Source organism: Gouania willdenowi, chromosome 10 (assembly GCF_900634775.1).
Source record: "Gouania willdenowi chromosome 10, fGouWil2.1, whole genome shotgun sequence".
Classification (NCBI taxonomy): domain Eukaryota; kingdom Metazoa; phylum Chordata; class Actinopteri; order Blenniiformes; family Gobiesocidae; genus Gouania; species Gouania willdenowi.
Window position 1 is genome coordinate 19167924 of NC_041053.1, and position 72089 is coordinate 19240012.

Sequence of the window (72089 nt, forward strand, 5' to 3'; positions counted from 1 at the left end):
ACCTGTCGAAGTGTCCTTGGGCAAGACACTGAACCCTAAGTTGCTCCCAGTGGTTGACTAGCCTTGCATGGCAGCTCAGTTCCATTGCTGTGTGAATGGGTGAATGAATTGATATTGTAAAGCGCTTTGGGACGACTTCAGTGTAAGGATAAAGCGCTATATAAATCATCCCCCACCCCATAAATGAATCTAATCCAGTAGTTCTCAAACCATTTTGGCTTTCTTATTTCTAAAGTATATCCCCTTTGTTTGACTACAACATTTAGCTTGAAAAACTACTATAATGGAATGAATGAGCGTTAACAGATCTTTTAAACAGTGTTTAGTGACCCCTCAATAGATTTTTTTCCTATAGTTTTTATCATTTCCGGTCATCTCCTGCCTTGTATTTTCAGTTCATGTTTTAATCAAGATCATTTCCATCAACATTATTATGAATATCATTTTTAACTAAAAATAAATGCATTATTTGTAATGCTTTCATTTCCATTGGAATATTCCCTCTAGTGCCATTTCGTACCCCTAGGGGTACATGTACCCCAATTTGAGAAACACTGATCTAATTTATGGATTTCTTTTCATTACAATATATTTTATATAATAAAAAGATGGACCTGAAATGTAACTGAAGTTTATGACAAAACTTGAATGTAATAAAAAAAAGATAATAATTTTAACTTTCAGGGAAGTGGCTTCAATGTAGAAATGAAAATCAAATCAAATAAAGAACCCAAATAAGTCAAGATTTTGTAATTAAATAAAAATAAGGAATAATGAAAAAATAAACACTGGCTGGCTAAGTGTGCTTTAGAAAATTCTAGTGCTTCATTTTTCACATTTTAAAGAATGTCATCATCACTAAAAAATAATTTTTTCCTTGGTCACATACAAGTTCCAAAGAGAACGGGTCCACAACGTCTGGTCCTATCCTACATGTTAAAAACATTTGATCTAAAGTGACTCAACATGATTTATCCCAAATAAGTAAAACTTTCTTCACCAAGTTTAGTTGGTACATAAATAATGTAAATAGAACTGAACTTGAATATTGACAGAATAATGGTCTCTTCCCTGTAACAAAGCATAAACCCTCCTTGTCTGTTTTTTTTAGTTCTTCTATAGACAAACTAATGATGACATTGTATGGTGTCTCACATAAAGAATGAACTCAATTTAAATCCTAGATGACTGCGTTAACCCTGTTATCTTGCACCATAACGTGAAAGGCTTCTAATGCTTCCCTGCTGTAGCACACCTGAATGTGGTGAGTAGCTCATTACCAGTCCTTCAGTAGAAGTGTGATGGAACAAACTTAGTCATTGTCCTTGGCAAGATAATATGATGATCAAAATAACTTGGACTTATTTATTGTTTCATTTTGCAAGCAGGAACTGAAATCTTGGATGTACGTAAGCTACATCTGTAGCCACAGTTGCCCTTGGGTAGTCCATATGGGGAAAATGGCTCCACTAACTTTTAATATGTTCACCATTATCTTTACCAGGTGTGTTAGAACAAAGCCAGATATCATGGAGAGGGATTTGGAACTCTGGTGCTACAGTTACTGGACAACCTGTTTTATCTCCTTTCTGTAATACAAGTGAGTCTTTTATTTCTTCTAATGCTTCCAGTTTCTAATCCTCTCTATCTAATGTGCTAGCATTAAACTTGGGGCAATGGTATCAAAAACAGCAATAATTATGTTCAAAACTAGAAATAACTTACTTTCCTCCAACTTACAAAATATGTTCAAAGAAAGAGAAGGGTGTTATCTCAGCCCATCTACAACACAACCATCAAAAGTAGGTGTATATCTGTCTGTGGGGTGAAGCTATGGAAAGTGTATTTATTCTTATTTTTTATTTTTCTCTTTCCCTGAAACATTATTCTGTATGTTTGTATGTATGTATGTATGTATGTATGTATGTATATATGTATATATGTATGTATGTATGTTTGTATGTATGTATGTATGTATGTATGTATGTATGTATGTATGTATGTATGTTTGTATGTTTGTATGTATATATGTATATATGTATATATGTATATATGTATGTATGTATGTATGTATGTATGTATGTATGTATGTACGTATGTACGTATGTACGTATGTATGTACGTACGTATGTATGTATTGTCACGGCAAATTTGCGGTTGACCTCATTTGGAGACATGATTTATTGCTCTGGTTGAATGATGGAGTCCAGTCGAAGCATTGATGATTGATGATGAAAACTTTCTTTTGAGGAAAAACAACAGCTTTTAAAAGATGAAAGACCACCACCTGAGCTACCAGAGCTTCAGCAAAGGTAAGGTCAGAAAATTGTTCGTATGTTCTACAGTGAATGGTACAAAAAGAAGGATTGGAGGCTGTTTTGAGTTGTTGTTGTTGTTGTCATTTTCTCCGTGTTTCTGTGTTTCCAACACAAACAACGGATATGCTGCCGTGTCATGAGATATATCTTGTTGGGAGAGTATGAAGGCTGATATTTAATAATTGTTTATGTTTCTTTAATGGTGTTTTACGATCTTGTTAGATTAACGCTGGCCAGCCGAAACATATGAAATTGTCATTGGTGGTCTAAATTTGCAACGCCCTGCCTACCCAACCCTAGTGCTCACGGCACGTGACTAACCAATAATTAGTGTTGTGCTGTGTCTGTATATGTGAACACTGCCACAACGACAAGTTAGACATACAATACGTCCATGCAAAAATACATACAATCCACACACCACAAATAAATACACACAATAAATGATAATATTTCACTCTAAATAAATAATGACAGCAGTTACAGTATACACACCTAACCCCACAGCCCATTTCACCCAGTGACATTTTTTGATTGTTTACGACTGTCAGATACAAATCCTAAACTATTACCTGGTCCACAGTTACCCTTCCTCTGATCTTAGTCTGTCTGCTTCTTGTCTTCATTCCTTTAAAGTTTAGACACACATTGACGTGGCTGACTCTGTAAAAAGTTCTGCTGCCACTGACTTGTCCTCTCGGTTTTGCTGATGTTTTCCAACCAGGTCGGGTCTGATAGCACAGATTTAAGGACTAACAGCCCTTAATCCACAGTGATCCTGAAACCCAACGTAGGATCACTGCATTGTTAGTTATTGCTGTGTAATAATGAGACTCTCTGTCTCCGTCACACACACATTGATAGGTGAGTAGTGGCCGGCTGCAGAAACCTCCCTGGTTGTGTCCATGTGGATACCAGCTGTGTGAACGTGTGATTGCCACACTGCTCTTGTGCTCTTTCACACACAAACATGCACGAGCGCACACTCACACATGAGGAATTAGGGTTCCTCGACTGAGATCGCCACAGGATCTGTCACAGGACCCCTAAACTATTTGAAAGGAGAGAAAGTGTTTGAAACCTTCTGATTGTAAGCCAGTAAATCATGCCTTTCACTTGTCGGCTGTCCAGGTTGCAAAGGTGTGTGCTGACTTCTATCTTTTCTTTTTTTTATCCTTTCATTCAACAACTCAACACCTCTAAACTTGGACACCTCTAAACAAAGAACAAGAGCAAATACACAATGCAGAGTTGTTCCTGTTACCAGTGCTGATGTGGTATTGATTACCTTGTCAGAAATGAGGTTGCTGGGTTTATGCCGCCATTGAAAACCCCAAGAGACAAATAGAGAAAGAGAAGAGGGGGACAGTGGAAGAGAGGAGGCTGTTAACTGCCTTTCCATACAAGGAGAGGAAGGGGGAGAAAAGAGGAGGGGGAGGAGAAAGAAAGACAGAAAGAGAGAGGAGGGTAATATGAGGAAATACAATGAGAGAGAGAGAGAAGGGAGGAGAGAAATTTGGAGTGAGATAAAGGCAGGGGATAGAAGGATAAAGACGGATAAGGCTCCAGCCGACGGACAGTTAGGAGAAAGAAAAAAGAAGCAAGTGTGTGGATCCTGTATCTGTCACTGACTGATCCTCTGTAGGTAGGAAACACACACACACACACACACGCACACACACACACACACACACACACACACACACACACACACACACACACACACACACACACACACACACACACACACACACACACACACACACACACACACACACACACACACTGCTTGGACTCCATTCATTCTCTGGTCCCACAGTTCAGTTTGGCACTCCCATACAGATGAATTTGTGTTTTTTATTTAAGAGGATGTGATGGTTTGAAGATAAAGCAGAAGAACAGATCAAATCTCTGTTTCAGAGCAAAAAAAAAGCATTTATGTACACATTAAATCAGAGCCGTGTCTTTCACAGATGCATAAAAACCTTTAAAAGCCACAGATTTGCAGATTTGATACACAGATGTAATATTACCAATCATGTTTCATTTATGAATTGTGAGAGTAGACTGTCATTAATAGTGTAAAATTACAGTTGGTTTAATAATCCCGGCTCATATTCCTTGTTAAACGCCTGCTGAACAGAATCATTTCAAAGACAAAGTTATGCAGTAACTGTGGCTATGATACTAGTTATAATGATACTTTTATTGTGTATTATGCACTTACTGGTGAGAATACCATAAAAAAGGTTATGGGAATGGTTCCGCACACAAAATCTTTTCAAACCAATTCCAGGAGTGACGTATAGAAGTGCCCAGTGTTCCCTGTAAAGAGCAGCAGCTGGTATATAAACTAGAAAAATTACAGTAGCAATATAAAGCTGCCTCAAGTACAAGTCTACAAAAAAGTGACATATAATTTCCACCTGTGAGTTCATGCCATACAGGAATAATGTGGCCATAAGTCATTTTTTTTCCTTTCTTAAACAAAGTCATGGTTTACTGTATTTTTGCATCTCTGTGCACTAACTCTTCATTCACCCTCATCAATGCTGAGTATCCAAAAACATGCCTTCATTGTTCAGCCTTGTCAGTCCTCGTGTGAGTTGAAGTAAGTCAACCAAACTCAGCACTTTACTCTGTGTTTGAACTCCTTCCTAAGCCTCTCCTGGTTTCTGGTTTCTCATCCAACTGCATGAGATGATGTCTGAAATTCTGACCTACTATCTCAGTGCATTCCTGATCCACTGATGCTCCAGCGTTCCCGTGTTTTCATACTTTAATGAATTGATACAATAGCCAAAGAGTTATTGTTCATTATTACAAACACGTGTATTCATTGATGGCCAAAAAAATAAATTAAAAAAACTGTGGAAAAAAAAACCACATCTGAGAAGCAGATCGTCTTCCTGACATCTCCTTGTTAAAAAGGAACTCACCTCGGGCAGTGTGCAGAAATCCCCACCTGTGTGTGCACACCTGATGACCTGTGTATGTATGATAAATGTGTGTATTTCCTCTGTAATCACACGGTGAAGAAGCCCACAGGCTGGCAGCTGCCATGTTTGGCTCTTCGCCACATCCCCTTGTTTTATTGTGTCTTGTGCCTGACAGAAAAAGTGTTGCATGTGTCGATCCACACTGACTGATGACAGCAGGTCTGCGCTGCAGGAAGGAGAGTCAGCTTTGTGCAGGGATAGCCGGCATAGGCGGAGTTTGAGATTTTTGCCGGGGGGGGGGGTAGGCAAAAGAAAAAATAGAATTAAATACATAGACCGTCTCGAGATTTGCGCCAACCACACTGTGTGTAACTTATACAGTACAATAATGCAAAAATGATTAGTAACATCAGTCATATTGTTTAGAAACAATAATTTGCGTCCACACGTTGTTGCCGGTTTCTACTTCATTTTTTCTGCAGTATCATACATGAACTGCTGGCCGCAGTGTCATATTTACATTGTGAAGAAGAATTGCGCAACAGAAGAAGAACCAACCTAAAGTCTCAAAAGTTTGGGACCGTTTCACTGTGAAACTTATACTACAACATCTGAGGTCGAAGCAACATCTGTGACATGAAACTAACAGTAATCATTTAAATTTTTTAACGAGTATCAGAACGAGAGTTATAGAGAGATGTAGGCTCCGCTTGAGCCTTGAAAGAAAGACGATGGTCACATGACCCCCCCCCCAAAGCAAACTCTGTGTATGATAGCCTTGTGCACATTTCACCGTATACATCAGCTGGGGGTGGATCAGTGTGTTGACTGTAAGAACTTGTGAAATGTCTCCTCTGTGTGACAAGTTCAGAAGGAAGGTCAGAGGTTGTGCTGAACAGTCTGGATGAATCGCGCCGAGAAAAGGATTATTGGTTATTATGGGAGCAGAGATCACACGCCAATCCCTGACCAACAAATCACTTCAGGGAAAAGTATAATGTTTGAGTAAATTACCAGCTTTGCTTTGCCAAAAATGTGTGTTTGTGAAAAGGGTTGAAAATAGGTCAGACTGTGTGACAAGCTCAAACAGGATTGACCTCCTTTTTTCCCTTAATAAGCACAGAGGAGCAAAGTAGAAAGCACAGTAGCACGTAAATGCACAATCTGATGGGGAAGGTCTTTCCATGAAAAGATCAGCGATGTTTTGTTTGGGTGAAATAGAAGAGTTAGAATTTCGTTTTTGGACCTAGTTGCTTCTTTGCAGCCAGTGAGGTGATCAGATATCTGAGCAGTGGGATCAAAGCTGCTCTTCCACACTCAGGGTATTTTTATGATGGGTTGTTAAACTCTGCAGTGGTTATACATTTACTAGAAATGGAGAATTGATAAAACACCGAAGGATATGTAATGCTGCAGTAAGAAAAGTGTCAGAGATGGAGTTTTGCAGCCACATTGGCAGAGTAACACTATCTGACCTCTGGAAATAGACTTCAGGGACAATGTGCAGGACATGACTGCTATGTGTTTGTGCCCTGGTTGACTTGTTCAGATCTAACTGCAGCTGCTTTGAGTTTCACTTACAGTATTATAATTTGTGGTATGACCACTCTTGCATTCTGTATTCCACTCATAAAAAAAAAAATAAATAAAAAAAAAATCAGACATTAAGTTATAATCTCTCCTCTCAAATTTCAATCAAATAATAGAATAAGGATTATTTGGAATATCAATAATATATTATTGCTTCAGAAGTGTGCAGTGGCCATGAATGCAGTGTTACTTTTCACAGCATTCTTTTTTTTATTTAGTTTTAGTCATAGTCCTAGTTTTATTCCAATTGTAGCCATCAGGGCTATTTCAGTTATAGTCTAGTTGACTAAAATATAAAACACGAGAGTTATTGCATTTTTAAAGCTTCAGTTATCATATAGCAAACTGAGAAGGGATGTATTGAGGCTTGTCCCGCCTTCCACGCCTGTATAAACAAAAAAGAAGCTTTGGATTTCTTCCTCTGTGTATAGTTCAGTATTTATGACTTGATGAAAATAAATGTATATTACGATTTAGTTTTTGTTCGGATGCATTTAGAAAAAAATAAATAAAGATAATTATTCATAGTGTAGTTATTGTCACTTAAAAATATATAGTCGACAAAAACAATGACAAAAACTTTTTGTCAACAAAATGAACACTGACCGAAAGCAGACAACGCAACGCAACGCAACGCAATGCAACGCAACGCAACACAAGACAACACAACACAACACAACACAACACAACACAACACAACACAACACAACACAACACAACACAACACAACACAACACAACACAACACAAAAGCTACAACGGAAGTAAAAAAAAAAAAAAAAAAAGTGAGAATCGAACAAATACTGGGAGCAAATCCTTCAACAAATATGTCATTTATAAATACAAACTCACAATGAACAAAGTATTAGTTTGATTCTAATTTCTGGTAAATCACTTCTTCATGGATTTTTTAACCTTTCCATGGCCACGTAGAAGAGAGCAATGACCATACCTTAAACTACATTAAATGTGCTTATTTCTGCCATTCTGCTGGTCTGGATTATTTTTGAACGCTTCTTTGGAAACTTCAATCTGGAGTGGATTTGTGTAAATTGGTTTTCACCCTGGAAAACAGAGTGATCTGCAGCACAGAGCTGTTTGTTTTATCTCATTAAGCCATGCTCTAAACCAGAAACAGTTGGGCTAATTAGTAGGATGGAGAAAATGTGGAGGAGCTGGAAGGATGTGCAATAACAGGTAATGAGCAGAGGAAACAGGCATAACATAGTTCTGACTCACATATACAAAGAAAGACTGCAGGAGGGTTTTTTCCCATTGCTCTCTCTGAATGTATAAGCAAACATATGAAGTAGAGCACTCAATTAAGTGTGAATCTGACGTGATCTATCTCACTTAATTTTTAAAATTTCAGTCCAGCTGTTTAAAAATATATATAAGTTCATTGGGAAGATTTATCTTATGAGATATGTCAGTGGTAAGTTTGAGAAGTACTGGGAACCATGGAAATCTTACACAAATCTGAAACAGTAAAAGTGCTTGTTCTATTCTGTGCAAATGTCTTACTCTATTATTTGTAGAATTATTCTATTTTTTCCTGCGTTTGCCGAGGATATTGATGAATATGATGTGCAGATGAATGTGTTTCTGGGACTCAGCTTCTGAATTACACTTTCAAAAAGATCAAACTCAGGAATTAATGCACGTAGAACCTGTACTGACCCTGTCTGACATTTTTATTGTTATATCCTTGTTTGTTGTTCGTGTAAGAATATCTCATAAAAACAAAGTAAAAAAAAAAAAGTGTGATAATAGAAAGCTGGTGTTGCGCTGTAGTTATAAGCTCTGATTTGGAATCTCAATTTGCAGAAGAAGGATTTAACCCACATGTATCAAACTCTAGATCAAGGAACCAAATCCGGCCCTTTGGAGTGTCTAACTTGGCCCGCAGGAGAATGTAAAACTGAATCATATGTGTAATTTACCAAATAATTCAGATGTAGACTCCTCTTTCCCTTCATAGTCACAAATTAAATTAAACTCAATAATATTTGGATGGGCTGACAATTGTCCTGTGCCTATATCACACAACTGTATATATTTTTATTCACAATCTAATCACAATTGTTTAAAAAAAGAAAAACTCTTCAGTCTTTTAAATTTATGCAATTTCTTGCAAACAATCCCACAAAATTACAGAATTAAAGAATTATATATTATAGAATTTTGAAGAGAAGATTGAGCCTTACATTTAGCTTAAATCAGTTATACGTGGAATGCAAACTAAGGTATAAACTCAAATCTGCAGCTCATTAGGGATGAAACGGCTCCGTATATATGAACTAAAATGAGTTTGATACTCTTCATTTGAGGTGTCACTGGGATTAATATGTTTGTAACTGTACGGTATTAAATGCAGTATTTTGTAAATTCAGGAGGATTTGTGTGTTTTTCTTAAATCAATCATTTGCTCATGTGCTTATTAATGTAATAAGACATTGCATTTCCCCATGTTTTGTTGTTCAATCATGCTGCATACATTTTAATGATGAAAAAGTAAAACATTTTTTCATCTTTCCCCTAGATGATGTCATCGGAGCACCTGACCTGTGGTTGGCTGGAGCGGCTACTCTTTTTACTTGTGAAGCTTTGCCTCACGTTTGCTGTGCCTTTCCGACCGGCACCTAATGGGACGGACTGCACCGCTAAAGGTCCTGCCTCCTATATCCTGGTTTTCACAGGTCACTGGAGCCCACAGGCTTTCCCTAAGCAGTACCCGCTGTTCCGTCCTCCTGCACAGTGGTCCAAACTCATAGGTGAGAAAAAGATTAGGATTCAAAGTGCAAAAACTGAAATGGCAAAGAACTTTGTCATGTCACTAGAGTCATTATGACCTCAACCTCAGTTTGGGCCAAGGACAGACTTGTATGTTTTCTTTTATAACCTAATTTAAGGCAAACAGACGTATACACAGAGAAGTGCATTGAGATTCTAGATACTAGCAGATGGTATTTCTCTTTGTTTCTTTACCTTCTCTGTTCAGACCATGCACATCTTTATATATTCTCCATTTCCTCAACTTGACTCAAGGCTGCTTTTTTTTCCCACACTTCCACTGGTTTACCGCAGTGGTGGCAGTATAAACTGTAGGTTTTGGGGCTAGTGAAAATAGGTGATGATAGTTGGGGCGTGTCCGGTCAGACCACTTACCTCAGAGCCAAGAAGAAGGGAAATTGGAGTGAAAGGATGGGATTTAGATTCTTCCATTCTTCTTTTTCACAAAGCCACGAAGCACAGGATGGCTGGCAGATGTTTGCACATGTGTGTACATGTACTGCATGCATGCATCTTGGACTGCTTTGTGGCGGCAGTGGCTTTGTCTGGATTTCAGCTCGGCCGATGGTGTCCTGCCAAGGGGATGATGCCCTACCTTATATATATATATATATATATATATATATATATATATAGTATAAGGCACCAGAGATTCTCAAGTTTATTGTTCCTTCGTAATAAAGAAAAATAGGGACAATTTTTTACTTTTTGTTATTTTCTGAAAGTTGGCCTCTTGCTTTGCTGAAGAACTAATCTATTAGTTATATTTTATTGGAGAAAATAAAACTTTTAGCAACCCTACACACATTGTTTGGTAAAAAAGATGTGTTGATCATAAAGATAAAGCAGATGCTTGTTTAATCTTGTAGAAAAATGTGAAAAGTACAAGACTGAGTTTTCTTCTATCTGACCTCTTTGAAAATCTATCCATAAAATCCAATTGACTCCATGAAGATGAAACCAAATAAGCAAAAATGTTGACTTACACTTTCTTCCAATTTTAGGACTCATCGCTGCGGCATTGGGTATTAAGGTTGGTGAGAGCAGGGAACTGGCTTCACTACAAAAGAAAAAAAAACACACACAGCGCTCAGAAGGATGAAAGATGGCTGCAAAGGATGAAATACAAATGTAGATTGGAAATTTGTAATAAAAGAAAAAGAGAAGATTATTACACCTCTGCAGAATTGGAGGTGATTAAGGCCTCTTTGTTGCTTTTCTTCAAAGGACTTGGAGTGAAGGACCAAGGGTACTGGTGGAGAAGAAGGCATGTGTGGGCTTTGAAGGCTTGGTGGGGTTTAAACATGACGTGATATTCAGTTTCGAGGTCTTGACGCTTGTGGGAAATTTGGTCGGATGGAAATGTAATTAAATGCACAACTAATAGCAGCTTGTGGAGAAAGAAGATAGTGTGTGAAGTTTGTTGGGCGTTTAGTGTGTGTGGCTCAGTGTGTGTAAGGAGAATTTTAAATGGATATTTCTGTGCGTGCGTGTGTGCGTGCGTGCGTGCGTGTGCGTGTGAGTGAGTGAGTGAGGTAAGGCAGAACCATCAGAGCATTTGTCAGCATGTTTCTGGCTAACCTCACTCTGCCCTGAAACCGCCGGCCCAGTTCAGTCCTGCGCAGGTATAAACTGTTAAACCTAGATCAGTGTTCTGATTCAGAACACATTTCATAGATAATCAGAGGTTAACACAGGAATCCAAAACAAATGGCTGAGTTGGCCCAGGGTTTAGGAAACAGCATTGATAAGGCTCTAGAAAATCGCTAAAATTATTGTTGTTGTTTTTTGTGGCTACGAAGTCTGAGATCTGAATGTTCCTGCTGGAAGTTGTGGTTTCATCAGTAACAAAAGAAGATGATGAGATAATGCCAAAGAAACTCATGTTGGCAATACTTTCAGAATCATCTGTTGGACTGAAGTGTATCATAGAGGCACACTTCATAGAATCACATAAGGTTCCATTGTGGGAATGATCTCACCGTCTGGCTCAGCCTCTGTGGTGCTTAGTTGTCATTGATATGCATTCCAGTGAATACGCATCTTACTCATGTCATCTCTTTCTTTTCCTGTAGCGGTAAGCCATAATAACCATTTTCGGTTATGGGAGGAGGGCACTACAGCCAGCCTCGGGGTGCAGAACTTTGCTGAACTCGGGGTGACTGTGGAGGTGATGAAGACTGCAAAGGAGGCCAGGAAGAAGCGCGTCGTTGGTGCCATGTACCGAACGGCCGGCATCCCAAACGGCATCGGACACAGCTCCACAGAAATGCTCCTGCAGCCCCGAAACTCACTGGTAGGTTCAAATAAAACCCCAATCCACCATCAACACAAAAGTCATTCAGAAAATAATATGGTAAAAATTAGAACATCCTCAGCAGCTCTCACATCAAAGACTTTCTTCCACCATACTGTGTCTTGTTTGTATCTCAGGAAAACTTTAAATCAGTGGCAGCCATACTCATCAATGTGATCCTCTGTTTGTTCAATATCTCTAAACTTCCTGATTGCTCGCAGAAAAACAGACAAAATCAATGCAGACCCCACACCAATGGCTGATTGCTTTGATTAAACTCTTAAATCACACTAAGCACGTTTGATCTGTGGCAACAAACGCACACAACCATCCTGCATGGTCTGTACACTAGCTGGGTTTCCATTACAGATTTACGCAAAATAAAAGTGGTTTCTAACTGTCGACAAAGTAGACAAGAGCCTCGTAACTCCCGTGAAATCTCTTTCAGCGAGACTTCGCTCAGAGCCTCCTTATAACACTCTGTGTCCCTTTGTCTAATGTGGCAGTAATGATTTTAAAGTATAATTCTAAGAAATGTCCTGGTCTCCTTTTCTGTTTACACGTACCGTGCCATGTTTTCTCAGAGAGAAGTGGTCATGTGACCAGGTACGTCACATTCTGTGATGTTTATTAGCAGAAAAAGTGTTTCCATGGCGCTTTTGTGACACATTTCAAGATCGAAACGTCTGAAATACCTCCTCATGAAAGCATAAAACCTTTTTAGCGATATTTGAGTGTTTTTTTTCGAATCACAGGTGTTTACATTACCAGATTTATTGCACTATTTAGATTTCCGAGGGTAATGAAAATGCATCTTCTGTCTGCTGCCTGATGTCCAGCTCAGGACAGAGAGGCCCAGGATGAGGTGAAGTAACAAGAGCAGAGCAACAGCAGGTTTCTTTTCTTAGTCAAATTAGATGGACAATGTCTGAAAATGACATATGACACACAGTGCTGTATAGGATCATGCATGTATACGCAAAGTTATGATTGTCCTGTGATTATTTTAGGTCTCAGTAAAGTCATTTCTTGGGCTTAATTGGACAGTCTAGCAAACTGGTTGAGGTTTGTGGGCTGTGTGATTGTCACCCCTGAAATAGTCAAAGCCACAGTTTTGCAGCCGCTGCTGCATTTATTCCCAGTTTAAACTATGCAACAACTGTCACATTGCAACCAACTTTGCATTAAACTTATAACCACTTTCATATTCAACTTAAATAGTTCCACTTCACACACAATTTTTGAATCTCTCTTCGTCTGTGGTCCGAAATTTGGAAAACCAATAGTTTAGACAAATAAAGTGGATTTTTTTTCCTAATTATGTAACAGTCCCTGGTTTATTTTATCTTTCCAACACAGCCCAGAAAGGAATCAGCACCTGTGGCAATACAAAGGTGATTGTTCCTATTAAATCAAGTCACTGGAAGCTATCCATTTATTTTTCCAACATCAAATAGCTGAAAGCCCTCATTTATCCCCATTTAAACTAGTAGCATGGCTCATTTGCATTGGAGCAGAGGTCACAGTTGGACTCAAGGTTAAGTTTGGTGCCAGAAAATAAATAAGGTTGAAAGATTTTGGCACAACATGTGCAAGAGAAAGTACGGTCAGGGAGTTTCAAGCAGAAGTATTAATGAATAAAAGCAGTTGGGTGAAATCAGAGGAAAGGCTTTCTTGCTGGAGCGTTTAGATGTGTGTGTGTGTGTGTGTGTGTGTGTGTGTGTCTGCCGACCTGACGTCTGGTGACCTACATTTGTTTATTAGTTGTTCCATCGCTTGAACCCGAGGGCCCTTAAGAATCATAAACATGCCTGTCAAAGGGCATCTTTCAAATGCTCAACTCATGGATGGCAGCTTTACAGCTTGTCATCTGGCTGTATGATGTGGCGTGGCTGCTTTTAAACTAGCGTCTGTTTTTAGATCAGCGGACAGAACAACAAAAACAAAAGCATTTGTTTAGAAACGTGACGTGATGTAAACATTTTGACAGGTTAATTTCCTGTTCTGCCGTCCCGTCACTATCCTTCCTGAGTCTCTCCCTCACTTGCACACACACGTTTATTTATAAACGCCATTCAGTTTCACACCCTCCTCATTCATATCCTGAAAGTTCCGGGTCTGTGTAATTTTCATCCCCCAGGTTCACAAGCTTTGTGCTCAGGTTTGGACTGGGACAAAACTTCCACCCTGGCATTTTCTGTTCAGACCAGCCCACTGCATTATCAGCAGACCCCATGTAGAAGCCATTATTAAGTCAGTGATGCTTAACGTATGGCTTTTGAGTTTTTGTGTTTGTTTAAACACATTTTTTGTTATACACATTTTCACAATTATTATTCCCCCCAGAAAACCTTAAAAGGGGAAACTTTTCCCCATTTTTGCCCCTTTTCAAAAAAAAAAAAAAACCTTTTGCCAATAAATAGCCTTTTTTTTTTTAATCACTTTTATCCAAATTTTTGTCCTTTCTTAAATAGTTTTGGGCCACTTTTCATCCAAATAAGCTAACGTTTGCCCAATAGATACCATTTGTTTCCCCTTTTCCCTATATTTTGCTTCTTTTTGTTCCACATTTTTGCCCTTTTTCACTATTGTTTGCCACAGTTTGTTCATTAAAGCTACCCATTGCCACTACATACTACCTGGTTCTTCTTTATTTGCCCATTTTTTGGCCACTCTTGACTGTTTTAGTCACTTTACACTCCTTTTTTGTCACGTTTTCACCACTTTCTGACCATTTTTGGCCACCTGTTCCCATATTTTCCTCCACTCGCTCATCTAACCCCCCCCCCAAAAAAAAAAAAAAAAAAAAACGTAGAGAACCGTACCAGCCCACCGGGGCGATGCCGGGTATGCCCGATGGCCAGTGCACCCCTGCTTGTGCTGCTGTTAACTGTGTACTGTGTAATTTAAGATGGACAATGCCAACAAAGCACTACTCAGAGAAATAGGGCAACAATTAAACATTAATGCAACCAGAGCCACAGGATGCGGTTAGAGGCTTTCAGGGGATGACTGAGAAGGATTTGCTGTGTCGTCAAAAGCGGGAGAAGGATCATGGAAGCTTTGAGTAACTGTCTGCACTCAAGAGATATGTCTTTGTTTGTACACGGCAAGTCACCGTGAACTGATCGAACCAGTGGAGAGGAAGAGTCAGGAGAAGACATCCACGCTGTGGCCGATGGATTCAACAGGACTGATTCATGGAAAATGACTTTTTTAGGGACTACTGAAAAGGATGAGAGGAAGTAAGGGTGCAAGCGCAAAAACAAGGAAGGCAGGAGAGGGGATGAGTACTGGATTCAGCAAGATCAAAGGTATCTGTTGCCTTGCCTTTAATCTCCCCATTCATTGCCGTCATGCTTCACACATGCAAGAGAAATTGACGCTACGTGTCACGCTGTCACTATCTGCTCCCCCTGCTGCTCCATTCTGCCAGAGAAGCTCGTTTAATCTCTACTCTGCACTCTTCCATTCATCACTCCATCTTAATCCAGGCCACCCTTTGCTATCCATCCACCCACAGTAGTCCACGCCCACTCTGAAACCCAACAGCTTGGCCGAGGTACTCAAATATCAGCAGCATTCGCAAGTAGGGAGGCCTTTGCTGTTTTCTGGTCAACTGCCACCTCGTTGAGCACTGACCCCGAGGCTACTTCCTGCGTGAGGTCACTATCTCTCAGGAAACATCCATCAATAAGGAGACAGCACAGCCCCGCACAGGAAACAGAGCAGGGTGCACACATACACACACAGATCCACATCAAAGGTTTAGTAAGGTGAAGTTTCAAACAAACCCATTACAACTCACTTACATCATGTCTGCTGAATGCGTATCACTGCGCATTGCAACACACAATTAGCGTTTGTTTGTTTTGACTATTTTATAAGGGAGTCCAGTAACCTGATTCCCTCTATGACCAACATGCAGATCTAAACCCTGGTTATTTTCCAGATAAATAAAACAAACCTCGTTGCTTACCACACAATCAGTTATAGATTAAACTGTCTATATTCCAATGACAAATGTGCTTCAATATTAAACACAATAATTCTACAGCAGATTCTAAGCACACACGCTGTTAAGAAAAAAGTTGAAAGTGCTACATTTGAAAGATTTATGTGGAAATTTTACTCATGAAATCAACCAGGATCTAACTATTTGGTTATTTGTGAATATGCGGTCACCGTGACTTATTCAAACTTCACATCTTTGGTTTTGGTCAACCAAGCTTTCCCTCTATTGTGGTTTCTTTTAAAAAAAAAAAAACTATTTTGTTGCTTTTGGTCAGTTGTTCCAAGTCCTTTCAGGACATTTAATGTCCTAAAATCTTGGTTAGAGCTACAAAGAGCTGGCTTTCAATAATGATTTAATACTAGCTGGCTAGCTATGTAGCTATCTGTGATAATAATTTCAAATGCATGTGTAGTTAGCGCTTAGACAGCTATGTTTTTGTGCAAATTGATTTATTTCTCATACAGAGAATAAACTACTGCACTAAACCTTTTCTAGCCTGCTCTTTTCTTTGTCAGCTTTACAGATAGCTTTGCTATATTCAACTTGTTTTAAATATAGATGTTCAGAATTATTGTGGCTTGTTGTGTGCTAAAAATACATGGCAAATGACATTCTTTGTCTTGTGACACTAAATTATTGAACCATGAACTAGATCCAGAATTTAATCTGTGATATGTTTCTAATATATATATATTTCACAGATTGTTATGAATATCACCTTAATTAAATATTTGGCAAGTTCAAAAGCTTAATTTGACACAGGCCATAATCCACATTGAGTACATACCCACATACCGTACAAAATGTCACAGCTATGTGGAAACACTTAACAGCCTAGTGTCCACATTACCTTTGAACACTTGAATTTTGTTTATGGTGCATTAGACTGTCCTGTTTCTTTCAATATTGATGCTCACCTAACAAAACTGTATTTGTGTCACAACTTTTCTCACATATTGTATAATATTGTCCCTCGTGGCTTTGAACACTCAGTGAAACAGTAAACCTTGTTGTTCTACAGGTATCCCTAATGGTAAAGATGATTCCCAGCCCTGACTGGTTTGTTGGAGTGAACAGCCTAAATCTTTGCGAGGGAAACCAGTGGAAACAAGACGTGACTGTTGACCTCCACCCATATGATGCGGGCACGGACAGTGGGTTCACCTTCTCTTCTCCCAACTTCCCAACCAACCCTAAAGAAAATGTCACAAAGGTAATTGATGCATCAGACTATGGCACGTTATGGTATAATATGATGTATTACAGTAGGATAAACATGACTCCTCTAAAGGAGGAACATTAATCTGATGTTGTACGTCACAGCACCAAAACAGAATTAAGCCACCACTCTGGGCAATGGGAACTTAATGGTTAAGGAAGCAGGCTTTTAATTGGAGGGCCATCAGTTTGAATCCATTGTGTAACCCAAGATTTGCTAAAGATTTATGAATCTGCATATAGTCATTATTTGCGCAACACAACAAAAAAGGTCTCCCATCTTGTGTCAAACTCAATGCCCGGGGGCCAAATCCAGCCCTTTGGAGCAAATAATTCGGCTCGCGGGAAAAAGTAAAAATACCAGAGAAAGCATGAATCATTTTGTGAATGAAACTCAAAATCATTTGCTGTCCTTTTTGCTTTCCCCCTGCTTATATTGCATGATGGCAGACATTTTTTATGTTAAATTGTTGAAAAAATAATCAAAATTCTTACAAAATCCTTCAATTTTTCTTAAATGATTACATAAAATTTTCCTTAATTAGATAGAAATTGGTAACAAAATCAAAAAAAGTTATGAGTAAAGATCCTGTTGGGACTGATAACTATAACTTATTGCTTGGATATTGTAAGTTTATTCCACATTTTCTATTTTATGTATACGTAGAAGTGCAAACTATAGGGAACAATAATGTTGAATAATGACTTGTTTTCCCACATCAAATCTGTGGCCCTCTTGAGATCAAACTGCTCCATATTTGGACCCTAAGCTAAAATGAGTTTGACACCCCTGGATAGATGTATGAGCACCATTGTTAGCTGTGGTCCTTTAAATGATTACTTTCCAACCCTGATGACTGACCTGATGTGATTTGACCATAGAAAGGCTTGGTTACATAATACACCATCTATCGTTTAGCATGTGTTTTAAAGCAGGCTATTGTGTATTTGAAGTCCTTTTGAGAATCTGTTGACATGTTTCTTAAATCACGTCTTACTGTTGTCTTTTGACTGGCTCAGATCACGTCTCAGATACCCAACCACCCGGCTAATTCCTTCTACTACCCACGCTTAAAGGAGCTCCCGCCGCTGGCCAGCGTAAAGTTCACCCGACAGAGCCGATCAGGGGACCGTCAAACACTAATGTCTAATCATATTCTACCCAACTCCATCATCCCCCGGCACTTCTCAGGTAAGATTACAGAAAACTCAGCCATTGATTTATGAAGTAGGAACTATTTTACGTCATATTGCAGGAATTTAAACTCAATTTGTAGACTGAAAAACATTTCCAAATAAAGGATCATTAGATCTGAAGTCCAAGTCTCTGTGGTTGATTCAATATATTTTTCATTTTTTCAGAGACAAATCAGACTCAATGAGACATGTTGGGGAAATTGCTTCATTCTAAAAACATATGACAAATGTGTTATTTATTTTAGGGGTTTAGTAAACCACAGCGCCAGTCATTGTTTCCTTAGTGTGTCTACATTCTCTAACTTTCTCAAATGGTGGTACGTGAACCACTAGGGGTACGAGATGATGGCGCTACAGGGGGTATTTGAGCGAGAGTGGAAAAATAACAAATGAAAGCAATGAAAATGTGGGTTTTATAATGTTTACTTTTTAGTTAAAAATGAAAAACATGAAAATGATGATGGAAATGATCTTAATTAGAACATGAACTGAAAATACAAGAGTCAGTCTTGGTCCCACACCTGGAGGGAGATGACCGAAAATGATAAAACTATAGAAATGACTTTATTCAGGAAGCACTAAATACTGTTTCATTCCACTTATTTACAAAATTTGATTATTTAAAATGTGTGTTATCACTCATTCATTCCTTCATTAAGCTCTGTTGTTCTTTTTTCATAGAATTTTAAGCAAAATGTTGTAGTCAGACAAAGGAGGCACTTGGGGGTACTTGATCCAAAAAGGTTTGAGAACCACTGCTCTAACACATCTTCTCTGCACTCCACAGCCACTCCACTGGACTGTGAAGTGTCCCTCTGGTCATCTTGGGGCCTGTGTCTGGGCCCTTGCTCCAGGGGCGGAGTTCGCCACCGTACACGTTACATCCTCTTACGACCTGCCAATGCTGGCACTCCGTGCCCTGAGTTGGAGGAACAGGCTGAATGCCTTCCACATAGCTGTAGGAAACGCCAGTAACACCAGCAAGAGCGTCAGCACGAACACTGCCAGAGAATGCAACACTGGGACTCACATGTTAATACTATGGGACTGACAAAGGGTGCTACTTCTTCAGCATCTTTTTGATAGCTCAAAGAATTATTTCATCCTCATTACAGCCAAATTATTTGCAATGTGCTGCGTTACGCACGAAAGCTGTCAAGTTTCTGAGTGGGTGTCCTCAGATCGCAGCTAAAGGAAGAGCACAGTGTGTTGGAACGGGTTTGAGGTTAAACGTGATTTTTAACTGTGGTGAAGACATGACAGAAGATGGAAGAAGAACATTGCATATCCATCTGCCAGAGAGGGCACAAGACTTTTTGTTCCCCCCTCACACACGCTCACACACACCTATAGAGGGTTTTCACCGACGTCACGTACTGGGCAGTAACCCGGATGCGCGGCCATGTTGGCAGTACGTGATGGTAAACACTACATGTTAGAGGCACACAGAGGTAAACACTGCGATGGATAAACCACAGAAAAGCTCCTCAAAATACATTATAGATGCATAGGTATACAGGGAATGACTTGGTCCTCAGGAAAGGGCACAATATTTGGAAAAGTTACGCTTTATTGGTGGTGCAGATCCATACGAGGCGGCTCCCTCGTCTTGGATCATTGACGACCCATCTATTATTTATCCTGATATCGTCAACTACCCTGGTTTTCTCACCAAGCCCATACACAGTGGAAGACTTTAAATCTTATAAACGTTTGGAGGCCTATAACCAGATGGTGTGTGGATGGGTGAGGGAGATGCAATATCAAGTCATCAACGACAGATGTGCTGTGAAGGCCAAATTAAGTAAAGCAATAACAGTAAAAGTTCAGACCTTTTATCTGGAATACAATTAGAAATTCAGCACATTTTAGCTCTACATTTTAAGAACTGTGTTGCTACTGTAGCAGGCTATTAAATGTGATTATATTAAGTCAATAATGCCACATGCAGTACCTTGATATGAACTATATTATTATCATCACACTAAAAAATTGGTTAAGAGCCGCTGCTATCAACTATTTACTTACCTGACGAGAAATGGGCCGAACAAATGTGGATGTTTCTCAGATTTTTGATTCGTAGGTCCTAGTTTACCTTTGCTAACCACAAGCGCCTCCTTTCCTCTAATCATTTTTACCCTAATTTGTAATCACTTTTGGCAGTCTCTAAAACTCCAAATGTTTTTCACGGTCTGACCGATTGGTACAGCCAGAAACATGGCAATAATTCACCATTTCCTCTCAAAATTAGGGATTTGCTTGTGTGCGTTCGGTTTGTTAACCTGCTGCATATCACCAACATGGCGACTTCCGGGTTGATGACGCGCCGTGAAAACCCTCTATACAGTACATACTGTATGTCTGAGATACCGGCGCACAAAGGTCCTGCACACTCTGTATACCTTTACAGACATGTAAGCATTTGTTTACATTGATATACTATGTTTTCTTGGCTCATGAAGTTCCTTCAAATTAACTTTACTGCCATTTTATAAATATCACAGTTCATTAGAAACATCTAAAAGTTAGCTTAAATCTAGTGCAATCAAGATGGCCAAGTTGTACCAAGACGGAGTATTTTTTACCGATTGAAAGATGAATATTATTATTTTTATCCCTTGATATTTCTGGGTTGAAATGTTGTACATACTGTATGATGGATCATGTGTAAGTGGTGAATAAATATGGAGGTGTGTTTTTCAGGTGGAAAGCAACTGTGACTGTGCGTCATGATCTACTTGCCTGGCAAAGTTTGTAAATTACATGACATTTACTTGTTTATGGAGTCCAATATTAGGAGAGCTGACACCTCTTCATTTATATCTGAAGAACTCACAGCCTGAAAGCAGAAATGCACAGCCATAAATATCACTGTGTGAAAAGGTTGTGGTGCATGTTTTTGGTTTAAACAGAGGTCATGTAATCTATACCCTGTGTTTCAGTCAGACTCAGAAGCTTTAATTGGTTAGTTTTATGATCAAACTGGTATTTAATGTTTCAAAGAATGAACCATTGTTAGATTTATTACTGCATAAAGCTCGTGGCACCTTCTAGTGGTTGAAATGACCCATAATGCAACTGTCACTGCTGCAGCAGCATTGACTTATGATTAGGGATGTGGTGCTCAGGGGTGACCTCAGAAAAACAACGGAGGGATGTGGGGATGACTTGTGGTTTTACTTGTATAGAATAGAAAAGAATAGAATATACCTTTTTTGATTCCCTGAGGGGAAATTTAATTCTTCTTTCTTCTTCAACATAATAAAAAAGAGCACACAGTAAGACACAAACTTAAATACCAACATGTACTATATTAGTGCAAAAATATAAAAACCGTAGGACAGACACACAAATTTGAAAAACTGAATCATAATATTTTATTTGTTTTTTTTTTTAAGTGTAAAAGGCAATTGAAGGAATTTGGTTGGGGCGGGGGGGTCAGTGTGGGGACAGTTATTGAGTTAAACAGTCTGATGACAGAGGGAAGGAACGTGGTGGGATGATTCATTGACTGAAGGAACTTCTCATCCACAGCTCATCATAGACAGGGTGAGAGAAATTTCAAGACATTTGTTCCTCGTCCTCCTCTCAACCACTGCCTCCAGAGATTCCAGGTCCAGTCCAACTGCAGAGCAGGACTACCTCAATTTATTGATTTTGTTCACAATTTGATTGATTGTTTGACATTTTATTTTTTTATGTAAAACACCATGTTTAAAGTTTCACTAATTCAAATTGAAAAATAACAAATAGCTTCCTAATGAAATGATGGAAAACTAAAAGTAGAAACATCTATAACAAAATAAAATGTCATCTTACAACAGTTGCTATTATCCTATAGAATGACATCACCATTGTCACTGATTGTCTTTCAAAAACTCTAGATTTCAGTGCACAAGATTTTTTGTAGATTATATTAATTACTGAATTATCTGAACACACACAATATCTAATTTAAAAAACATAACTGATACCATATATTTTGTTGTTTTACATGCTTTTATTGGATGCATTGTGTATTGCATCGAAACGTGAACTCACTGTTTTATCTGACCCCTAATACTGAACATCAAACAATGCTCATGTTAAATGTTATTAGTTAATTAACATAACATAATATTTTCCACGTTTATAACATTCAAAAAAGATTGTTGCGATTGATAATTTCCTCATTTTCCTAATTAAATCATACTCTTCATACAAGTTGGTCAGTCATTTCTTTCAACTGCACATGAAAGTGATTGGTCAGGCACTGCAAACTCCACCCCTTTTATGTGAACGCGCACGTACCGAGGCTGGAAATATTTGGCTAAAATTAGGAAAGTATCTATTTGTACGGTTGCCGTACGGACAACTCCTGGTGCTATTGGTGCGGTTACCAAAGGACACGTACATAGAGTTTTAGGAGTTAGGGGTCAGGATTAGGATTAAGATTAAGATTAGGGTTAGGTTATAACCAAATATTGCAACAACTTTTAGGGTTAGGGTTAAGGTTAGGTTTAGGGTTAGGGTTAGGTAAGGGAATGTGTTTTCTCGATGAGACCCCCCCCCCGGGGGGATTCGGGGACCCCCCCAGTTGAACAGGGAGTCAAAGGCAGGCACGGGCCGACGCTTGTTATTCGTGTTCCTCTCTTCCTTGTGCCACTCATCCAAAAGGGTTTTGTGAGTTTGTATCAGTATAGTGCAGTGTCGGTGCAGTGTTGTAAATATGGGACAAGGAACAGCGTGGGGGGGATGGTTCCACCCTGCCCACCCTGTCGTCAATTAATGTGTCGTGTGGTATGGTATGAGGGTTCATAGAACTGTCAGCTGAGGGACAGAAGGAGCCTGTTTGGGCCTCACCACAACTGGGTCTGTATGGACCTCGTCCCAGCTTCCAGCCTCCCCCCCATTACCTGTTATAAGGAATGGGGTGGAGGTGGAAGTGTATTGGTGCATTCTGCCTGATTTTTCTTGGTTAATTTTACTTTAGATGTTGGGTTTTCTTTCAGTTTTGGTGTGAATTTAGGGGTTAGGGTTAGGTTTAGGGTTAGGGTTAGGCTATAACCCAATATTGCAACAACTTTTAGGGTTAGGGTTAGGGTTAAGTTTAGGGTAAGGTTTAGTCTTAGTCACGCAACCTAAACTGGCCAATGACTGACCAATGACTGACCTATCATCTGACCTAAACTGGCCAAATAGGGGCGCTGCGTACAGCTAGAAGGTCGGTATATTGATATGGCAACCGTACGGATAGCCCCTGCCTTGAATTTGCGTGTTGTGATTGACAGTCGTAAGACAGCTTCTCTCTGACAGGGAATGTTTGGTTAGGTCAGGCGTATGCAACCTTTACTCTCAAAGGAGCCATTTTGCCTAATCTCACCTGGATTAAAGTCCTTCCGGAGCCAAAAAAAATTCCTTCTCAATAAAGACAACACAGTGTATAAAATTCTTTACAGTTAAAATAATATCAAATAATTTCCTGAATTAATGGGTTTGAAGGGCTAGAAAATATACCTTGAAGTTGACAACACGTGATAATGTTGGTCAACACATGCTAATTTCTTGCAACATATCAAGCGTGTACATTAAGCCGGCATTTTGACAGTAAAATAAATATGTTCCCACACAATTAAAATCTCTATTGACTTCCAGAATAGTGTTTTTGTTGGTTTAGTTATCTTACCAGGAATTTCAAACTTATGGTTTAACACAGGTGAAGGGCAAGTTGATGGTCTGTAGATGTTGCAGGAGGTGAAGTAGGAAGGTGGCTGAGTCATTGGATAATGTGATTTATTTTCAGGTTAACAAATTGTTTTGCCATAATTTTATTTGAAGTTAATTTCATTAATCATCAATACCATCTGTGGTGAATAATAATAATTAATTATTTTAATTTTTTTCCAAAGATATAGGAAGCCATTGCAAAAGAGTGAAAGAGCCACATGTGGCTCCAGAGCCGCAGGTTGCAGACCCCTGGGTTAGGTGAAGCCCGCTAATGGAGATGAATCCAGGATTTAATTATCTAGATTCGTAGATCCTTGTAATATTTAATGTAACAACAGAACCTCCCACAGTCCATTTATAATGTCCTTTTTTTTTATACGTGACTGTTTGCAAACAGCAATAACTGGAAGAGCAAGGCTGAACTCATGTGTTGGCGGACAGAACTATGAACTAAACAGGAGAAGGAAAAGATATTAACCATTCAGGATGATCTCACTCTAATCTCACATAAAGTACGCAAACTAGAAAAACACTCAACTAAAATGTAGCCAACAACAACAACAAAAAAAAAAGAAGTAGCAGATTTTTGGTGAAATGACGTTTTAACCAAAGATTGGTTAATACATTATAAAGTGCTGTGGATGATTAACAGGCCATCATAAAGTCCAGAGCCTGTTACCTATTGAAAACCAGCCGCTGCTGAGTAATACTCCCAACTACTATAAACACATATATCAAACCAAACGGTAAAAACAATTCTTGTTCCAAACTCAGAGTTCTTCTCAGTTTCCAAGTGTAATTAAAAGAGGTATTGCAGCACAGAGAAGAGACCATATGTTAGAGTAGAATAGAATTAATCTAGAGAAATCACTCTTTGGACATTTTATGTTTTCACTTCATAAAATAATTGGGGTTTGAGTTATTTTATTGTTTGGTTGCCTGATAACCACATAATTACTGATAACCTCACAGGAAATATACACTCATCAAGCTTCTTTTATTGTGAAAGGACAGGCCTGACATCTGATGTGACCAAACAGGAACAACTGGTCAGGTATGAAGGAGAAACATGACGGTTTGAACTGTCCTGAAAACACAAATGATCAGTGATAATCTGTCTTTGTTGTTTAATAGCATGTGTTTCTGTGCTCATTTCAAAACTTCCACTAGAATCTAAACATGCTTTATGTGACGCAACAGGAATTTAAAACGAATATCTAATAAACATCTCAATGAGCAAAACAAGACAGTACGATATCTTTAACAAATTGTCTCTCTGTAAATACAAAAATGTCACTTAAAAAAATGACTGTTTATAATTTTGTTATTAGTTTAGTCTCTTACTGTTTCTTGTTTTTAATCAAAATTTAAAAGGTATTACAATTTGAACAGGGTAGGCTGCAATATTTTAACTATAGGCGTCAATCAATCATGTGATGAATCAGATTTTTTCAATTAATCATTCATGTGCTTTTTTACTTTATTCTCAATATTTTGACATGTCGACTTTATTCTCGACATTATATTTCCATTTTATTCTCAAAAGTTTGACTTTATTCTCAATCTGCCCAAAATTATTTTCCCCATCAAAACTGGCCCTAATCCTCTTCCTTACACCAGTGTATCCTCTGACTAACTAGTGTTTGATTCAGACAATAAACACATTTTAAAGTCTTTGTGGTGGCTATTACATACAAGATGAAGAATCATTCTATGATTTATAATTAGGGCTGCTTGGTGACGTAATAGGTAGTGTCACCACTTCCACTAGACCAGGGGTTCTCAACTAGTTTCACCTTGGGACCCACATTTTTCCATGGTCATTAAATCACAACCCACTTTCTTTTTTTTTTTTTAGAATTCAAGCTCAGGGAGCAGGAGCTGAGCGTGCAGGTCAGCAGCTGGACTCTCTTGAATTTAGCTGTTGAAAACACACGGAAAAAAAACATAAATCTATGCATTTTCCTGTGCAACATGCATTTCACAGCATGCCTGTCAACAAAAAAAAAATTGTTTCAAAATAAAAGACAAGTCTAACATGAGATGCATTAAGTATTTATTAAGTTTTGACCAGATGTCTGTGACCCACTTTTGGGTCCCGACCCACCAGTTGAGAATCACTGCACTAGCTCGTTGAGTCAGTCCAAATCCATGTATGTTAGTTTGATGCTTTAATGGAAACATTTAATCCATGGGATGGATTGCTTGTGTGTTTGAGTCATTGCGATGAACTTGAAAACTTTGAATAGGAAAAATGTGTCTTCAACAGATTATTATTTATTTTCTTTTTAAATTCCTATTGAGATGAAAAGGTTATACCCAGAGTAAATACATAATATTGTAATGTAATATATTTTTTTAAATACTAGGAAAGTGTTTGTTGTAGTATAGTAGTTTTGTGTTGTCAAAGAAGTTCACTGAATTCATGCAGGACACACCCAAACAATTAGCCCTTTGTTTAGCATCATTGAGGCTAATTCTGCCCCACATGATGCAGACTAGAGTCCGGGACCCCTGCTCTGGTCCTGGGTCTGCTCTGCTCCTGTCCAGATGATGGCAGCAATGGCTGCATAATGTGTCAGCACAACACAGTCAGAGATGAGCATAGAAGGTAGAGTGAAGTCCATCCCATTATCACTGCGGAAAACATGGTCCCCCTGTCCTCCACTGGGGGTCGCTGTTTCCTCACTCTTCCTCTGCAGTGTCTACGAGGAGTGCGTTTGATTGTTGCAGCGCTCAATGGCGGACAGAGCAGGATACTCGCTTTCACACGGAGGACAATAACCACATAGCTGGGTGATTTACCCCGTCTTTAGTGGTTCGTCTCCAGCTGCAGCGACTGCAGAAAGCTCCGAGGTGCACTGACATTAAGTGGAAAGCAGCTGCGGGGGTTCCGTGTCTCTTGTTAGGCTGAGTATTTGTGGTCCCATCCCGAGAAGCCGTGAAGTTACTCTGTACATGGTGGCTCGGTAGGGGCCGCTTCATCTCAGCGAACCATGGGCGAACCGCTCGAACTGATAGGGAAGCGAATGCTGCTCCTCCTCGACGATGGCAGGTCTTCAAACGGATCCGAGTCGGATAAAGCCCCCCGGGCCCGGGAGTGGCTGCGGGGAACGGTGCGGGCGGTGAGCGTCATCGGCCTGCCTACCCCGGAGGTTAGCGGACGGGATGCGACAACAGCCAGCACCGCCACCGGGCTAACGGTGAGTGTTTACATGCCAAGCAGCCGCCCTGTCCATCCATCAAACCACCGGTTATAACCATGAATACGTTTTCTAGCTGTAATGTTTATTCCTGGTGTTAATTTTGGTTGGTCAGAGCAGCCCATTTGTCACATTTTGCAGCAGCAGCAGTTACCGAAGACTTGATTCAAGCAGAGTTAAAGCGGCGAAGCCAAACTCAAGGCCGGGGATTTTAGGGCCTTCGCTTTGTTTGTTCTTCCGCTTCATAAGATGTAATTGCAACTTTGTAAATGTAAACTACATCAATCCACACGGTTGTCTAGGATAACCAACCATTCTTCAATACGTAATGAGATTGTTACTAAGACGCTAATGAATGACGTTTGCGGTCTGTTTCTCACCGTTAGCATTAGCATTAGCGGAGTGCAAGGCCTCGTCAATACAGAAGAAAAAAAAAAACAATCCACAGCTCCGGCTTGATTGCACTTAAATATTAACAGTCCGTTAGTGTTTATTGTAATATTAAAATAAAGGCATTGAACATATATGTAGTACTTTTAAAGAGCTACCTTGTGTTACTGTATAACCAGTAAGATAAATAACGTGATTAATACTAATACCAAGTTATTAGGTTATTATCTGTTAAATGCTTTATTACTTTAACGTGCATACCCCATGTAAATGTTCATTCATATGCATTGTCCCGTCTATATGAAGAAATACACAAATATAAAATGGGATTTATTTGAAAGGCTTTCAAATGTTTTAAAAATGCAATTTTCCTCAAATTCATATTTACACAGCTTTAATTCAATTCAACTTTATTTATATAGCGCAAAATACAACAAAGTCATCTCAAAGCGCTGAACAAAATATAAAGTTCATAGTAAAAAAGAAGAAAGAACCCAACAAGATCCACATGAACAAGCCTTGAGCGACAGTGGGAAACAAAAACTCCCTCTTTTTTTTAGGAAGAAATCTCCAGCGGAACCAGGTTCAGAGGTGGCAGCTATCCGCTTCGATTGGTTGGGGTTAGTGAACACAAGGACAAACAGAATAGGATAGAAGGATAGTCCATCCAAGTGTCCCAGACTAGTTGAGTCGCGAACTATTGATCAGTCCATCCGAGTGTTCCAGACCAGTTGAGCCAATAGGAACCGCCAGCTCCAGCATCAAGACACCTGAAACAGAAAAGAGAGTGGAGAGCGAGGAGAAGGCACAGATTGCAAGGAAGAAAAAAAAACAACTAAATTTCACATAAGCAGAGACAAATATATAACAGAAAATCTAGATTTATACTGTTCATAAACCTGCTTTTTCGTCCTCTTAATGAAGGTTACTCTAGCTGAAGCCAATCCCAGCTTGAAAAAAGTTAGTTTTTGTATGTTTATTGCACCATAGAGGACAGAAAAAAGAAGAAAAAACGAAATCAGAATATTGAAAGAACAATGCAAGTGTTAGGTTTTCACTTCCAATGCGATACCGACATTACTGCCTTGTGAATTGGCTTATACTGTATGTATATTGATCCGATTCGTTATCGGCAGGAACCATATACACTTGTATTACTTATTTTTCAGTTTGGAATGTTAGAAAAGGCTTGATCAAGTGATATTACCCGGAGACCAATAGTCAGAAACTGACCCATTTGTTCTTAACCAATGGGTTGCAGAAATGTTAACCATAAACATTAGAATATTCTACACTTGAATTAAAAAAAAAAATTGCTAGACCTCAATAAATCCAATAAAAATTTAAAAGATTTAAAGTTCAAAATACTCACCAGTTTAACTTAAATGTAAGCATATTCTCCAATTGATGAGAATAAATTATATACGAAATCCAAAGATGCTGAAAAATAACCTTAATAAAAACAAATATCAGATTTTTTTTTTTTTAGATGTATGCCGATATAATCTAGTTTACTACTAGTTTTTTTTTTTTTTTTTGCTGATATCTGTGAGATACTGTGTATAGTTGTCTGGACTAGGAATTTCCCAACTTCTTCACTTCCAATAGGATACTGATATTGCAGCTTTGAGTATTGGCCGATATCGAGCCGATACGATATCAGCATGAATCATACATATTTTTATTACTTATTTTGTAGTGTGGAATGTTAGAAAATGCTTGATCAAGTGATGTTACGTTATACTTGAAAAGTGAAAACAATTCAAGTTAACTTCACTTATTTTGTACTGTCATTATATGGTGGGAACAACTGAGGGCGGGGACAAAAACAACAACTTATCAGAGCGCTTATATCGGAGATTTTAGATGCAGTCCGATAAAATTCGATATTTTTTTTCTGGCTGATATCTGACCGATATCCAACATCATATCAGATTTGGACATTCTGGACACCCTTAGCAAGCTTTAAAGCAGCCTCTCTCAACCTTTACTTCAAGTGTTATTGTAAGGCACATATGTCAAACTTTAGGCTTAGGGGCCAAATCTGGACCTTCAGATCATCTAATTCAGCCCACAGGAGGAAGTAAAGATGACAGAGAAAACATAAATCATTGTGTAAATTACAAACTAATTCAGTTGGAGATATCTCAGTCCCTCCAAATACACAAATTCAATGAAACTCCACAATATTTGCTGGACTCAGTGTTCCGATCACATGATGGCATTCAAGTTCATTCTTTAATTGTTGAAAGAACTTTTAATCTTTCCCAAAATCCTGCAATTTTTCTAGAATCATTTTACAACATTTCCCTTAATCAGATACAATTTGATCACAAAATTATAAAATTTCAGTGAAAATACAACAGGAACTGATGACTGACACTTATTCCGTGAATATTGACATTTACATACATACTTTTATTTCATTTATATGTGGAACCAAACTAGGACACATTAATGTTGATATTACGCTTTTTCCAGTTTAAAATATGCACTTGAGATCACACTGGTTTGTATTTGACCCTTGAACTAAACGAGTTTGACACTAGGGCTGAACGATTAATTGCATTTGTGATATTATCGCAATATCATAAAACGAAATTCTCTGATCGCAAAGGCTGCACATTTTTTTTACTTTGTCCTGTCTTGTAAAGTTCAGAGAGTGTTTCAGAAGTGCAGTCCACATGTTTACATGTTTCAGGAAATGTGAAGTTAGATATGTTGAAGAGGTAAAGCCACAGGTTTGTTTTCTTTATTGTTATAATCTGTGCCTTAAAATGTATATTTTATATTTATTTAAAGTTTAAATAAATCTGAAATTGTTTATTATGAAACAGATTGATTTATTGCTTGTGTTCATTGAAAAATACATGACAAGAGGCCCTTGAAAAAATTGTCGTATATTTTGAGGGGAAAAAAATCGCAATTAGATTATTTTCCAAAATCTTTCAGCCCTCTTTGACACCCCTGTTGTCAGGTATCCCATCGTTATTTTGCTTTTGTTTAGAATGCACTGGTACAAAAAATGTAGGTTGCCCGATTTTGTGTTTCATAATTTCCTAAATTCAGGGTATGCACATTTTTGCTTCACGTCCGGTCCTTGTCACGCTAAACTTTTCCATTTGGTTTCCATTTCATTGTTCTTTCCCTGTTTAGATGACTTTACTGGTTATTAATTCATTAACGTTCAGTTTGTGCTTGCAATCTAACACCTGTGCTCCATCTTTGAAGCACTAGTTTAAACCAACAAAGATATATGGGAGGTAGTTTTTTTTTGTTAAAGTCATAAAGTCATACCCGATAGAGAAACTTACCTGATTAAATTCTGTGAACATCGTTTGACTTAGGAGTTTCTTCTTCGTTGGTCTCTTTAGCTGGAAATATTCATCCATGCACACATTAATTCAGAGCCAGTGTTGGTGGTTGAGATAACAACTATTTACTGCTGCAGTACCCATCACACATAACTGTGCTCTTTATGGCTTTACAAAACACATGTTTTTACATGTTCTGACTGCTGTATTTGTTTGTTCCATAAGATAAAAATACTGTTTTCTATCAACAGACATTTTTTTTCCCTCACCACTTCCAAAAAAACTTCTATAAACAAAAAATTGATGTGCCAAAATGTATTTTTAATCAACTGTTGTTTTTTTTTTACTTTGATTTTTATTCCTCAAAGTTTGACTTTCCAGACTTGGGGTGGAGAGCGATGCATAGATGAACTGTAAAACTTCTTACATCTATGAAAGTCAAATCTTGGTTTACAAACTGAATCTGTCTTAACAAAGTTTTTGCTTTATTTTGAAAGCAAAAAAAGCAATGTCCCCACAAATCAAATTCTGCAATGTGCATGAGCTTTAATTTGAAAAGCTGTTTTGACTGAAGCAGTGTCGCGTATAAAGTTGGGGGCGTGAACCAGAGGTCAACTGAGTGCAGCGGTGGCTTTTTTTCAGCACGAATGAATAAACGGCTCCACTGAGTCAACAATGGAGTGTCAGTGTGTGGACCTAAACTACTTCAAAGCCACAACAAACCCCCAAAATAATTATGACTTTATTCATTCTAACGTGTACTGTGGAGTCTGAAGAGTGCCTCCCTACAGTGCTCTGTGATACGACAATAAATGTTCTTTGGCAAATTTAGCATTTTTTTTCAAAGTAAATTGGTTTGAAAACCACACCATTTGATCCGAGGTTTAGATGCATATGTCTTTATTAAGAGGAGTAATGAGGATTGGGTTGAAAAAAGTGGCCTACATTTTTCTTTCTTCATTGGAAAGTATTTCAGCTGCAACACATTTCTTTTTGTCACATAAATCAACATAGAATTAACAAAAGAATGCGAACGTAGTAGAGCTGTAATCAGGCCTCAAAAGTTCTGCCCGACATGGCCCGAGCCCGACAGAATGTGGCCTGAACCCAAATGATACTGATTTTTTTTTTTTTAAATGCCCGAACCATTACAGCCCGACACTATTGAAATCTTTGCACCCATACAGCTTAAAGGTCCAGTATGATGCTTTTTTCATCCATCTCCATTTGTTCTAAAAACCCCAACAACAGAGTTTTTTTCCCCAAACTTGCCTGTTTTCTGGAGTTTTAGCCCTCTGAAAAGCCACTTTCAGAGCAATTCTCAAAACGGGCTGATATGCGGCCTACTTACTTACTTACTTACAGAGTCTTATTAGCCAGAACATTGTTTTGTTTTTGTTGTTTTCCTAAAAAAATGTTTTGTTTTCTTTTGTTTTTTAACTTCAGTGTATTGCATGGTGTTACTCTCGTCCTGACTTTGGAGGACAAAAGTAACAAAGTGCAACATCTAGTCAATGTCAAATTCCACATTACACAGAAGATAGGATAATTTAAATTAGGTTAATTTAAACTAAGTTGATCAGAACTTAATTAATAAACCTGATCAGATTCAGTAAACCATTGATCCCTGAGAGGAAATCAGGTGACATTAATGCTGTTCTCATACATCTTTATATGACATATAAATAATTAAAAAGGAGAAGTCAGAATAATACATGACACTACAACTTATATCTACCTTTTAATTGTGTATACTTTTTTTTTTTTTTTTTTAACATACATTTTTGTTTAATTATGAGTTTTTTTATTATTATTATGCACATTAGGGCTATTTGCAATGCACAGTGGCGCTTTAAATAAAATATTTTGATAATGAAACTCAATAATGTAAAATGTATTGTATGCACTCCTGTGACTGACCAACTCTGAATATGTGGAAGTGAACTGCTCTTTTTTCCCTTGTCCTTTTCTTCGCCCTAGAGCATCCTGCATATGAGTGTAGTGTAGTTGTTCTGATCCCAGTGTTCCATTTAAATGAAAAGTTACTCTACTTTATGATCGCTATGTTCTTTGTCCTGTATGTAATCCTTTTGTATATTGTTTTGTGTCTCGCCATGTCTCATTGTTAAGTGTGACATTTTATTACATCAGCCTGTCTAGGGACAACAGATGGAAATTAGCCATTGGCTATAATCTGGCATATATACATTTTTTTGAATGTTAATTAATATGTACTGTCCCTACTTAAATAAAGCAATAAATAAAAATTACTGTCTTTTTGTTTCATTTAAAATAAAAATCCAATATGGAAAGTGCTCACTGTGTGTGTTAATTGTTTCTTTCTGTATCGCTGCAGGTGTGTGTGGAGTTTGAAAATGCCTCTCAGCGATCCTCGTGGGTACAGGTGTATGACGAGGGAGTGAAGGCTGTGATGGTTGAAGACACCATTGTTTGGGCCACTCTTTGGAACGTGCCTGAGGCAGCTGGAGCTCCACCATCAGCCTCACCCTGGCCTGCTCTGGTGAGATAGTCACAACATAAAAACATTGTGGATTGTACAGGGACAGCTCTCATGAACAGGTTTATTTCAGTCAACATAGTATAACAGAGCTCAGCTCTATTTAATGTATGTAGGGCCCTATAAAATCAATTAGATTAATTTTTTTCCCAAATACTGTATTTTATGCATAATTTCTTTTTTTTTTTAATTGTTTTCTTTGAAATATTTATAAACTTTTTTCAGAAAATATTTTTTTTAAACTCCTTTGAGGAAACAAAATAAAGAATAATAAAAAAGAAAATCATAATGAAATGAAAATGTAATTTATAAGCATGTGTAAGCTACAATTAAAAGGCAAAAGCTTTGGTAACACGCTCGTGTGTTGTACGTCTGTGTGCGTCCCATAATATTAATAATAATAATGATAACAATAAAAATGACTTTACTCATAATTCCATATGACCATCATGCACTGTACAAAGAGCAGCCTTGTGACAAGAATGATAGAGGATGGGGGAGTGAACCAAAAACAGACAAACCTTCAGGCTAAGACCCACCAGAGATAGTGGTTTACTCATGACATTATTTAGAGCATATACATAACATTTTATAAGGGTTATTTATATTTCAGGTGGTTGTAAACCTAGTACACGTCTATTCAGCCATATTATTTTCCAAATTAAGTGCAAATATGACTATGATAGGGAGTTCTGCAAAGCACATGATAAGTTACTTCTCCTATAAGCTATATGATGCTTCTCTTCTCCTGTATACAGCGGTTTCCCAGAAGCTGAGCTTATTTATAAAAGCCACTTTGTCTTTTGTTGCAGATATTCCGAACTCTGGTGGACAAAGTGGGCTTTGGATCGATGATTCCTGTTGAGTTTTTTGGAAGCAAGAATATTGAGTTCCTGCCAAACAATAAAACCGTCCAGAGGTTTGAGGTCTGTCACTGTATTTGTATTTATTTGGTTCCTTAAACAAAATTTGGTAAAACTTATTTTCCTAGCTCTGATTCTCTCTGGTCTTTTTGGTTTATGGTGTTTGTTTCATGTTCTGTATGTTCCATATATTTTTGATATTTCCATATTTTAGAAGTAAATGGACTGAAAACGTTATTATTAAATAGTGTTGTTTTTGTAATTCTCTCAAATGAGCTTGTACATGTAGCATGCGTTTTACTACACAATTGTTGTTGCAGTATTTGAGGATGGTGTGGTTTGTGTGTTTCTAGATTGAGAAAGACATCAGGCACCCGTTGCTGGTGGAGCAGCCCTCGTTACAGGCTGCCATCTCCAGCTGGCGCACTGATTTCGACTTGCAAGAAATTTTAAAGAAAGGCAAGACAAAACTTCTAGTTTTATTTGTGTTTTATGTTACGTTAACCTTTTTTTGTGTGTATCCTTTCTCATTTTAGGGTTGGCTTTAAAACTCAAAACTCATAATCAAGAAGTTTATAGTTATAAACAAAGCAGTGCTGAGCAATACAAATCTTATGTTGAAAATTCACCTGATAAATGTAACGTTAAATAACAAATAATTTAAGTTTAAAAAAAGAATATTAAGTAAAAACATCAGAAGCTATTGTGATTAAACTAAATCAAATGTGGCACCAATGATTGTGTGTATTACACTGGATGCAAAACATTAAAATAGTACATTTGAGCTCAACAGATAAACTAGGGATGTCCCGATACAACTTTTCCACTTTCGATACGATACCGATATTGCAGCCTTGCGTATTGGCCGACACCAATATTGATCCGATACGATATCAGCACAAATCATACATACTTTTATTACTTATTTTGTAGTGTCGAATGTTAGAAAAGGCTTGATCAAGTGATGTTACTCAAACAGAGAACAATAGTCTGGTATGAGAAAAACTGACCCATTTACTATTAACCAATTGGTTACATAAATTTTAACCTTCAACATAATATCTACAGTATTCTACAGTTGAATAAATATGATATAATATATTGGAGATTTTAGATTCAGTCCAATGAAATCCAATATTTGTTTTCAGGCTGATATCGGACCGATGTCAATCTCGAATCCGAACACCTCGACTGAAAAGTTATTCTTGCTGATTCCTATATTATTCTATATTATCTAAAGGTAGAATGGTATTAGTCCTATAAAGTGTGCGTGATGATCCATTGAGTTGCACAAATTATATTACAGTAGGACAAAAGTGATTGAATTTCCACTGGCTTTAATCTCACACTAGAAAATCTTTTCCTCATTATTTAGTGACGGCTGATTCCACCTTGGTGCAGGCTGGCTTTCAGAGCAACACATTAGCAATTATTGAAGAACACTTTATACTTATTCTTCACTGCATCTCAGAATATTAGACTGAGATTAGGGCGTCCCTGAGACTTTGTAAAGTCATTGAAGTCAAGTCACAAATAGTAATAACACGTGTTGTGACTAGCGTTTTCTATTATTGAACAGTATTGTTTGTTAAAGTCTTCTGTCCTTCATGCAGTTTCCAACTTTTTTGTTCCCAGGTTCTTACACTATTCAAGGCCGCAGGGTTCGAGTGTATCAACCAGAGTTTGAGGAGTGCTGGGCTGCAGGACTGGTCTCCCAGCATGACCCCGTCTCACACATAATGGAGATAACCCTAGATAAGGTTAATTTCTAGTTAATTTTACCCCCATTGGATCAGCATTGGGTTACTTCATATACTAATCTTTTTTTTGTAGGGAGAAGAGAATCAGTTGGTGGATCCACGTGTGATACACGTCATGCTAGCAAATGATGAGGTACAATTGTTACTCAAGTGTATTTAGTAACACCGTTGTACAAATTCATATTTGGTTTTAGTGAATATCCATTTTCTTTACTTTGTTCAACAGGGAGCTAATGGGCGTAGAAGGAAGGACAGTGAAACGCTGAAGGGGGACAGTGGACGCAGACGTAGGACTGCCTCTGAAGGCTCAGATGACTTGAACTTGAAACGATTTAAAGGAGCAGGAGATCCTGGAGCAGAGGCACAAAACTGTGGCGACTCCAACAAAAGTCCAGTGGAAGCAATGGCAATCTGGGCTGGAGACTCCGAAAGAGTAAGCAGCACTACCAAAAATGGGATCTCTTCAGAAGGAGCGTTCCCCCAGGGTAGAGTGTCGTCACCCAGCACCAACGCCTCCCAGCAGATGGATCTGTCAAACGCTCCTTCTCGCTTCCCTTCCCATCCCGTCAAAGAAAACGGTCGTACCCTTACTATTCAAGGAGCAGCAGACTCCACAACCACTCTCACCCCCACACCGCCGCCTCTTAAACCAGCCCCGTCCCCTTTCTCTACTACGTCTTTCCCTTCACTAGGCCAGATGCCAATCCTCGTCCCGGGAGCACCAACTCCTAAGGCCTCCCCCTCCCCCCTGCCTGACAGAGAAGAGGCCTGCCAGTCCTCTCTCTCCAAAACTGCTGCTCTTGTGTCACCAGGACCTGTCACCATTTCATGGTCCCAGGACAGCAGCCCCAGTGTGGGACTTTCTGCTTCTGTGGGTTTCAGCCCCAAAGCCCCCACCTGGGGAAGCAAGACTGAGGTAAGACCTTAAGAACATCAGTACCTTCAAGAAAATCTTTTAGAGTTTTGTAAAAGAGATAAAAGAAGGCCACGCTGCTGGAGATTAACTTTGATTTCTTATTTACCACACATACAAGTATAGAGTAGGGCTGGGCAATATGGACCAAATTTCATATCTCGATATTTTTTCTCACAATGGCGATATGCGATATTAATCCCTATATTTTTAGCTCTATAAAGTCTGACCAGAAAGACAATTCTGGGTTAAATTTGCTGATAGCACATGCCACACAGGCACATTTATTAACAAACAGCTGCACAATACATCCTACTTTAGGATTTTTCTCCTCAAGGAGACAGCACATGAGTGAGTTCTGTAGTGTGGCTTGTTGAGGGGAATGTCTGAGTTAGGACGCAGTATTTTAGTACAAAATAGCTATAAAATAATGTTTTCAGAAATATAAAGAAATTGTAAAGGAGGACACTGTTTAACATTATTCCTAGAGTACAGTCAAATACTTGTATGATGTGATTTGTACTGTGTGATTGTATAAATAAAATCAAGTAAAAAAAAAAAAAGAAGATATATCTTGATATAGGTGATATTGTCATTTTCTATATTGCCAAAATAGAAAACTCGAATATATCTTGAATCTCGTTATATTGCCCAGCTCTAGTATATAATGCATGCTCTTGGCCTGAAATGCTAAGGTTTAACCGCACAAGTACGTTTGAAGCCTAGTTCTGTGCAGGTTTCAAAAGTATCATAAAATTTACAAGATCACTTGGAAAGTCTATGAAAAGCTGTTAAAAGTGGGAAAAATCTGCATTGACTGATCATTGCACTCAAAAACCTTTTCGAGCAGCCAACAGTGGGTGTAGTCCTCTTAGTTTTATATATCAAATTCCGGCTACCTGTAAAAGCTGGTTTAAAATGTTTTGTCAGGTTAAATATGGATGTTTATTCAATGGGCATGGCATCATGACTCGTGCCAATATGAACTGCTCCAGGTCATATAATTTTACTCATCCATAATATTTTCTTTTTCAGGGCTCAAATGCATCCAGTTTTCAATTACCCCAGGCTACATCCACGGCTTCAGTTTTTGGGGACATTAGCTCTCAGACCAATGGAGCTCCTGCCACAACATCCCAGAACACTTCTCGGCCTTTTGGCTTTGGCTTTGGCTCAGCCAAGAATGAGAGTCAGTCTAAGCAAGACCAGAATCTGTTTTTTCAGTGCATGACCCAGAATTCTGGTTCCAGTCAGAGCGTAAATGTTGCTCAGACTCAACCCAAGGACACAAATTACTTTTCTGCAGTGTCTGAGAGCCTAAGTAAACAAACTCCAAGCCTTTTTAAGCCTGCATCTTCTGCCGAAGGACTGAAAAACAGTGAGCTCCCTAAAGTGCCTGAGGCCCAGCTAACAGGAAACGGTGTGTTTAATAAATCCTCATTGTCCTTTAAGAGCATTGGTGGTTCCGCAGGGGTGCCCAGCTCCACTGTCGGTGTTGGTGGAACTTCTGGAGTTCAAAGTGCTTCCAAGAAGAATGGTAATACTGGAGCTGTAGGAACGCAGTCCAGTTTCAATTCCTTAGACAGCCACCAGAACCTTTTCCTACAGGCCTCCAAGGAACCTGCTAATCCATTTCTGGCATATGGGGAAAAAAGCTCTTGTACATCTTTTGCTGGCCTCACTGGATCAGAACCACAGTCTACAGACAGCAAGCCAAACCTGTTCACCATGGCAGAACCACCCAGAGGGATTCTTTCATCACCTTTCCCAGCATTCTCTGCCGCTGCATCAGTTAACTCCTCCTCTCTGGCCCCAACCTCATCTCAAAGGTTGCAAAGTGAAGGATCTGTGAAGAAGGAGGAGCAAACTGTCGGGGAGTTACCGACATCTACTTCTGGCTGCCTTGCATTTGAAAGAACTGACCCTGGTGGAGTGGAGGAAGGGCCGGTTACTACTTTTGATCAAAGCCAGTCTCAAATGTTCAGCCTGGAGGAAAGAGCTCAGTCTTCTAAACGTGACTCTGACTCGAGCAGCAACAGTGGTCTGTCAGACCTCAGTGATAATGAAGACGGCCCTGAAAAAGGACAGATCCCTGGTGGACCTCCTCACACTTCCAAGGACGGGATTATCCTGCAGAAGACTAAAATTAAAAGCGCTACCAAGGCCCGTCCACGCCCCAAGCCTTTTAAAGGTGAGTGGGGGAGCCCACGTTTGATTTGGTCACACTAAAGTGAGCAATGGCATTAACCCAAAATTGTCTTTTCTAGTGGGTCAGTCTGTACTGAAGGACCAGAGTAAAGTGCGACGCTTGAAGCAGTCAGGGGAGTCATTTCTTCAAGATGGCTCTTGCATCAATGTTGCACCTCATTTGCATAAGTGCCGCGAGTGCCGTTTGGAGCGCTATCGTAAATATCAAACTACGGAGGAAGACAGCGATGATGAGGATGATCCAAATAAGGCCTGCCGGTTTTTCCACTTTCGTCGGTACGTTTAATATGTTGTGATGGCTGATGGTTGGATATTTTTTCATTAGTTGGCACAATATTCAAATTATATTCATAACCAATTCATTATTATGACTGTTTCCAGGTTGGCGTTCACTCGTAAAGGTCTGCTGCGAGTGGAAGGCTTCCTAAGTCCTCAGCAGAGCGATTCAATGGCTATGGGCTTGTGGCTACCTGCACCCGCTGTGCAGGAAGGACTCGACCTTGATACCTCCAAGTACATTCTGGCTAATGTTGGAGACCAGTTCTGTCAGCTGGTGATGTCTGAGAAGGAAGCTATGATGATGGTGGAACCTCACCGTGAGTATATAGACACTCTTTCACAGTCTTTGTCTGTGCACATTACCGGGGTTTGGTTGTCTTTCACTTGTCTCTTTGTCATATTTGCTCCTTTTAAATAAAACCTGTTGGGTTTGTGTTTCAGAGAGAGTTGCATGGAAACGTGCCGTACGTGGTGTTCGTGAAATGTGCGATGTGTGCGAGACCACGCTATTTAACATCCACTGGGTGTGTCGGAAATGTGGTTTTGGAGTTTGTCTAGATTGCTATCGGCTCCGCAGAAACAGGCCGCAGGAGGGTGAGTCTTTAGGAATTTTTTTTTGCTAATTATCATATATTGCCCGAAACATTGTATTTATCACTTGCCATTGTTTTTTAATATTGTTTGTTCAGATATAGGTGAAGGTCCAGAAGATGATGTGTTTTCTTGGTTAAAGTGCGCTAAAGGCCAACCCCATGAGCCTCAGAACCTAATGCCTACACAAATAATACCTGGAACAGGTTAGTGATTGCTTGGAAAAAAAATCAGAACCTCAGAATATCTGTTGAACTTCATATTTGTTTTTGCGCAGTGATGGTTAATGTTAATGTATTTGTTTTTTTAGCCCTTTACAATATAGGTGACATGGTCCACTCGGCCAGGGGAAAGTGGGGTATTAAAGCAAACTGTCCTTGTACCAGTCGACACTCTAAACCACTTGTTCGCCCTATTGCCCCCAATGGAATTTCACAGGTAAGAAATGGGGCTATTCTTCTTCAAACCTGAGCTCAATTTAAAAATGTGAGTTTCAAATGCTCTGGTCTTTGGTTGTTCTTGTCACAGCAGTCGTCAATCAGCAGTGGAGGTGGTCATGGGGTTCCCCCTTCTGGTGCTGGCACCACTCTAAAGTCAGAGGGTGACACATCAGTGATTAAAACAGAAACAACACAAACTGCTGTGCCAGAAAGTAGCAGTGGGGAAAGCATTAGCGGTCCCAGTAACTCTTCCACTGGTGGATCGTCCCCTTCTAGCGTCACTCAGTGCTCTGCCAAAGAGTCGCGTTCATCAGGAGAGGGCAACAGTTCTGCTTTGCACTGGTTGGCTGACTTGGCGACACAGAAAGCTAAAGATGACACAAAGGGTGAGTTAGACAATGCAAACACTCATGTGGAGTATGATGTTGGTGTGGAATGTTTGAAGTTACTTCATGAACTGCATGTTAACCTCCTCTAGAATCCGGTTCACTTCGCTCCATGATGAGTCGAGACACTCGGCCTCCCTTTGGCCTGGACTCACTCAGTGCCCTGTCCAAGCCTTCTGCCTCCAGCCCCAAACTATTCAACAGCCTGTTGCTAGGCTCCAGCATGGCCCAGTCTAAACCTGAAGGGTCCAGTCTGCGAGACCTGCTCAACTCTGGCCCGGGCAAACTGCCACAAGGCCCTGGAGAGAGTGGGGTGCCATTCCCCTCTGTGTTTACCTCAGCTGGAGTATGTGTCATTTATATTTCTCAGTATTACATTTGGTTTTAAATACTTCATCCATCTAGATTAGAAGCATGGAAGCAGACTATAACCAGTAACATATTGTCAAACAAGGAAGTTATTTTAAGCACACTGAATAAAAAAATCTGCTTAGAGCTAGAGCTGGGCAATGTATCGAGATTCAAGATGTATCAAGTTGTTTTTTTTATTTTGGTGATATAGAAGATAACAATATTGCCTACATCAAGATATATATATATATATATATATATATATATATATATATATATATATATATATATATATATATATATATATATATATATATATATATAGTTTTTTTTTTTATAAAATCACAGTACAAAGCACATAATATAAATATTTAATAATATTATTCTTAGAGTACAGTCAATGTCCTTCACAATTTTTCATTTTTTCTGAGATATTAATTTTATAGCTTATTTTGTATTTAAATACTTGTTATAAGAGTTCCTGCATTCTTTTCAGAACAGCATGAAAAGCTGTTAGATGGATCAAGGAGTGCATCCTAACCCAGATCTTCATCTAAACGAGCCACACATCAGAAGTCACCCACGCGTGCTGTCTCTTAGAGGAGAAGAAGCCAAACGTGGAATATATTGATCAGCTTTTAGTTAATGAATTTGCTTGTGTGGCACTTAGTATCAGCAAATTTAGCCTAGAACCGTCTTTTTGGTAAGACTTCATTGTGTTAAAAATATTGAGATTTATATTGTATATCACCATTTTGACGAAAAACTATATGAGTTTTGGACCATATCGCCCACCCCTCCTTTGAGCATGTATACTATATGAGACTTTTTTTTATCAGATAAAGACATAGTGTAGGCCTCATAGATCAATACATTTAAGAAAATTTGCTCGAAAAACGAAGATTCAAAAGGTTTAATGTGGCTCGAAAGTTTATTTTCATCTCCACTGTAAACGTGCACTGTTTATCTGAGGTTGTAGTATATGCAATGTTTAAACTTTTTCAACAGTAACAAAGAGTTTTCGTTTCCAGCTGGTTTAAGTGAACTAACCACCTGGATTGTGGCAATCATTTGCAAGGCATTCAATTGTATGGAAGTCCAAGCCCAAGTCTGAGAATTCAAATAATGTTATATTACACCTTCTGAGAAAATGGGTAGATTGGATGTGTGTTGTATTACTGACATCTACTGGTACACATTGGATAATTACATGGTAAAGGCAAAGCATTAGCTAGAAACAAGTGTAGAGACAGAGATGAAAATCAGACTTTGTTTTTTTTTTCAGGGCGATAAGCTGAAAAGTAGCCTCCCAAACTTCCTGGATCACATCATCGCCTCTGTTGTTGAAACCAAGAAGGCAGAGGGCCGTCGCTCTGGAGTCCCTGAGGGAAGTGAACTCGGTGTACTCGGTGGCCGCAAAGATGGTGTGATGGGCCTTAGTGTTTTAGAACCACATACCTCCCACTCCTGGCTCTGTGATGGAAGACTCCTCTGCCTACAGGATCCCAGCAACAGCAACAACTGGAAGATATTCAGGGAGTGCTGGAAGCAAGGACAAGTAAGATTAAACCTTGTCAAGCTTAGCTAAACATAAAAAGCTTTGACTGAATGCCTTTTTCCTCATCTCTGCTTTATTCTTTTTTTTTTTTTTAAACTCAGCCTGTGTTGGTGTCAGGTATACATAAACGCATCAAAGCAGAACTGTGGCGACCCGAAGCCTTCAGTGAGGAGTTTGGAGACCAGGATGTCGACCTGGTCAACTGTAGAAATTGTGCAATTATCTCCGACGTAAAGGTGCGAGAGTTCTGGGACGGTTTCCAGGTCATTTCCAGTGAGTGTTCCCTCAGCTTTTCCTCTATGATTTTAAAGAATGTGCTGCATTTTTAGATCTAATGTTGCTACTCGTTGTTTTCTCTGAAATCAGAGAGACTAAAGGATGCTGATGGTCAGCCCATGGTGTTAAAGCTGAAGGACTGGCCTCCAGGAGAAGACTTCAGAGACATGATGCCCACACGGTGAGAAAGATCTTTGAATTATGTGTTAAACAGACACTTCCACACTTTTGAGTGTCCCATGTTCATGTTTATTAAGGTCTGGGGTGGTCAACTCCAGTCCTCGAGCGCCGGATTCCTGAGACTGTTCGATGTGTCCCTGCTCCAACACACCTGGTTGAAACTAATGTGTTGTCATTAAGCTCTGCAGAAGCATGATAACGAGCCATTCATTTAATTCAGGTGTGTTGGAGCAGGGGCACATCCAAAAGTCATAGGAATCCGGCCCTCGAGGTCTGGTGTTGCCCACCCCTGATCTAGATGGTACCATGGGTTATGAAATGTCTTACAGTGTGTTCATGCATTTCCACTCAAAAGTAGAAATGTGTAATCTGAATTGGTAACAATTGAAAAAGAAAAAAGGCTCCTGGTTTGACTGGACTTCTATATAAACAAACAAGGCCTAGAATTGCTCATGCTGCATTTTTAAAGGGCATATATCATGCAAATCAACTTTTTTGAGCTTTTAACCTTGTTACAATATTAATTCCTTATCAAAAACCCCCCAAAGTATTATTGGGCTTCCTTCCTGCATGTCTGAGTAATCCTCACTAGCCATGCTCTCTGAGCAGTTGCCCTGCCCTCTTCTCAAAAACGAGCGGTCAGACTTTATTGATGTCACTGAAGTCTATACCGCCCCCTCCAGGTGTAAGTACCAAATGCAAGTATATCCAACTGCAGCCGCGGGTACAGTACAAGCACCGCCCCCTACAAACCACACCCACGCAAGCGATTTTTCAATGCGCTGAGCTGTTTCATTTTTAGTATCCATTATATCGCCTTTGACTTGATCTGACGTGTTTGTGACACAATGCAAAGCAGCGGTTGGACAAAACAAATGATTATCACCATAAATGCGCTATTTCTGTAGTTAATAGAGATGAGGAGGAGAACAAAGTGATTTAGCAGCTTAACACTCCGGTGTTTGAAGCAGCTGATATCCGCAGTTGCTGCTGCTGCTACTGTGATAAACACACAGCCTGAGGTGCTGAGACGGACTCACAATCACAATAGCCGCTTAAATAGCCATGTGTTTTACTGTAATGTGCAGTTTTTTGGCTGAAAACAATAACAGTGTGTGGATAGCAACAAGAAAATTGCTTTGGTGATTACTGATCTCCCTCGCGAGAGCGAGGTTGCGAGGCTTGAAGTCAGTGTCTACAGACACGCCCTCTCATGAATATGCATAAGTAGGCCCCAAAACAGCCCGTTTTATGAACTGCTCAGAAAGTCACATTTCAGAGAGCTAAAACTCTGGAAAACAGTCGAGTTTGGGAAAATAAACATCAAATACTATGTTGTTGGGGTTCTTAGAACAAATACAGATGGGTGAAAAATAGCATGATATAGGACATTTAATGTAAAAATACTGCCTACCAATTCAACACAGAATGTCATGGTTCACATTTTTAATCAATGTTTTACAATTGCTTAAAATGATTTTTTAGGATTATATTTGATTGTGTCTTATGGTCTTTTTAGGTTTCACGACTTAATGGAAAACCTGCCCTTGCCTGAGTACACAAAAAGAGATGGCCGTCTGAACCTCGCAGCACGCCTGCCTAATTTCTTTGTACGCCCCGACCTTGGGCCTAAAATGTACAATGCTTATGGTAGGAAAGGCTAACTTTCCCCCGTTAGTTATTGTACAAACAATTCTTTTAATGGATTGCCTTTTCTGTTTTATTTGCTGTTCCTTAACCTCAGGTTTAATCTCGAGCGAAGACAGGAAGGTGGGAACCACTAACCTCCATTTAGACGTTTCCGATGCCGTCAACGTCATGGTTTATGTCGGCATTCCACATGGAGACGGAAACGAGGAACAAGGTCAGCAAATGTTGTCTTTCTAAATACTCAATACATTTATATTTTGGATTTTCCTCTGGCTAAATATCAAATCATGTCCACCAATCATACCAACTTTGAAATACTGCAGGACTCCGCCCTTGGCCTTTATGCAGCACTTCAGTTAATATTTATTAACAAATATTGTCGACCTCATGCTAAGATCATTCAAAGAAGTTAATCGATTGAATGAACAGTGAAAAGACCCCCAGGTGGGTCTCAGTTTTTAAATTGTGGAAAAATTTCTCATTCACAGAGGCAGAGATCTCTGGACGTGCAGGTTTGTGAACTTTCAGTTGTATCACTCCCGTTGCATGTTCTTCCTGACTAACTGAACTTATCACTCCTCTGCTTTGATCTCTGTGTTGATGTGTGTGCTATAGCGGCTAGAGCACTGCTTCACTTTAGCTCTAATGCAGGTTTAACTGTGTAACCCTCTGATAAACTCAATGTTCCCGTGCTGACCTCTTGGAATTCTCTCTCGTTATTCTTCTCTTTTATGCACCGGAAAGTTAGGCTTTATCAGATTGGAAACAATGTGAATTTTCTAAGCTTCCAGAGGGGTTGTACTGGGGTTGTCTTTAGTTCCTGGTGGAAATGTTTAACATTTTGATAATTAAGGGAGCAAATATGTTAACATTCAGCTACTGTACATTGATCTCTACTTATTGCAACTTAACTTAACAATCTTAAATGCAGCCTTTGTTTTTACTAGGGTTGAAGACTTGAAGGTTTCTTCATAGTAATGAGAACTCCTGATATTAATGTTTTTGTTTTGGGTAAAAAGAAAATTATGTTAAAAGTTTTATGTAAGGGGAATGTAAAAAGAAATAACCTCGCCTGAAATTTTATTTTTCCTACTTATCCTGAATTTTAAATTAGTTTTTCCATCATTATTTCTTCTGCCATTGTTCCTCATGTGTAAAAATGGCTGCATGGTGCGTAGAACAGTTAGGTGTGTATGTTGTTGTTCTTCATTGTTTTGTCGTAGTAACATCAACATGCATCTAATCAGGATGCTGAACCTAAAGCTGGGATTGAAACGTGTCTCAGGATCAAATAGGAATGACTCTCCCGCTGCATTTGAACATTGATCTTGCTGGGAATAGCATCTGGAAAATCAATATTCTATCATTAATGTTGTTTTTTTTTTTTAAAGTTGACTGATTATTCAGACTAAACTGAGAGCTCATTGGCCTCCTAAGGCTGTGTGCTCTATGAATTAGAAATATGTTGGGAATGTGAATGTTGTCAGTAAATGTGTCCCAGTGATTCCCAGTGGTTCTCAACTGGTCTGGCCACACATTATACATATTATATTTATTTGTGAGGACATAAAAATGAACTCTCTACATTTGACTATATTTTAGAACTATTGAAGTGATATTAATTTTTATAGGGCTGCATTTATTGAATTGGATAACAAATTTGAGATTTCTTTGTTTATTTATTTTTTGCTTTTAAATATATATCTTTTTTTATCCTTCAGTATGAATTTTGAGTCACATTCACGTTGAATAATGCAGTTTTTAAAAATAAAAGATATGGAACTGCACACTAATAATATAAACGTGTACCTGTTGAGTAAAAGCATATGAAAGGTTTATCATAAAATGTTTCCACATCACAGACTGTTTTTTTTTTTTTTTACCATATTACCCTAAACAAAATAAAGTGGTAATACATCATTAATGCTGGCTGCTTTGCACAGACCATTGTGAGCGTCACAAATTGAGACGCAGCCAGTGTTTGGAACGGCGTTAGGTAACGGTGTTTGTTTTTCAGTAACGGGGTAATCTAACTAATTACTTTTTACGCCGTTACAACGCCGTTATCGTTACTGAACGTTAAATGCGGTGCGTTACATGCATTGATTAAATAAACTGCTATCCGAAAGCATCCCTGGCTTCTTACTCCATAATGTAGTGAGGAGGTGGGTTAAAAACAAGGCGAGCGATTATGATTGGCTAAGGCGGCATCATGTTTCATGGTAGCCAATCAGAGCCAGTGTTTTTACACATGTGCCAGCAAGAGGAGGCGGGTTAAAAACAAGGTGAACGATTATGAATGGCTAAAGCGACGTGCCAGCACACGCGACACACACACACACACACACACACACACACACACACACACACTGCAGATTGGATGAAGCAGCAGAGATGGCGAGCGTGCAGCAGTCTGATGAAAAGTTGACATTTTTAAGGTGACGATACAAACACTACTTTAAATTAATTGTGATCAAAGGCAAAAACGTGCATGTGAAGTGTATATTATATCCAGGAGAGAAGACTTAGTTGACATCAGTTGTAAGCAACTCAAATTTAATGAAGCACCTCACGACACCATCTTTCCTTGGTAATGAGTTACCTTTATTATAGAGTAATTCAGTTACTAACGCGGTTACGTTTTGGAACAAGTAGTGAGTAACTATAACTAATTACTTTTTTAAAGTAACGTTCCCAACACTGGACGCAGCTGACAGTCTTTCAACTTTTGACGATAAATGTGTCTTTCTGTAATCTTTTTTTGCAGTAGCCATGAATCTCTCATATCACACTATTGTTTTTTAGAAATATCTAGCTTTGAAACGCTCACTTCCTTTTTTGTGTTGGTGGTGACTGTTTTCTTGTTGTTTTACAAGTAGTTGTTTTATGTTGTTCATCTTTATAATGTATTAATTTACAGCTTTAGGTGTTTTTATTGGACACACACAACACTGTCCAGTCAGTGGAGAATATTGCTTTGAAAGGATCTCTGCAAATGTTGTGCGTTTCATTAGAAAACTGGCCCAATGGGCATTACTAAACACCTGCCGTAGACATGTAACCTGCCCCTGGGTCAGGGGCCAGTTGAGAACTACAGCCCTGCATCACGTCCTCCAATGTTCTGCTGACTACACAGTGTAGCAAATAGTAAGGCTGCTTGATTTTAGCTCAAAACAAAATCACGATTTTTTACTTTGGAAACTCAATTTTCTATTCCGATTTAGATTTTTTCTTTTTTTTTTCCCTTTAAAAAAAAAAAAAAAAAAGATACTGGGTTTAATGAATTATTTAAAGTATTTTCTTTTAATTGAAAAAATAAAAACAAATGTTCTTTTTGGGAATAAAGTGCAACTGCAAAGCTTTAACAAAAAAATGATAAAATAACCACCTGCCCAACCAAAAATGAATCCATCAGCAATTTTAAAAGGAGAACCGTGCATAAAAAACCTCACACAAAATTGACATTTAAAAAAGAATAGGTTATAGCGGGGGTCTATCACGTAGTTTGAGACTTGTTTTTCTAGTTTGTAAAGGGAGAGACTCTTGCCGTGATTACACATGATTTATCAGGAAAATTCATTTTCCGAATTTTTGACTTTTTGAAAATCCCCCTCAATAAATAATCTGATTTCGATTTCATATCGATTAATCATGCAGCCTTAGCAGATAGCCATGTGTAGACATGGGAACAGAATGTTTGACTGTCCTGGGACGCAGACGTGACCTTTGCTCAATAAGGATGGTCCATAGAAAACACTTAAAAACTAAAGTGGCTGTGAGTCAAATATACTACTTTTAATGGATAAAGCTTAACTGTCACTCACTATGTGTGTGTTTGTGCATGTGTTGGGTGTGCAGAGGTCATGACCACCATTGAAGAGGGTGACGTGGATGAGATGACAAAGAGGAAGGTGTATGAGGGAGAAGAGAAACCTGGGGCTCTGTGGCACATCTACGCTGCCAAGGACGCCGAGAAGATCAGAGAGCTGCTCCGCAAGGTCAGTAAGCATCTCACAAACTCCACTCCATACACTATCGAGCCATGTGCCATTCACATCTCTATATTATAATCAACATTGAGTTTCTGTCCACAATTCATCCTATCCTTTCTAAATCAAGATTTATTTTACTGGTGACAGGTGGGAGAAGAGCAAGGTCAGGAGAACCCTTCCGATCACGACCCTATTCACGACCAGAGTTGGTACCTGGATCAAGGGCTCCGCCGCAGGCTCTACGAGGAATACGGTGTCCAGGGCTGGGCTATTGTGCAATTCCTAGGAGATGCCGTGTTTATTCCTGCTGGAGCGCCTCACCAGGTCAGACTTTCTGGCCCAGTATGGGTGTCTCTCATGTAAAGTCATGTTTCTGTCTCTGTGTAGTCCGTCCTAAGCAGTTTTTGGTTGGTTGTGTTTTTCTCCTCAGGTGCACAACCTCTACAGTTGTATCAAGGTTGCTGAGGACTTTGTGTCTCCTGAGCACGTGAGGCACTGTTTCAGGCTCACCCAAGAATTTCGACACTTGTCTACCACTCATACTAACCACGAAGACAAACTACAGGTGGGTGCGTTTGACTTGCAGCCGAGTAATGTCCTATCATATTTAAAGTCCTCATGTCACTATTTTTATTGTTAATGCTAAATGCAAGAACACACTATGAATAGAGCGTCCACTAAATATTTTTGATTATTATGTCCATCTTAACATTAAATTTTGCATTTGAATGATGCTTTTGACGAGTTGCCGGTTAGCTTCTTTGAACAAAGACCATATATAGCATAGATAGGCAACTTCTATCAGAGTGGGGCCCACAAAAATGTGATCCAAGGGCCACATTATCAACATTTATGTTAGCATTTAGATTAATGACCAATCTGAGCGTTAATACAGGAAAGAACAAAGGGTTATGTCTTTGTAGTCCTTTTGTGTGTTTTCTTGTTTATTTTTTAATTTTTTTTAGACCTTTTGTGTGTCTTTGAATTAATTTTGGCTATTTTCGTGTCTTTTTGTTTTTGTTATCTACTTTTGTTGACATTTTGTGCATTTTACTGTTGTTTTTTGTGTTTATGGAGTTTGTGTGTTATGTTGGGCTTAATATAACTTCTAACTTCCTGAATTACAACTTTGTCTTGGGGGCCACTCAAAATTAGACCACGGACGGTAGGGGGTCGTCTTCAGATAGAGACGTTGGGGGTTCGATTTCAGTACCTGACTATGTGTCGAAGTGTCTTTGGGCAAGACACTGAACCCTAAGTTGCTCCCAGTGGTCGAGTAAAGCCTTGCATGGCAGCTCAGTCCCATTGGTGAGTGAATGGGTGAATGAGCGGATATGTAAAGTGCTCTAGGACTACGCTACTTAAATGTAGGGATAAAGCACTATATTAATCAAGTCCATTTACCATTTACCATGTTACGCAAGGTAATAGCTCATTATTGTAGTTCTAAGTCTGTATTGTTGGCTTCAGAGCTATCGAAGTCAGCACCTGTAGTTGAAGCCAAAACCTTAAACAATTTAATATGGCGTATATTTGTCCTATAGCCTGAGCACAGACGGCTTGATTTGTAGCATTAACAGCAGACTGACTACTTCCTTGTCTCTCAAATAGGCTTCATATCAATAAAGCTGAATGGATCCTTCAGGGGAATGTTTATTTGCAACTCATGCTCGGATTTATTCACAGCCGAGCATGAAAAGATAAACATTTTCGAGGTATGCCTCTATAGAAATCAAACTTTCAGCAAACCAAAACCCAGATGCTGGGTGGAAGTGAAAATGACTGTTAAATTAAATATTATGGGGAAAAAAGCGAGAATCGTTTAGCACTTGTATTACCATATATCAGCATGATTTTCTTTCTCCATACAGTAAGATTTGTGTCAAAAACAGGATGTCAAAAATGGTGACGTATGGACTTTAAATGCAATGGATACACACTTTTAGATATGCTTTTAAATATGCGACCAAATATATGTGATCTGATAGGAAATTGACTAACTGGGCTGTCATTCCTTAGGTGAAGAACATCATCTATCACGCAGTGAAGGATGCTGTCGGGACACTGAAGGCCCATGAACCTAAACGCCCTTAGCCGTTCTCTCCAAACCAGAATCCTCAGAACACCACAACACACTTGTACACACACACACACAGCTCGCACAACTCGCCTACATTCACAAGTACAAGGTGCAGAGTGCAGCGATGGCGCGTGTAATCTGAGGCACTGGAGGTAAATAAGAACATGTAATGTGGAGAGGGTCTGATCAGAGCTCTGATGAAGGTAGTCCTTTATCGCTGTTACACAGTACGCTCAAACTTGTCTAGTTTTACAATGATTTCTTTTTTTGATTAACTCTGTATTTAAGGTCAGTGTGTTTGTTGTTTTCAGTGTGTATGTGAGAGGGCAGGAGATTCAAGCTGGTGCCTTTGGAGCAGAGGATCAGCTACAATAAAAATAACTGATGTAATGTGAGTTCTAGGGCAACGTTCCTATTCTCTCAATAAGTGGAAGTCTAAGCTGTAATTGGAGAGATTTTTCTTTTTAAACGATTTGTACCCGCCCCTATGGCTGAAAATTGAGTAACAGTATCAAGGGAAGACCAAAGTTTTGTATTATCAGTTTTCTTATTTCAGAGCAAGAAGTCTTTTTTGTTTTGTTTGTTTTTTATAGAAGAGAGATGAGAATTGGTCGGGGCTCAGAAAACATGCTGTTTTGTTCTCTTGTTGTCTTTTTCTTTTTGCCTGAATGAGCTGCAGACTTCCAACTATCAATATTTGAGATTCATGATTGCAACTGTACAGAACTACTGGCCATTAACCTTGCATCAATATATATATTGATCTTAGCAGTCTGTTTGATTTTTCACAATAAAGTTTACAAAAACTACAGTTGAGTTCAAGAGTTTTTTTTTATTTAAACATGTCTTATTTGCTTTATGGACTCCAGGGTTTATTGCATATTGTAATTAGTAAATTACATGGAAACATGACCTTTACATCTCAAATATTATATAATATAACAGCTTCATTTGTCTATGGTAGCAGAATAAGGTCAACTCTTCTTATTTGAAAGAGTAACTAAACCCTAAGGTTTTGGGTGATGTGCATCCAGGCTAGAAATTAAAAACATGCCTTTATTAGGGGCGGGGCTCCTGGAGCAGTTAAGGCACTCCCAGTCTATACTATATAGTCTCCAAAGAACAATCTATGGTATGCATGCTGAAAACTACCTCAATACACACTATATCTCTGTCACAGATTGCGGAGTCGATAGGTGCTAGTTTTTATAGGAGGGGCGGGGCTAACAATGCTAGTTCAAGATCTAAAAAGCCACCAAGACATCATAAACAACCATTCTCCACCAAAAGCAGATTTTAATTGTAATAGCCACGTTTCAACCTATAGAAGGCAGTCACTTACATTTTTACAATTAAATACAACACATTGAAGTACTTTGACTAAAATGCCAAGAGTTGGACAAGAATCAATCAACAACCTAAACATTTGTTTTCAGCAGAAAAAAATTGGTTTAGGGTTTTAACTGGAATGTGCTTCCAGTCTGTTACAACAGTGTTGTTTTTGAATTGGTCAGGACCAAGTTATGAAGTGCATCTGAGCGAGTATAAAAGCGCCGCCTCCCAACCAATCCCTCCATGTGCGTGCTGCACTGTCTAACAATGTTGCTCTTCGCTGTCTTCATGGTTTTGAATTCAATATATTTGTTCAAGATCATAAGCTGTTCCTCAATTGTAAAAAAAAAAAAAAAAAAAAGGTCGCTTTGCTAGTTTTCCCATTGTAGTGATTGGTCAGACGCTGCAATCTCCACCCCTTTTATGGGAGCGCGCACGTAGCAGGCTGAAATCACTTGGCTTAAATTAGCATGTTGTTATCGACCTTCGTAGGACAGCTTCTCTCTGACAGGGTTTTGTTAGGTAAAGCCCGCTAATGGAGAAAAATCCAGGATATAATAATCTAGCTTCGTAGCATACCTCCATAAAACTAACGTTATTACTGACAATAAAAAAAAAAATATTATATATCATTAAAAGTTTTTGACTCACATTTCTTATTACCACCTCATTTTTGTGACATTCAATATCGTCAGCCATCTACTCTGAACTTGCTCCTGTGATGAGAGCATGAGAAACAAGGCTATTAACTCATTCATCTTTAAGCTTCATGTTTTGCAGTCATGTTTTTCTTTTTCAAATTTGGTTTCCTAACTCAGTTTGATTTCCAAGAGAAGCATGGCCAGTGTGAGTCGGAGATGAGGATTTCCTCATCTGTCTAACATTTTAGGACAATAACAGGAAAATAAGATTGCGAACTGTACGATGAGTCTCACATTTTCAGGTAGACAGAAGTTGTCTGTCAAGGACACACTATAAAATCTAACAGCACTTGCTTAACCTACGTGTTCTCATGCTGTCCAGTATTTTATGTCATCCCCAATCCAAGGGTACTCTAGACATGATCATCTGCACAACTGATAGGCGCTTCTGGCTATATGCAGAATATGCAATTGTATAATTTGCCATTAGAGGGCCTAAAACATGTAGGGTATTATATAGATTTAAATGTATAGCTGCTGTGTAGGTTAAGGCGTGAAACTTCAAGGCAAAATTAGGCAATTCTGAGCAACAGAGATAAGGAAGATGAAAAAAGCTAGCATTCTAACATCAACTTTTACATCAGTCTTGAAATCACATGTTTTGGCACACAAGACAATGCTCTGTCACGGAGTTAATTAGCAAGAAATAACTCTGCGGTACATATTTTTTTAAAATGTCTCATTCATTATAGCAATTCTACAGCTGCAATGATTAGCCAATAAACAATAAGTCAAATACATAAATAATCCACAACTATTTCATGAACATCCTCTATGTCACTGAGCTAATTAGCATGTCACCTGTAGCTTCACTAATTGACTGAGCCAGTCACCTGTGTGCAAGACGGCAGCTGTTTACGTTTAATGGCAAATTTCAAACTGCTGTCAAATATTTGGTTATTAAGACGACAAATACAGAAATACACAAATTGCATCTTGACAGATGGAGATGTTGGTACTTAGTGGTTATTAATGAAGTGGAGAACAATAGTCAGCAATAGTAGGTATGAAAAAAACTGACCCATTTAATATTAACCAATGCCTTGCAGAAAATGTAACCTTAAACATATGAATAATCTACAATTAAAAAAACAAGAATAAAAAATAATTAGTATACTCAATAAAAGCAAATCATGTATCAGGAGGCTTATATCGGAGATTTTAGATGCATTTTGGACTCGACTGTTGGGACGCCGATGACGTTACCTCTGAATTCCTTATTTCAGAGGACAAAGAGGAGGACGACATCTTCGTCACCCCGGCTCGGGCTACAAAGCCCGTCGTCTCTGTCGCCTCCATGGAGGGAGCTGAGGGAAGCACACCTGCTTCTCCTCTCCCCAGCTCGGACATGTTGGATGTCTGCAGACACGCCACCCTTCTGGCCATCCCATGGCCTGACGCCGTGACTGAGGCGACCAGGTCCCACTACAAATCAAAGCGGCAGAGCCTGCCCGCCAAGTCCAACCGCGTGCAGTCAGCTCTGATGCAGAGCACTTAATGTGTTGTAGCTGCGCAGACCAGGCGGAGCTGTACGATGACCTTGGGTTGACTCCGGACCTGACCAGGTGGGAGGAGATGTTGGTTGTCACCAACTTGTGCCTCCGGCTGTGCGGTCCAGGCCACAGAGAGAGCGATGGGGTCCATGGTCCTCCAGGAGCGGGCCCGCTGGCTCGACCTGGTGAACCTTTCGGGGGAACAAGAGGGGCAACATCCTCGACATGCCTGTCTCCCCGGAGGGGATCTCAATCTCCGCGCTGGCATCTTTGCTATTTGCCTCACAGCATAGAGCATAGATGCTCTACGCTGCAAGGCAAAGAAAAAGGACGATGATGCTGTCCGCCTCTGCCTTCCCAGGAAGTCCCCGCTCCGGTCCCCGCCTGCTTGCTGCAAGGCGTTCCCGGCCTCTCAAGGCGCACAGTCCACTACCACAGCTCGGGCCGAAGGCTACCGTGAGGAAAGGACGTTTTTCTGTGGAGGTTCCGGCTGTTGTCCCTCTGAATTTTTTTTCTTTCTTTCCATAAGCACACACTCACACTTATGTTTTTTCAAAATAAAGTGTGCCCCGTTGAAGCACCCAGGCCTATGGCTGAGGGCGCAGCAAATGAAAATTCAACAAAAAGCAGAATATGTCACTATAAGTAGCGCGGCGGTGATGTCCCCTGTTTCCTCTCGGTAGGTGGGCTATTCCCCCTCGAGCAGGGGACGGTGGGGTCTGCACCGTCATTATGTCCCCCGAGGAGAGGGCACGTCGCTCCCCTCGGGGGCGCTGGCACGGTTCCTCTGCTAGAGGGCACCACCACACTGCGGTTGAGGTCCCTCTCAGTGGACGGGCTGCTGCAGGCATCCACTCTCTCCCCCAGGGGGAGGAAATGGACCGAGGTTGCATCCCCGCCCTGGGTGCTAAACACAATTAGGGGAGTATACAGACTGCAGTTCGCAACTGTCCGCGCCCCCCCCACCCGTTTCGCCGGCATCCTATATTCACAGGTCCGGGGAGAGTCAGCCCATGTTTTACAGGAGGAAATCCTCTCACTGTTAAACAAAAGGGCGATTTCTGTCGTTTCTTCCGCACTGTGTCAGAGTTGCTTTTACACCAGGTATATTCTGGTCCCCAAACGGGGTGGTCCAGGATTCGCCCTATCCTGGATTTACGTGCTATCAACAGATATTTTATAAAATACAGGTTCAGGGTGCTTACGCATGCCTCACCGCTGCGCACAGTGCGTCAGAACAATTGGTTTGCGTCTGTCGACCTGAAAGATGCGTATTTCTACATCCCGATACATCCTCACCACAAAAAGTACCTACGGTTTCCTTTCCAGGGTATATTCTACGAGTACCGGGTCCTCCCCTTTGGCCTCTCACTGAGCCCAAGGGTGTTCGTACGGAAGCGGCGGTGGCCCCGCTGAGACGGCAGGGCATCCGCTTGGCCACGTATCTGGACGACTGACTCCTTTTGGCACAGTCAGAGCGCACACGCGTATTCTGTTGCGTCACCTAGACGACCTAAGTTTCATGATAAACATGGAAAGAAGCATGTTGGTGCGGTACAGGAGATGGGTCTATTTTGGGTGTATTTCTGGGTTCGGTGCTGTACACAGTGCGTCTTTGGCTGAACGGGTGGAAACCTTTACAACGTGTCTTGCGCTTTTCCAACCAGGAAGATTCGTCCAATTCACTTGTCTTTGGCTGCTCGGTCTAAAGGCGTCAGCCATCCTTGTGACCCACCTCGGCCGCCTCCACATGCAGGAATTCCAGGTGTGGGTGGCCGCATGTGGGCTGGACCTGGTGCGTCATGGAGCACGGAGGCTATTGGTCACACCAGAGTGCGCCAGGGCTCTGCGCCACTGGCACGCTCCATTTTTCCTGACCCAGGGAGTGCCTATGAGTACCGTCACATCCAGGAAGGTGGTCACCACGGATGCCAGCCTGACGAACTGTGGCGTGGTGCACGAGGAGCAATCTCTGAGAGGTTGTTGGGAGGTGGGCCTCCAGCGCTTCCACACCAACTACTTAGAGCTCTCAGCGGTATTTCTTTTGCTGAGCCATTTCCTTTCATTCCTCATGGGCCACCATGTCCTGGTCAGGACAGACAATACGACCATGGTAGCGTACATCAACCGTCAGGGCTGATTGCGCTCCTGTCACTTGCACCTCCTCTCACTGAGAGCGACACATGTCCCGGGGACCCTGAACACGGGCGCAGACCTGCTGTCCGGGGGCACCGTTGTACGGGGAATGGATGCTTCCCCGTAGAACAGATAGGGACCCGTTACGCAAGGGCTGAGGTGGATCTGTTTGCAGCGGAAGAAAACGCACTGTGCGTGCTGTTTTACTCCCTTCACAGCTCGAGTGCTCGTTAGCACCAGGGTGAGGGAGCGTGGCCATACTCTGATCCTGGTGGCTCCACATTGGCCTGCCATGCACTGGCTGGCGGAGATTTACCGATTGCTGTGCGCTGCCCCCTGGCGAGGGAAGGAGAGACTTATTGTCACAGGTGAGGGGCTTGATCTTTCATCCCTGCCCAGAGCGCCTAGCTCTATGGGCTTGGCCCCTGAGTGGCGTAATCTGTCAGCCGTGGGACTCTGACAGCGTGTGATTTCCACCACACAGAGCACTGGGGCCTGCTCAACTAGGTCTTTGTACAACTGCAAGTGGAGGGTGTTTGAGGATTGGTGTCACCGGAGAGGATACACCCTCTTTCAGTGTTCTGTGGGAGAGATTTTGTCATTCCTGCAGGACATGATTGACAAACGGAGGGCTTTTTCTACAGTGAAAGTGTATCTGGCTACTATAGCTCCCTGTCACATGGGCTTTGGGGATAAAACTGTGAGTCAGCATCCGCTGATTGTTCATTTTATGAAAGGAGCATGCAGACTCCTCCCAGTGTCCAGGACGCTGGTGCCACAGTGGGATTTGGCTGTGGTTCTGGAGGGACTTAAACGTCCTCCTTTTAAACTGATTTAACTTGAAGTTTGTGTCCCTGGAAGCAGTGTTGCTGCTGGCTTTGGTGTCAGCCAAGCGTGTCAGTGACATCCATGCACTGTCGGTGCACTCATCATGTACTCAGTTCTTCCCGGGCGATGTGAGGATGGTGCTGAAGCCCAACCCGGAATTTGTGCCAAAGGTGTTGGGCTTGAGTTCTCCTATTGACTTCACGGCCTTCTCTGCCTCACAGGATGAGCAGGGGCCTCATTTGTTGTGTCCGGTGCGCGCTTACTTGGATATGACAGGGAGCTTCAAGAAGAGCGATCAGCTCTTCGTCTCCTGGGTTTCACCCCATAAGGTGAAGCCTGTTACTAAGCAATTCCTGTCACACTGGATGGTAGAGACAATTGCTTTGACTTATATGAGTCGGGGTCTGCAGTCGCCTGTTGGCTTGCGTGCACATTCAACTCTGGGTTTAACCACATCTTGGGCCTTCTTCAGGGGAGTGTCTGTTCAGAATATTTGTGCGGCGGCAAATTGGTCCTCGCCCCTCACTGTTGTCCGGTTTTACGACTGGATGTCTCCACTCCGTGTGTGGCATGGGCAGTTGTCCTTTACTGATCGGTACAGTGCTTGCCCTGCGAGCTGGTGTAGCGCGCAATAAGCTTGTCTGCAATACGGGAGCTTCCATATCCCATAGTGAGACATTGAAATGAATGTTATGAAAGAGAACTATAGGTTATTTGCATAACCCCGGCTCTGAGTAATACAATTGAGATGTCTCACCAGACAGACCTTCTTGCTAAATGAGTGAGAAGTGGTTTGCCTATTGAATGGCGCTGGATTCTCCGCCCACTCTAAATATAATAGGCAGGACTACCTGCGGCAGATGAATACATTTCACCAGATAAGGCTTTTGAACATGATGCAGAGGCATATATCCCAAAGTGAGACATCTTACTCATATTACTCAGAGAACCGGGGTTATGTAAATAACCTATAGTTTTCTGTCGATATCGGACTGTTGTCACATTTCAATATTGGATCAGGACACTCTTTTATGAAAGTATGCAGAGTTAAAAAGCAAATAAAAGTATTGGTGTTTTTCCAAATGCTTTTTTGTCTTTTTTCCCTTCACTTTTCAAAAAACGATTTCAAATATATTATTATTATTATTATTAGAATAATAATAATAATAATAATAATAATAATAATAATAATTATAATTATAAAATAAAAAACAAATTCAGGAAAAACATCACTAATAAACAATTGAGCAAATACATCACATTATGCCACTTAAAGTTACAGGAAACAATTCTTCATACAAAAGCAGAGTTCTTTCACCTTTATTGTTTTTTTTTTAATTTTTTAAAGTATTACTAATTTAATTAAACTCGATTAAGATAAAAAAAAAAAAAAAAAAAGAATAATAAATTGGAATGGATTTTATGAATATGGAATTTTGCCATTAATATGATGAGACTAATACTGAAAGATAGACATTTATTTTGTTTTCAAAGATAAAAACATTTTACATATTTTGTAATTATTACGTTCGTGTTTTGGTTATGTTACAATTTATTGAATATTACATTGTGGTGTATTGTGTCATTGCGTCATGTGTGTCAACCAGTGCACCTGCAGTGTTGTTGCTTTAAGAGCCAGCCAGTCTGAGCAGAAGACCCTGATAGCACACACAGCAGAGCAGACTGCAACACCACCACCACCACCACCACCACCAGTAGTAGCGGACCGTCGTCCCTGCTCTATCCGACCTCAGAGCGCTGCACCTCTGCGGACAGACACAGGCAGCCCCGGTCAGACTCCCCGGGCTCAGAGGAATGGAGGACCACCCAGTCCTCCTGTTAAACGTCTGCTGAGAGAGATTTACTAGAAGCGGAGGACGCGATGGTGTCGTGGATCATTTCGAGGGTCGTGATGTGAGTATGGGCTCATTGGGCTGCTCGGTTCTTTGCTCAGTCATCAGCTGTTTGATGCTGCACCTCCGTCATCCATTTTCTGTTTGTGTGTTTTTAATATCAACCTGTGTGTGCGTGGACGCTGTGTTTACAGCCATGTCTGTATCACCGTCTGTTAGCCTTAGTAGTTTACGGCTGCTGACTGTACTGACCAACAGACAGCGTGTGTTGGCAGCTCTCATGGGTTAGTGAATTATTCAACCTGTTCAGTATGCCAGTCTCACTGCAAAGCAGGGTACAGCTTTTGGTTTGGCCTTTAGAAACACAAACATGCATTATTTGGTTTAAAGCCTGAGCATTTCTCATCTCTACCATAGAAGAAACCAGCAGATATGTGTGTGAAGATGTTGGATGTCTAGGCCTCAGCCTCCATCTGAACACTCCATCATGATGAGGTAAAGGTTGATGTGTCCACAGCCATTCTGTGTCAGACTCATCTATGCTCTTATTCACACATTCACTCTATTGCCAAGTCTAGCCATGACTCAGATTTTTTAGCGTTTACGTGGATTACAATACAATTTCTAGTCTTAAATAAGGAGTATAACATGTAAGCCAAACACGTGTCCTAATTAGTAGGGGTGTCCCGATCCGATATCAGCCAGAAAACGAATATCAGATTTTATCGGACTGCATCTAAAATCTCAGATATATAATATTGTAGAATACTGTAGATATTATGTTGAAGGTTAAAATGTTTGTAACCAATTGGTTTATAATAAATGAGTCAGTTTTTCTCATACCTACTGTTGCTGGCTATTGTTCTGTGTTTGAGTGACATCACTTGATCAAGCCTTTTCTAAAATTCCACACTACAAAATAAATAATAAAAGTATGTATGATTTGTGCTGGTATCGTATCGGTATAGGCAAATACTCAAGGCTGCAATATCGGTATTGTAAACGGAAGTGAAAAAGTTGTATCGGGACATCCCTAATAATTATATATCCATTGTCTTGCATTATTCATTACACGTGGAAATTCTAGCAGTTATTTTCATGAGCATGACAAGTCATTCCCAGGATTCTTGGTTCTGGGATTTTTGGCTTATCTTGGTACATTAGAATCCTGGAGGAAATCCTACCTGGACACCAGAACTACCACACCTGGCTCCTCCTAAACAGTTTGAGCAGTTTGTTTAGTTCCTTACAATTGGCTGTAATGTCTCATCAGCAGCAGGTAAAGCAAGGGTGTCGAACTCATTTTAGTTTAGGGGCCAAATACTAAGCAGTTTGATCTCTAGTGGGCCACACATTTTATACTGGAAAATTAGTAATTTCAACTTTAACGTGCCCTTGTTTGCACTTCTATCTATCTCTCTATCTATCTATCTCTCTATCTATAAAGCAAGGAACCTCTGTCTGTCTGTGTGTCTGTGTCTCAAATATCTCTGCAAATCAGGCTCAGATTGACCTGAGACTTTCAACATGGCTGCTGCTTTGTTAAAGGGTGTGCAACGTCAGATTTGTTTGGACTGCAATGATAGCGTTCATGAATTATTTCATAAAATTGTCTTTCAATGCAGCTTTGCAGAACAGCTCAATGTTGACAGGTAGTCATGGATAAGTTAGTTAGTGTGTGTGTAGTTCTGAATTACATTTGCATTAGGAATTGAGTGTTTACAAGGTCAGATTAAAGAGGCTTTAGCTTTTATTTTGAATTAAAGAGGAATTAACGCTCCCATGTAAACCATCCATGAAAAAGCTACCTAACCTCACACTTTTCTACAGGAAGACATACTTCCTACGGGCACTGCACTAGTAAAATACAAAATATGTAAGAAACTGACAACATTATAGCAATAAGTGATAAATATCAGTCCCAACAGGATTTTCTCTTTAAATTTCGTAGATCTTGTGACCAATCTCTATTTAATTAAGGGGAATTTGGGTCAACTTGGATGCTCCAAAGGGCCAGATTTGCCCCCTGCTTTGCATCTGAGTAGTGAGATTGGAAGGCTGAGAGTATTGATTTGTTACTCTGCTCTCCTCAACTATTCCAGTTTCATCATCCCTTCACTAACAACACATATTTGACTTGCTATACTCGGGCAAGGCTTCTCCCTTGGATGGATGTGCATAACTAAACTAGTCTTTACACTATTAGGCTCAAATAGCGTATTTTCACACAAAAAAATTGTTACTCTATTAGGGAAAAAAGGCATATCACTGGTTGCCCTGTGGTAAGAAACGTTTGGGGATTCCCCATACAAGTTTTTTTACTTTCGATACAATACCGATATTTCTACTTTGAGCCTTGGCTGATATTGGCCCAATGCGAAATCAACATATATTTTTATTACTTATTTTCTAAAGTAGAATGTTAGTTTTGCAAGTAATGTCACTCAGAGAACAATATGGAAAAAACTGACCATTTATTATCAGCAATTAGGTTACATAAATTTGAACCCCAAACATGAGAATATTCTACGATTTAATAAAAAAAAAAAAACAATTGGAAGACCCTGCAAAATAAGCTCAATAAAATGAGCTACAAACAGATGTTTTCTGCTGATGGCAAGAGTCTGTGTGTATCAAGGAAGCAAATTGTCTGTTGATGAGGATTTATGTTGTTTATTTGTAAGAGAGTTTCTCTAAACTTTGTAAAAACCTAAGCCATTCTAATATATCCTTCAAACCACAGGATGACTCAACAAAAACCAGCAGCAGTGATTATCGTTTCCTGTACACTTCCTGACACTTTTGTGAGACTCGTCCGTTCCTATTTATTCACACACCACAGGTCTACTTATCACAACAGCACCATCAAATATGGTGTGATCTCATTTAGGAGCAGATTATTTAAACATTGGATGTCCAAATGTGGATTCTAAACACACAGGTTGATAATATATACGCCCATCCAATCTTCATTTGGAGAGGATTGTTTTTTTTTTTATCACATCCAGATGGAGTGACTTTATGGAAAGATTTCAGGAGTAATCTGGAAATTTAGCCTCAGGTTCCTCTAAACACATCTCACACACACACACACACACTGTGGATGACTCAACGAAAACTCAGAGTGGTGCCTATCATTCTCCCTTGTGCAGACTATTTAATGAGATTCATGGATCATTATTACGCTATATTAGATCCTGATGTTTAAGAAGACGTGTAGTTGCCCTCGAATATCCATCTGGGTTCTGATCTCACCCCTCTATACAATAATAAACAGCAAAATTGCGTGCCCGAAAACCATAAAGCCTCCAGTTTGTGGCTTGTGTTTGTGACATACTGACTTGTTTTCACAACATTATGTGCCACCATGGCACATCTTCAGAATGTGTACCGTAATACTTTTTTCTTTATTGGGCAAACTCTAAATTTGATCCTAATGGTATTAATCAAAAACAAGACATGCAGATTTAATCAGCACAATAAAATGTAGGGGTGTCCCGATCCGATATTGATATCGGTCCGATATCAGCCAGAAAAGGAATATTGAATTTTATCGGAGTGCATCTAAAATCTCAGATATATATTTATTCAATTGTAGAATACTGTAGATATTATGTTGAAGGTTAAAATGTATATAATCAATTGGTTAAAGTTAAATGGGTCAGTTCTTCTCATACCTACTGTTGTTGACTATTGTTCTCTGTTTGAGTAACATCACTTGATCGAGCCTTTTCTAACATTACAAAATAAGTAATAAAAGCATGTGTGATTCATGCTGATATCGTATTAATATTGGAATCGACCAACACTCAAGGCAGCAATATCGGTATTGTATCTGAAGTGAAAAAGTTGTATCGGGACATCCCTAATAAAATGCAACAGCAAAGCAGCATCAGCTAATAACAATGGAAAAAAACGCAGTAAATAAACTGAAGGTCTTAAATGAGTACTGAAAGGTACGACTCGTAGTCCTCAGCCACAGTGCTTGCGTGTTGTGCACATATTGGTCCTTTTGTGTTGTGAAGAGGATTCTGAGTGACTTCAGGGTCCTGATGGACTAAAGAAGAGAAGCTGTGATGAAGTCTGACAGATGTGATTGAATGTGGCCGATCTGATCTCTAGGCAAGGCTAGGCCTGTCCAAGGGTTAGCAGATTTTAAAATAAATCGTTCTGTTCCTTTCCTCTAAATCTGTTTGTTTACCAACCTCTGTTGGTTTTGTTCTTTTCTTCAATGCTTTCAGCATGTTCATTTAATTGTTCTAAAGTGAAGGCCTTTCTGGGTTTTTTATTGTCCAGGTTTTTTGCATTAAAGGTGTCAAGTATAAGAACCAATAAACTTTGTTTTCCTAACTTGACTCCTTCGTACAGTATATAACTCTTGATCCTGTGTGACAGCTCCTCATTTCATCAGACCAATGATTGAGGGTTGGTGTGTTTGTAAAGCTACAGGAAAAAAATAAATGTTTTATCAGTCCTTTATGAGTCCTGTTTAATAAAAATAATGCAGTACTTTAAAGTCCTATGTGCAAAAATGTTGTAATATCAAAGCTTAATAGTAGGGCTGAAAGATTTTGACCAAAAGCAAAATTGCGATTTTTTGCAATCAATATTGCGATTTCGATTTTACTGCGATTTTTCCTCTGTTCACCACAATAAATAACAAAAATGTACTTTATGCATTACTGGTCATTGATTAATAAAAAAAACTAGACAATGTTTTGTTTTTGGAATTCCAAATTTATTCAGTGGATTGCCCATCCGGTTAGGAAACATTAAGGAAAACCAAGAAAATTACAGTGAGTGCTGCAAACATATCTGTGTATTAAACTGTTCAACATCTGAACTATTCAGTAAACTCACTGGCTCTGAAGTATTGACTTCAAGTGTTATCAAAGAATAAATATCAGAAGCACTGGAAATATAAATAAAAAAAAAAAAAAAAAAAAAAAACATCTTTTTGTTTAAATAAAATATTACTTTTAAAGTAAAATCCTGATGCGAGCGCATTACCGCCATCTGGCGGACAGGCTGTGTGTGGTCACAAATGTATTGAATGGATTGAATGGGAGCAATTAAAATAATGCAATTTATTTAATTGCAATAACAAAAAAAAAAAATGCATTGCTGTCTAACAAAGATTGCACTTCTTGTAGTGTTGACCTTTGACAGCATGTGCAGACAAAAAAAAAAATCTACCAAACTACAAATCAAAATCGCGTGCCTCCGCGATTTCGAAATCGCATCATGTAATATCGCGATATAATCGCAAATGCAATTAATCGTTCAGCCTTACTTCATAGTGATACTTGAAGCTGCCAGCGACAATACTTATCACCTCTTTAACACAGATACAAACATTGCATTGTTTAAAAAAAGAGGATGATTTACTTTAATTACCACTCTGTCACAAACATTGGGTTTGTTGACAAACGGTCATGTGACTTGAACTTTGAAAAAGGTTTTTGCACACTGCATTATGGGTTTGGGGATCCCATAGAAATATAAAAAGATGGCGCAGAAGCAGTAAAGTGAGTCAGAATTTACATTTCAACAACTTTGATAGATTGTTTGGTGTCACACTGGCATCCATAGTGCATGAGAACAGTTTTTTGGTGAAACACAGGCACAGTTTAAAACATGTTAAGTTACTTTTCCCTCAGTAAGAAGGAGAATATTAATTGAGCAATGCTGCTTTGTTAATCTATGTCACACTTGCTCACTGACACATATGAGATATGTAGGCCATAACACTGGGAATGCAATGTCCTAAAAAAAAATCAATAAATATATATACAGTATATATCCATGTTTGCAATGTATTTGTGTTAATAGGTTGACACTAAGTAACACTACATATAGTGTAGTGCAGTTTCAATAAATGTCTGGATTGTAATGTGCATTGCTTTTTTGGAACTATGACTCGTGTTGTGTAGGATTCGTTAATATCATATTCAGATCTGACAAAAGTGTATGGTTCAAGACCTACTGAAAAACCTTATGGTTAAATCTCAGAGCAAAATGTGATTGTGGTGAATGGATCTGTCTTCTTATCAACATCTATAGATTATATAGTTTTAAATGCATATTGAACACTACAGTGGTAATGAATGATTCTTTTGAAACCTGCTGTTAATGTTTCATTTCTATAAATATTCTTCCTGCTTGGATTACGTAAGCATAGAGCAGCAATGACAAACATTTGCTTTTTATTGGCTTCCAGCTGGCTCTGTCTCACTTCACTGAACTTCAGGTAGTCATGCGTCGATCACAGACCAACGATGTGAAGGATATGGACTGTAACGACTGACACGAGGTCTGTCACTTCACATCTTCAGGCCTTGGTTTGAAACAAAAGCATTATTTTGGGCTAATGTAATAAGTAGTCACAGATTATTTTTTGTCCCAAGTTAGCACAACTTAATTCTTTATTCTGACCAGAGGGACTGGGTGCTGTTAGGCTGGGATAAGGACTGACGTGCACAGGGCGCGTGCGTCCATAGAGGTGCGCTACATGTCATCTCAGCTTCACTTCAAAATGTGAGATTTGCTGTTTACCAGACCGAGCAGTTTAGGCACAAACTGGGACACAGGAGGAGATGGAGGATGTGTCAGGGCTTCAAACATCAGGGAGCACAGCACACGTCTCATTAGCTTTTATACATATATCATGTGCTCCTCATTTACTCACACTGGTGACTTTAATGTACTTTCATGCTGTGCGTGAATTGAAAGTACATTAACAAAGAAGTGACTAAAGCATATGAAATCAGAAGATGGCAACACACAAGTTGTTTCATTTTGGTAACACTTTCCTTAAAAGTTTTATACATAAGGCTAACATTACTGTGACATGACATCTGTCATTAGCATGAATAAGGTGTCATGAACATGAAGGCTGACATTAAAGGGTAGCTTAACCCCAAAACCTGGTGAGTGATCCTGGTCCAACTCTTAACATTTTAGCCAAAGTATTTCAATGTGGCATATAAAATGTCAGCGTGACTGCCCTCTATGGGTTGAAACCTGGCTATTATAATTGATTTTTGCTATTTGGACCATCTTGCGTCACAAACAGGCAACGTTAGCCCCATCATACTGGACTAGTGTCGTTTGATACCCTAACCCAATCCTACCGGACCCCACTAGATCTCTCCATCTAACCCAAAATATGCCAACATAGCTCCAAAGTTGTCATAATTTACCATGGCTCAGGTGGTAGAGGGGTCTTCTGATCAAGAGGTTGGGGATTTGATCCCAGTCTATACCTGTCTATGCGTCAAAGTGTCCTTGGGCAAGACAGTGAACCCTAAGTTGCTCCCAGTGGTTGACCAGCGCCTTGCATGGCAGCTCAGACCCATTGGTGTGTGAATGGGTGAATGAGTTGATATTGTAAAGCGCTTTGGGACTACTTCAGTGCAGGTATAAAAGTCCATTTACCATGTCGGCCTCATGTGTAAAACTTAAAATAAAATGTGACCTCTTTTCTTTATCTCGCTGCAGTCTTCTTCAAGAGCATTTCTTATAGTGTGTCTGTGCTGATTATCAAGCCTGCGTGTTTTGTCATGTCTGTGTCATCTGCTAAGAATAAACTCATACATGTGACTTTGGTTCAGCTGTAATTATAGTATCTGAATAGAATGCATAATGTATTAATGTGATTTTATTGTGCAGCAGTGCATTTGTTAGGTGACAGAGTAAACACCCAGAGGCCTCCATTCTTTCTCTCTCTGCAAATCCTTCATGCTCTGATCCCGGTTTCTGCTTCTCTGCTTTTTTTGCAGCCTCATCTTTGGGACACTGTACCCAGCATACGCGTCATACAAGGCCGTCAAAACGAAGAGCGTGAAGGAATATGTGAGTATTGTGTGGATTTCAAATCTAAAGTGTTATCAGCCCTGAGTGTCAGCTCCCTTGCAGGACATTTTGCTTCAGGGGTGCTTTAAGCTTTTTGCAAAATCATTCTGAGAATTCTTTTTTTTTGTTTTTGTCATGTCATGCATTTACTGCTCAGTATTATTGATTTGTTAGCCCCGATGGCAGACTCCACACAGACATTCCACATTATTGAAACACGCAGAGCGCCCAATGGCTGTGGATGAAATTCAGTCACTCACAAAGTAGACGTTAATGGTTGCTGTCTTTTATACCACATGAAGACACTTTTAGATTCAACCTTCAACACATAAACACAGTAGATTACAGCATGTAAAGTCTGATTTGGTTTCAAAGGTCTAGAATAAATGTGAAGAAACAAATTACACAAAACAGAAGAAATGTAGCCCCCCCACCCAAAAAAAAAGAGAAAAAAGATGACTATATTTATAAACTGTATTTTATTACAAACTATTTATAAAACAATAAGAAGAGAGGTGAGAATGGCCATTACAAAGTGACGGTTACAGACAGCTGTAGTTTAGCAACATAATGTGGAGCCATAGTTTTTTAAACATCCATCCATGTACTCTATTACTGTACTAAAATGACAAAAACTTCATTAAAGGTCTGTTTCTAGTTTGGTTCATAAGCATAATTCATTTGCAACTTGTGTGTTTAGTCTGTGACGTCCTGTTTTAAGGTTATCTCTAAAGCTTTCTCAGACTTTTTTCAAACTTTGACAAAAAAAAAAAGAGTTTAATGCTAAAACCAACCACTTGATCTGATTAAAAACAAGAAACCTAGAGTGACTTGTTTCATCCAACCTTGATCTGTAAGCCCAGTGGTTCCCAAACTTCTTTCGTTGAATGAAAAACTCTCAGCCCCCCCCCCATCGCTACTAAATAAAGGTCAAAAAAGGGTAAAAGAAAGTGTGACTTTTGAAAATTTTTAATTTGGTCTATTCTTCTTCAAATCTCAGAAAAACAACATAAGATTTGTGATCACATGACATGTTTTAGAAATGCAATGAAGCTTTTTAATATTGGTGGTAGCCATTGACATCAGTGAAACCCAAACTCTTTTGACAAATGCTGAAACAAAATGTGTGGCCATAAACTGAATTTTATGAGTTTGACAAACGTATGTCTACAGATATTCATAGTGAAATGGTATGCTCAGGAAAATTATTCAAGCATCCTACAAACAGGACAGTGTTACATGCTTCATGAATAATGATACAAAAGCTTCTAGACTAATTCATCATTGTTCACATAGGCCCGTTTTTGATTAATTTAGGTTGAACATCCAAAAACAAAAAAACGATTTGCATGTTTTTAAAAAAAAAGTAAACCAAGGACAGAGACTGTGTGCTTTATCTTCCACAGTCTGACAGCTAATGCTAGAGCTGAAGGATGTTTAGCAAACAAGGAAAATATAAGGTTTGGGTTTTGTTTGCTCTTTTTCTCACATGCAATACAAAAATAAATAGACTGAAACATGTAAACAGATCATAATAATCTGATCACTCTTGGGTATTATGGACTTAATGTCTGAGTTAGAGTTACAGAGGTTAACTATTGTCTGTAAAGGAAGAGTTCAACTCTTTTAGAATTGAATCTCTGTAGGGAATAAAAAGCATGTCATAGCCGCACCCTGAGGATTATGAAGATCTAAACACACCCAAGAAACCAAATAATAGCTCATCCACTCAGTCCAAGTAGGACATACCAGCTCTAATTAAATAGGGTCACTGCTGACCCATCAATGTCTTGGTTGTTGTTGTTTTTGCCTCCATCTCTTTGGCATCGTTTTAGCTTTACAAAGGAATCAGTGCTTTTATTCTCAAAGTTGTATTTCCTCCACTCCTGAAACTGAGAAAAAGCTAAAAAAAAAAATAATGACAATGAGCTGCCAGCACTTGTCCTTGATGCTGATCCACATTGCATCTATTATTGGATATAAACATGTTAGAAGAATATGCATGGGGATAAGTTGATGCTATTGTAGCGTCACTGTTTTATCGATCAGTCAGATTAATAAAATAAAAACTTCCACTCTTTGTTTTACTGGCGCTTGAGCTCTTTGTGGCACATTATGCCTGCATGGTCTAAAACCAACAGAAAGTGTTTTCTGGGAATGATCCTCTTCCAAACACTATGACAGTTAAAGAACCTGGAGGAGTAAATGAGGTCATGATCCACTGACAGTGTGCAGCATGTTTCAGGGAAATAGATTTCACTTCAGTTGACCTTCAGAACTGACCTTAGAATGTGACAAACCAATGAGTCGATGTTCCCACCTTAATTTCATCATCATCTTCTCAACAGCCTCTAAGTGTTTAAGTGCTCATGTCTGTTGCAGGTCAGCATGTAGTGACAGAGAACACAAGGCTAACATCCTGTTTAGTCTGTGGTTTGTTTCCCTTTTTCAGAACAGTGTTAGAGATACTATTTTTATCTAGTCTAAATATTTGTGCGTGCGTGCGTGTGTGTGTGTGTGCGTCAGCCTCAGGCTTTAAGGTCAGGGACTTACCTTCCAGGGCTGCTCGATTATAGAAAAAATTATGATCACGATTATTTTAGCCATAACTGAAATCATGATTATTTGTCAACCAAAAAGTTATCCATTTTTTGTACAAAAAAAAAACATATTTTCTTTAAACATAAATAAAATCTTTCAAACACTAAAATCAAGTATTTTCATTTTTGCACAAAACCAAACACTTCTTGCACGTGATGTGTCTTTGCTGTAGGTCTTCATCATCAAACCCAAAGTGTTCCCATATCAGAGAATTTTGACTTTCCATTTGTTTAGCAAGCGTTTTTGCTCCATTTTTTCCTGCCATGTTTCAAGACCATGAGCAACAATCCTCGGGTTAGCCTTCAGGCTAGCTTTGGCTTTGAGAGGGGCGGGGCCGAGGGGAGGAGCTTGCATGTGAGTGGATTAAACAACTCAAAGTTAGTATTAATAACATGTGTGTGGCAAGCTTTATTATTTGTAGATGTCCAAAATGGTGGGTTTGTTTTATTTAGCGAATAAAACACATGTAAAAAAAAAAAATAAAAAAATTAAATAATCGTTTTTTCTCGATTGTTTTTTTGTAATCGTTGGGTGTACTAATCGAAATCGAATCGAATTTTGATTAATTGAGCAGCCCTAATACCTTCTCCACTGTTTACATATTTACTGTGACTGAATCCAGTAAAGAAGTAGTGTGTTTATATGTATTAGTGCTGGGACTTTATCACGTTAATTGTGATTTTATATATTTAAAATATCACAAAAAAAAAAAAAAAGACGCAGTTAATCGCTAGTTTTTCCCTCTCCAAACAGCGTGGAACCTTTCTCATTTCAGAAGTTCCCTGTATTCCCATAATACTGATGCACCGACTATAATACAAGAAACGGATCCGTGATGTAAAACAAAAGCCCGGTTGTGTGCAAATGGTCCAAATGAAGAGTTTGCCGATCACTGGAGCTTTACAGCCTCCGCTACGACCTTAATGTTAAATATGAAGCAGCTAGCATGGACAGTGCTAGCTGTCACATGCTCCGACCAGGCAGTGTCTCCAATCCACACTCAATATGACAAGGTTCAGAGCCGAAATGAATAAATTGAAAACTGACAAATGAACAAACTCACTGGATAAATGATTAAAGTGGACAGTCGACGGCTCTCGGTGGTAGAGGATGTGAGGCTAGAAGTGCGTTTTTTTATGTTAATACACAAAAATAAAATTGTTTTAGAAAGTTTACAAAAAAATCCCAAAAAGCATGAACATAGCTCACTTAAATTTAACTTTGCGCTTTGTGAACAATGCAATCATAATATTCTTTATTCATTTTGCACATTATGATAGCACTGAGTGATGAAAATAATGAGCACAATTTTGTTGTGTAAGCTTGTTTATTTTTTTATTGATTCAGTCATTTACCAAAATCCATTTAAATTGAAAAACGTTGCTTCTCATATCACATGGTGTTTTTATTAATTATTGTTGATTAATCTAAATTAATTGCCATATTCTCTATCAGTATTTTTTTTTATTTGAATCCCACCAGCCAAACATTCCTTTTTAATGTTTGGCTGGACAAAGGACAAATGTGTACAAACTTTCAGGGAGAAATTCAAGTCATAATGATTTCATGTTGTAAATGGAGTCAGTCTGGCTCCTCCCTCCCTGCCCCCATCAGAGGGAGGAGCTGACGGAGGCAGCAGTATTGTGGTGTTCAGCCTAGATTTACACTGGAGTGCCACCTCCTTCTGGCAAGTTACTATGGCAACCCACCCTCTCAATCTCCACTCGGATGCAGAACCGGAGAGGGTGGGGATTCCATTTTTAGAGCCGACGGTTTCTGTTTCCTCTGGTGTGGTTCGTGTCTCATGTGCATAATGATTCAGAATCAGGATTTGTCATTAGAGCCTTCAGTCTGTGAACCCGTTTCACACAAGCTTTTTAGAAACCAGTAGTTCACTACAGAACCCTGTACCGTGCTGTTTTACCTCAGATTGCCTCACGTTTCCCTTTGTTTTTAGAGCTTACCCATGCATACTGATGTGATGTGAGGCGACTGAAACATATGCTTCATCGCTGAGGGCAATGCTTCTGTTCAGCTCCATGTGTCGCAGCACGTGCACGCTGTGGTGTTTTCCTGAACTTTGTTTACTCTGTGCACCTTCCTCACCTGTTTATCTGTGTGTGTGTGTGTGTGTTTGGCTTCAGGTGAAGTGGATGATGTACTGGATAGTATTTGCTCTGTTCAGTACAGCAGAGACAGTCACAGACCTTCTACTGTCCTGGTAAGTCATGAACTGCTCGTGATGTTATTAAATCAGCAGTTGAGATC

At 39.4% G+C, this 72089-nt stretch overlaps 3 protein-coding genes across 5 annotated transcripts in view; all 3 read left to right on the forward strand.

Annotated features, from left to right (window-relative positions):
- The first annotated feature begins 3858 nt into the window (after nucleotides 1-3858).
- spon2a (spondin 2a, extracellular matrix protein) lies at nucleotides 3859-21067 on the forward strand. 2 transcript variants are annotated; one of them, XM_028460089.1, is made up of 6 exons: nucleotides 3859-3963; nucleotides 9389-9620; nucleotides 11715-11935; nucleotides 16972-17163; nucleotides 18189-18360; nucleotides 19153-21067. In XM_028460089.1, the coding sequence occupies exons 2-6, from the start codon at nucleotides 9389-9391 to the stop codon at nucleotides 19338-19340; spliced, it is 1005 nt and encodes a 334-aa protein (XP_028315890.1). In that variant the 5' UTR covers nucleotides 3859-3963; the 3' UTR covers nucleotides 19341-21067. The 2 variants fall into 2 exon arrangements, with proteins under 2 accessions (XP_028315890.1, XP_028315891.1); XM_028460090.1 differs by having other exon boundaries at nucleotides 3868-3959.
- A 5692-nt stretch (nucleotides 21068-26759) lies between these two features.
- On the forward strand, nucleotides 26760-51757 carry kdm3b (lysine (K)-specific demethylase 3B). 2 transcript variants are annotated; one of them, XM_028460042.1, is made up of 25 exons: nucleotides 26760-27274; nucleotides 33335-33499; nucleotides 34309-34422; nucleotides 34713-34818; nucleotides 35995-36119; nucleotides 36193-36252; nucleotides 36346-37035; nucleotides 38068-39223; nucleotides 39300-39516; nucleotides 39622-39836; nucleotides 39961-40113; nucleotides 40209-40316; nucleotides 40421-40548; nucleotides 40639-40936; nucleotides 41029-41282; nucleotides 42573-42845; nucleotides 42947-43118; nucleotides 43212-43302; nucleotides 44821-44951; nucleotides 45046-45165; nucleotides 45440-45463; nucleotides 48810-48949; nucleotides 49091-49267; nucleotides 49374-49508; nucleotides 50963-51757. In XM_028460042.1, exons 1-25 carry the CDS (start codon nucleotides 27068-27070, stop codon nucleotides 51035-51037), a joined length of 5334 nt encoding a protein of 1777 aa, XP_028315843.1. In that variant the 5' UTR covers nucleotides 26760-27067; the 3' UTR covers nucleotides 51038-51757. The 2 variants fall into 2 exon arrangements, with proteins under 2 accessions (XP_028315843.1, XP_028315844.1); XM_028460043.1 differs by having other exon boundaries at nucleotides 40642-40936.
- A 7400-nt stretch (nucleotides 51758-59157) lies between these two features.
- The window catches only part of reep2 (receptor accessory protein 2), a 22423-nt gene continuing 9491 nt past the window's right edge, over nucleotides 59158-72089 (forward strand). The window contains exons 1-3 of the mRNA XM_028460094.1: nucleotides 59158-59427; nucleotides 67148-67220; nucleotides 71966-72042. Coding sequence (XP_028315895.1) covers nucleotides 59396-59427; nucleotides 67148-67220; nucleotides 71966-72042 — 182 coding nt within the window. The 5' untranslated portion in view covers nucleotides 59158-59395. The remainder of the gene's footprint in view (nucleotides 59428-67147; nucleotides 67221-71965; nucleotides 72043-72089) is intronic.

Excerpts from the sequence above, each read along its gene's own strand:
- spon2a (XM_028460089.1), top strand. The coding sequence starts at position 9,389 with ATGATGTCATCGGAGCACCTGACCTGTGGTTGGCTGGAGCGGCTACTC. Across the intron at positions 9,621-11,714 it reads ACAGTGGTCCAAACTCATAG|CGGTAAGCCATAATAACCAT; the intron begins GTGAGAAAAAGA and ends CTTTTCCTGTAG. Across the intron at positions 11,936-16,971 it reads TGCAGCCCCGAAACTCACTG|GTATCCCTAATGGTAAAGAT; the intron begins GTAGGTTCAAAT and ends GTTGTTCTACAG.
- kdm3b (XM_028460042.1), top strand. The coding sequence starts at position 27,068 with ATGGGCGAACCGCTCGAACTGATAGGGAAGCGAATGCTGCTCCTCCTC. Across the intron at positions 27,275-33,334 it reads GCACCGCCACCGGGCTAACG|GTGTGTGTGGAGTTTGAAAA; the intron begins GTGAGTGTTTAC and ends GTATCGCTGCAG. Across the intron at positions 45,166-45,439 it reads AGACGGAAACGAGGAACAAG|AGGCAGAGATCTCTGGACGT; the intron begins GTCAGCAAATGT and ends TCTCATTCACAG.